We start from the raw sequence: 72,089 nt of genomic DNA, 5'->3' as shown, positions 1-72,089 counted from the left end.
ACAGAAATTATTTAAATGTGATATATGTGACAAAGTCTTCAGCCAAAGTAAACAGCTTGCTGGTCATCAGAGCTTTCATTCTGGAGAGAAACCTTACAAATGTAATGAGTATGGCAAGCACTTTAGTCAACCTTCACAGTTCATAAGTCATGAGAGATTACATACTGGAGAGAAACCTTACAAATGTGATGAGTGTGGCATGGCCTTTCGTGTAAAGTCAATCCTTTTAAGGCATCAGACAGTTCATACTGGAGAGAAACCTTACAAATGTGATGAGTGTGGCAAGGCCTTTCGTGCAAAGTCAACCCTTTTCACTCATCAGACAGTTCATACTGGTGAGAAACCTTACAAATGTGATGAGTGTGGAAAAGTCTTCGGTCAAAAACCACATCTTCGACTTCACTTGAGAATTCATACTGGAGAGAGACCCTTCAGATGTGATGAGTGTGGCAAGTTCTTCAGTCGAAATTCACACCTTACAAGTCATCGCAGAATACATATAGAGAAACCTTTCAAATGTTTTGAGTGTGGAAAATCCTTTACTCAGGTCTCAGCACTCACTAAACATCAGAAAATCCATACATGAGAGAAACATATGTGAATGTGGTATATGGTAGAAGTCTTCAAAATTCAAAGTTCAAACTTCACACCCTACTGTTGGTCAGAGAATTCATACTACTGAGAAACCATACAAATATCATGAGTGTGGCAACATCTTAGGCTTCATGAGAAAATTCATACTGGATAGAAGCCAGATATATATGTATTTATTAGGTCTTTAGAACATGAATTCATTCTAGAAAGATTCCTCACCAATTTCACAAGTGTAAAAAATAAAAACCAAAAACAAACCCTATCCTCACAGCTCAACGTCTCTCCAGTAGTATCAGAGTATTTATCCTGGAGAAAACACACAGCAATGTAATGTGTGTGGTAAGGATCTTACCCAAAAGTCACAAGATAGGAACATAGTGGAGCCATACTTCCCAGACTCAGTGGTTGTGGCAAATCCTTTACCTTTTTCACTATATGTATTCTCTGATGACTTTAGTTCAGGTACTCAGCAACTACAGTAAGTCCATATTTGAAAAGAAGCTATAGAGATCTTTTTGTGTAAAATAAACCTGAATTCTAACTCATCAGAGATGATTCTTTGGGACAGTAGTCCACCATCTTTTTGGTCTCCTGGCTTTCTGAGTAAAGTCATTATTCCTTGCCCAACAAGTAGTCTCTCAGTTGATTGACCTGTTGTGTAGTGCCTGGAGCCACCACAGAAGGTCCCACCCATGGCAAAGCTCTTGCAGAGAAGACCTGACAGGCAAATGAGGATCAGGACTCGAGGGACCCTCTAGACCTGCTTGAGCATCTACCCCAAAACCAGAATCTATCTGTCTTACTATTTTATGACTCTCACCAACTCCTCTGACATTAACTGGGTCTATCCCCGACCACCTTTCTCTGAAAGAAATCAACTTAGAGCTCTAGTTAATAAGTCTCCTGGGCACAATAGGAGTGTTTCTATCCAAACCCCTCGGATGGCTTTCTAACTTGCCTGACAGGTTTATTCGGACACTTACAACTACGTATGTGATTGTTTACAGCCTCCCAACCTTAAGAGGCATAGAAAGCTTAAGACATTGCTACAATATAGAGCTTTTTGGGGAGTTCAAAATTATTAGAATAGAACTGTTGAAGGATTTCATTGTTGAGCCAATGCTTGCTGCCAAGTTTCCATATCCCTTACCCACTGTGTCCTTGGGAATATATTAATTAATATAGTTGGTATATAGAAAAAATAAGTAGTTGCCTTGATGTTAACTACTTTATATCCTTGAGTTAATAAATTCTTTCCTTGTTATATGCCACTGCACCTTTGCCCTATAGAAATGCAACTTTAGTGCTTTTGGGGAGTGCCAATCTTTAGAAAAATCACCTTTAGAGAAAATAAGTTTTCTGGTTAACTGACCTTTATCAGAAGAAAAATGTTAAGAGGCCTCCTGGCCAGAAGATGATGTAAATCACCCAAAGCCTTTGTATACAATAAGTTTGCAGAAAGAAAGCCTAGTCTCGATAAGGGTCAAGGACTGCTGACCCTGCATGACTCTGTCTCTTCCATTATCCTCTATGTACAACTGAGGGTATAAAAGCTCCTTTTAAAAATAAAGTTTCAGGCCTTGCTCACTGAAGCTTGGTCTCCCCGTGTCATTCTTTTTTTCTTTTTCTCTCTCTTTTTCAGGATGACTCTTTGGACCACAGGGGCCCTCTGAGTACACTTATCTGCCCGGACTTCTAAGACTCAATCGGGAAGGCGCCTAGCGTCTTCGGGGGAGGGGACGCCCTGCGTCTTCACCCCACTGAGAGGGCGCCTGTGGCCTCCGTGAACAGAGCAAGTCTGGTGGCACAGACTTTATTAGCTTTCTGTGTAAACCAAGGAAGATCAAGCCTCTTTTTTTTCCCCTTTACCTTTCCTCTTTCACCAACGCCATTCCTCCTGAGGGTATCCCTGGATCCTGCTGGGGCTGGACCCTGGTAAGTGGTGCCTGGAACAGGCACCCGAAGGTAAGTCTCCCCCATTGTGCCGTTTTTCGGGACAGCTAGGACCCCACTCAGGGTGTCGCAGACCCCCCTGCATAAGATAGGTAGGGTGAGATGGAGTGGGAAGTGGAATCTTTCTCTTAGACAGAAGCGAAAAAGAGAAATTTCTGACATGGGTAACAATGAGTTAAAAGAATGACAGTTTTTTATAGTAATATTGCAACTGTTAAATAAAAGAGGAAATAAGGTTAAGAAAGCTAATATTCAATATTTTTTTACATTTGTACAAGAGCAATGTCCTTGGTTTCCAGAAGAGGGCTCTGTTAACCTAGACACCTGGGAAAAAGTAGGGAAACAGTTAAAAACTTATTACACTTTGCATGGCCTAGAAAAGGTCCCTACTGACACCTTATCCCTATGGAATATGATTAGAGATGCTTTAGATCCAGCTCATGAATCTGAAAAAGTACATGTTAAAGAGGAAAGTGAAGATGAAGAGGCTATACCTAGCTATCGACAATTAAGGGCCACGTTAGCTGCCATGGACACTGATCGTCATACTGAAAATAGGGATGAAAAGAAAGATCAGCTTTCCCTTCAAGATGAGGAAGATTTAGAGGAAACAGCAGCTCAATACCATTCTGATGAGGATTGGCCCCTTTTAGCTAAGGATGCTCCTAAGAGCTTAAGAGAAACATCCCCAATCAGACCATCTGTAAGGTTTAAACATCAGACAGTTAAAGGATCTCCGGAATAGGAGAGGAGAAACTTGGGACGGTCCCATCCCCCCATGCCTCCCCCCCGTTATGGGGGTAAGAGGCCTCCATTAGGAGTTCCCTAGAGGAGGGTTCTTTCTGGCCCCAATGATGAATTTGATCCCCACCTTGAGGCTTGTTTTCCCGTAATGTTTGAGGAATGGGATGGGGGAGAGGTCCCCTCCTGGGAACCCCTTCCAATGAAACTAATTAAAGAACTTAAACAGGCTTGTGCCTTATATGGGGCTACAGCCCCGTATACTTTAACATTGTTAGAAGCCTTGACGGCCAGATGGATGACACCTCATGACTGGAAAACAGTTGCTAAGGCTTGTCTATCTGGAGGGCAATATATACTCTGGAGAACAGAATGTGAAGATCTTGCCCCAAAGCAGGCTGATGCTAACCACAGATATGGCCCGAGACATATTGTAAAGGAAATGTTGGTAGGAACTGGTGAATTTGGAACACTTGGAGATCAGATGGGTTTAGACAAAAGGGCTTTAGAACAGGTAACCGCCTGCGCCATTGGGGCCTGGCGATTATTGCCTCAAGGAAAAGAATCAACCTCTTCTTTTCAAACATTAAACAAAAACCAGAAGAGCCATATGAGGACTTTATGTCACGACTTATGGAGGGAGTTCACAGAGTAATTTCTAGTAATGAGGCAGCTAATATATTGGTAAAACAACTGGCATTTCAAAATGCTAATTATACCTGCCAGGCCATCCTACGTCCTATAAAAAAAAATCTGGGGAAATAGGAGATTACATCAGGCAATGTGTAGATGTAGGACCAGCAATGATGCAGGGCGTTGGCATAGCTGCAGCCATAAAAGGAGATTCTTATCAACAGACAGTTCAATCCTTTTTTACAGCCCAGAATAACCCATCAAAGAATTATTCCAGTAATCAAGGCTGGAATGCTGGCTTGTCCAAAGCCTGCTTTTCTTGTGGCCGGGAGGGGCACTTTATGCACACTTGCCCCCAAAAAACAGCTGGTTCTTCTCTGTCAAATCCTGCCTCCATGGCTGTGACTCCTAATCTCCCTAAGGTTCCTTGCCCTCGTTGTCAGAAGGGATATCACTGGGCAAAGGACTGCAGATCAAAGTTCCATAAAAACAGAACCTTGCTAGTTCCTGACCAGCAGTCGGGAAGCGGGTTGAGGGGCCAGCCTCAGGCCCCGACAATGATTGGGGCAACAACAAAACCCATTCAAACCCTTTGTCCCATCACAGAGCTCATCAGAGCAACCCCAGGCAGCGCAGGACTGGACCTCAGTTCCACCACCTCAACAATATTAACAGCAGATAGTCCTACTCTAAAAATCCCTACAGGGGTTAAAGGCCCATTACTGACAGGCTTGGTAGGAATTATATTAGGCAGAAGCTCCTCAGCCAAGCAAGGACTTGTAATTATCCCTGGAGTGATTGATTCAGATTATACAGGAGAGATTCAGATAATGATTTCACCCCCAACGAAAACTACACAGATTCATCAAGGACAAAGAATAGCTCAACTTTTACTTTTGCCTTATCACACTGCCATAGGGCACACTGCTACTCAAAGTGAGAGGCAAGAGAAAGGATTTGGGTCCAGTGATATGGTTTTTTGGGTGAAAGAAATTACTCAGAAACGCCCTATGAAAACTATCTTGGTTAGTGGCACGTCTGTTGCGGGACTGTGAGACACAGGAGCAGATGTTTCTTGTATTGCAGGGAAGGACTGGCCCAGCTCCTGGCCAACACATACTACTGAAAATGAGTTGGTGGGATTAGGGAGAGCCCCTGCAGTAGTTAAGAGTGCAAAAATGTTAGATTGGCAGATTGAAGACACCCATGGAACTTTTCAACCTTATATAGTTCCCTCATTTCCTTTTACCCTGTGGGGAAGAGATGTTTTGTCTCAAATGGGAGTGCTACTTTACAGCCCTGATGATAAAGTGACCTCCCAAATGCTCCATATGGGCTATGATCCATCAAAAGGATTAGGCAAACAACAGATAGGAATAATTGAGCCAATTTGCCCAACTCCTCGACAGCAACGTACTGGATTGGGGTATCCAAATATATAATGGAGGCCATTGTTTTTGCTGCCGACCCCATTACATGGGAATCTCAAAATCCAGTGTGGGTAGAACAATGGCCTCTGCCTAAAGAAAAATTACTGGCAGCTAAGATGTTAATCTTTGAACAACTACAATTGGGACATATTGAACCCTCCAATAGCCCTGGAACACACCCATTTTTGTCATTAAAAAAAAATCTGGCAAGTGGCGACTTTTTCAAGATCTGAGAGCTATCAATGCCGCTATGGAAGACATGGGGGCCTTACAATCTGGGCTCCCTTCCCCAGTAGCCATTCCAGAGGGATATAATATGATTGTAATTGATTTACAAGACTGCTTTTTCACCATTCCCTTAAGTGCTGAAGATAAAAAGCGATTTGCCTTTAGTCTGCCATCAGAAAATTTTAAGCAACCTTATTTAAGGTTTCAATGGAAGGTGTTGCCCCAGGGGATGAAAAATAGCCCTACCTTATGTCAAAAATTTGTCAATGCCGCTCTAGAAGATAATAGGGCTAAATATGAGCAAGTATATATGATTCATTACATGGATGATATTTTAATATCTCATCCCAATAGAGCTCATTTGCAAACCGTCCTCCAAGATTTAACTCAGGCACTGTCAGCTAGAGGCCTAAAAATTGACCCAGAAAAAATTCAAACCAGTCCATCCATAACTTATTTAGGAAGGGTTATAAATTCTGAAACAGTGACTCATGCCCCGCTACAATTAAGAAAGGACCATCTTGTTACTTTGAATGATTATCAAAAACTTTTAGGTAATATTAATTGGATAAGGCCCTGTTTAAAATTAACCACTGCTGAGCCGAAGCCTCTTTTTAACATTCTGAGCGGGGATCTTGATCCAACTTCAAAAAGGCAATTAACTGTTGAGGCTCAGGAGGCCCTACACAAAGTAGAAGAGGCTTTATCTGATAGTTATGAGAAAAGAACTGAATTGGCAGCTGCCTGGCAATTCCTTTGCCTGGCTACCCCAACTGCACCTATGGGGGTTTTATGGCAAAACGGCCCCCTAGAGTGGGTCCATCTTCCCGCTCAAGCTAAAAAGGTAGTGGCTTCTTATCCAGGGTTGATAGCTACGTTGATATTAAAAGGTAGAAGGCGAAGCATTGAATTATTTGGTAAAGAGCCATCAGAAATTATAATTCCATACAACAAAGAACAGCTTGATGCTCTACTAATGTTTGATGAAAATTGGCAGATTGCTATAGGAAACTATTTTGGTCAGATTCTGCATCATTTACCCTCCCATGCTTTGTTAAATTTTATATCTAGATGACGCCCAGTCATCTTCCCTGTTAGGTGCAAACAGTTCCCCATCCCAGACGCTCAAATGGCCTTTACTGACGGGTCAGCTAATGGCAGAGCTTCTATAGTTACAAGAAATCAGCATAAGGTGTTACAAACACAGGAAAACTTCAGCTCAAAGAGCTGAACTCACAGCTGTTAGAGGCTTTCGTTATGCTTGCAGAGGAGGAATTTAACCTTTACTCTGACTCTCAGTATGTGGTCAGGCTGTTTCCGCGCATTGAGACTGCGGTTCTGCCCAAAAACAAAACTACAATATTTTACTTGTTAACGAAACTACAGCAGCAAATTTGGAAACGAAACCGAGCATTTTATTGGCCACATTCGGGCTCATTCTGGACTGCCCAGACCTTTAAATGCCTTAAATGATCTGGTAGATTCGCTAACCAAGGTCACAGTGGCCTCTGCTTTTGAAGAAGCCCGAGCCTCTCACTCACTCCATCATCAAAATGCTACTGCATTAAGATATCAGTTTCAGATTCCTCGAGAATCTGCTCAAAGATTGTTCATTCCTGCTTACATTGTCCCACTACTGCAAATAATTTACCTATGGCAGTTAACCCTCGCAGTCTCAGACCTAATATACTCTGGCAGATGGATGTTACTCATGTCTCCTCATTTAGAAAATTGTCTTTTGTTCATGTAACTGTAGATACTTTTTCTCATGTCATCATTGCAACTGCTCGCACTGGAGAGGCATATAAGGATGTAGTACAACATCTCTTCTTGCTTTTCATATTTAGGCCTACCAAAAGCTTTAAAAACTGATAATGCCCCTACTTACACTTCTAAGTCTTTCCAAGAGTTTTGTATAAGGTTTCAAATAAAACATAACACAGGCATCCCCTATAATCCACAGGGACAAGCTATAGGAGAAAGAGCACATCAAACATTAAAATACAAATTCAAAAATTACAGGAAGGGGAATTCAAATATAGTTCCCCCCATCAGATCCTGCAACATGCCCTCTTTGTAATAAATAACCTGAATGCTGACTCGTCCCGAGCCGCTGCAATGCTTCATCATTGGTGTCCGGAGCAACAAAACACAAAGCCGTTGGTAAAATGGAAGGACCTCCTCTCCGGACTATGGAGGGGTCCTGACCCATTATTAACTAGCGGCCGAGGATATGCTTGTATTTTTCCACAGGATGCAGATTCTCCGATTTGGATCCCGGACAGACTGATTCATCATGTCGCAGCCCCCCAGGCACCCGTTCCCCCCATTGCCTCGACCACAAAAAAGGAAGGGACCTCCTCTACCTCCACTCCCTCTGCCAATACAGGAAGCCCAGCTGACCTCGAGACAACTGACATCAGAGATCCCGGATGAACAGGAAGTGGACCCACCTACCAGACAGATATCAGAACTCCGTATATAAAAGTTATTGTTCCCCCTACCCCTAATACATATTGGGACTGAATTACAGGCATTAAAAGTGAAGTTGGTACTGTCCTGTCATGCCGACTACCGGTGGATATGTGTAATGCCCCTGAAAGTAAACAAGACAGATAATAACTGGGAAAAGATTAAAAATCATATTTCAGGTGTCTGGAATAGCTACAGCACTAGTTTAGATCTAGGGAAACTTCATAATCAGATAAAGACCATGGAACAGTCCCAATTAGATTTTACTGCCTCAGGAGTAACAAGTGGCTTTTTCCATACATTCTCTAACTTTATTTCAGGAAAGAACATTCTGTCTACTATTTTCAGCTATGCTGCTGTAGCCGCTCTAATTCTGCTTCTCGTAATTATTCTTCCTTGTATTGTTAGAACTCTCGGACAAAGCACTCAGAAGCTTGCAACTGAATTGCATCTGGCTGTCTTAAGAAATAAAAAAGGGGGAGATGCCAGGAGCCACCATGGGAGATCCCACCCATGATGAAGGTCATGCAGAGAAGCCCTGACAGGCAAAGGCGGATCAGGACTCGAGGGACCCCCTGGACCTGCTCAAGCATCTACCCCCAAACCAGAATCTGTCTGTCTTACTATTTTATGACTCTCACCAACTCCTCTGACATTAATGGGGGGCTATCCCCGACCACCTTTCTCTGAAAGAAATCAACTTAGAGCTCTAGTTAATAAGTCTCCTGAGCACAATAGGAGTGTTTATATCCAAACCCCTTGGATGGCTTTCTAACTTGCCTGACAGGTTTATTCGGACACTTACAACTACATATGTGATCGTTTACAGCCTCCCAACCACGATAGGCACGAAAGCTTAAGACATTGTAACAATATAGAGCTTTTCGGGGAGTTCAAAATTATTAGAACAGAACTGGTGAAGGATTTCATTGTTGAGCCACTGCTTGCTGCCAAGATTCCATATCCCTTACCCACTATGTCCCTGGGAGTATATTAATTAATATAGTTTTAATATAGAAAAAATAAATAGTAGCCTTGATGTTAACAACTGTAGACCCTTGAGTTAATAAATTCTTTCCTTGTTATAGGCCACTGCACCTTTGCCCTGTAGAAATGCAACTTTATCTAGTGCTTTCGGGGAGTGGTGCCAAACCTTAGAAAAATCACCCCTAGAGAAAATAAGTTTTCCGGTTGACTAACCTTTATCGAAAGAAAAATGTTAACAGGCCTCCTGGCGAGAAGATGATGTAAATCACCTAAAGCCTTTGTATACGATAAGTTTGCAGAAAGAAAGCCTGGTCTCGATAAGGGTCAAGGACTGCTGACCCTGCATGATTCTGTATCTTCCATTATCCTCTATGTACAACTGAGGGTATAAAAGCTCCTTTTAAAATAAAGCTATGGGCCTTGCTCACCGAAGCTTGGTCTCCCTGTGCCGGGGTCCAGCCCCGGCAGGATCCAGGAAGTCCCTCAGGATGATGGTGTAAGCGATAAGGAAAGTAAAAGGGGAAAGAAAGAGGCTTGATCTTCATTGGTTTACACAGAAAGCCAATAAAGCTCCTGACACGGAACTTGCTCTGTTCACAGAGTCTGCAGGAGCCTTCTCAATGGGGTGAGGACGCATCCCCGGTGAAGACGCAGGGTGCCTTTCCAAACGGGTCTTAGAAGCCCAGGCAAAAAAAAAGTGAACTCAGAGAGCCCCTGTACCCCAAGGAGTCCTCCTGAAAGAAGAAGAGAGAGAGAAAGAAAGGAAAGGAAAGAAAGAACGACACAGGGAGACCAAGCTTCTAGAGGCCCATAACTTAATTTTCAAAAGGAACTTTTATACCTTGACTTGTACCTAAAGGGAAATGAAAGATGCGAAGTCATGCAGAGTCAGCCCAAACATTACATCTGTTTTGTCTTTATCGAAACCAGGATTTTTTCTGCATACCTTTCCCATAGACCGTGTTGTGTACATTATCTTCTGGCCTTGGCGGCCTGTGGACATTTTATGACCCTTTTTTGATAAAGGCTGCTCAACCAGAAAACTTATTTTCCCTTGAAGTGTTTTTTCTTTATATTTCTAATCTATGTCAGCCTCAGAAAGTGCTAAACAGAGTTACATTCTCACAGAGCAAAGGTGCAGTGAGTTACAACGAAGAAAGAACCAATTAGCTCAAAGGTCTGATGTGGTTAATTCCTAGGCTACTACTTGTTTTTCTTACATTCCAACTATGTTAACTAATGCACTCCCAGATACACAATGGATAAGGGATATGGGCACTTGGCAGCAAGCATTGGCCCAACAATGAAGCCCTTTACCAGTACTGCCGGGAGCCAGCACAGGAGAACCCACCCATGACAAGGTCATGTGGGAGAGGCCTGATGGGCAAGGCGAATCAGGACTCGAAGGACTCCCTGGACCTGCTTGAGCATCTACCCCAAAACCAGAATCTGTCTGTTTTACTATTTTACGACTTTCACCAACTCCTCTGACATTAACGGGAGGCTATCCCTGACCACCTTTCTCTGAAGGAAATCAACTTAGAGCTCTAGTTAATAAGCCTCCTGGGCACAATAGGAGTGTTTCGATCCAAACCCCTCAGATGGCTTTCTAACTTGCCTGACAGGTTTATCCAGGCTCCTACAGCTACGCATATGATTGTTTACAGCCTCCCAACCATGAGAGGCATGGGAAACTTAATATATTCAAATAGTATAGAGCCTTTTGAGGAGTTAAGAATTATTAGAATAGAACTGGTGAAGGATATTCTTTGTTGAGCCAATGCTTCCTGCCAAGTTTCCATATCCCTTACCCACTATGTCCCTGGGAGTATCTTAATTAATATAGTTGGTATATAGAAAAAATAAGTAGTGGCTTTGGTGTTAACAGCTGTAGACCCTTGAGGTAACAAATTCTTTCCTTGCTACAGCCCACTGCACCTTTGCCCTATGGGAATGCAACTTTATCTAGTGCTTTCGGAGAGTGGCGCCAAATTTTAGACAAATTACTTTTAGAGAAAATAAGTTTTCTGGTTAAGTAACCTTTATCAGAACAAAGAGTCATAAAATGTTAACAGGCCTCCTGGCCAGAAGATGATGTAAATCACCTAAAGCCTTTGTATATGATAAGTTTGCAGAAAGAAAGCCTGGTCTCCATAAGGGTCAAGGACTGCTGACTTTGCATGACTCTGCACCCCCTATTATCCTCTATGTACAACTTAGGGTATTAAAGCTCCTTTTAAAATAAAGGTAGGGACCTGGCTTCATCAGAGCTTGGTCTCCCCGTGTCATTCATTTTTTCCTTTTCTCTCTGTTTTTCTTTCAGGATGAATCCTTAGGGCACAGGGGCTCTTTGAGTTCACTTTTTTGCCTGGGGTTGTAAGACCCGATATGGAAGGCACCCTGCATCTTCACCGGGGAGAGGGCATCCTGCATCCTCACCCCACCGAGAGGGTGCCTGTGCCCTCCGTGAACAGAGAAAGTTTGGTGTCAGGAACTTTATTGGCTTTCTGTGTAAACCAAGGTAGATCAAGCCTCTTTCTCTCCCCTTTTACTTTCCTTATCGCCCACGTTGTCCTCCTGAAGAAATCCCTGGATCCTACCGGGAATGGACCCTGGCACAGTGCTCTTCTAACAATTTTTCACCCCTTAAAAAGCTCTATGCCCATTAGGACTTTTAGAATGTTTTGGCTTCCCATGTCTCTCACGGTTGGGAAGCTGTGAACAATCACATGCATAGCTGCAAGAGTCTGGATAAACCTGTCAGGCAAGCTAGAAAGCCATCAGAGGGGTTTGAATTGAAACACTCCTGTCATGCCCAGCAGACTTATTAATTAAAGCTGTAAGTTGACTTTTTCCAGAGAAAGGTGGTTGGGGATAGCCCCCTGTTCATGTCAGAAGAGTTGGTGAAAGGCACAAAATAGTAAGACAGACAGATTCTGGTTTAGGGGTAGATGCTCGAGCAGGTCCAGGGGGTCCCTCGAGTCCTGATCCACCTTGCTTGTCAGGTCTCTTCCACATGACCTTGTCATGAGTGGGATCTCCCCTGCTGCCTCCTGGCATCCCCGTGTCATTCTTTTTCTTTTTCTCTCTCTCTTTTTCAGGATGACTCTGAAGCACAGGGGCCCTCTGAGTTCACTTATTTGCCCGGGTATCTAAGACTCAATCAGGAAGGTGCCTAGCGTCTTCAGGGGAGGGGACGCCCTGTGTCTTCACCCCACCGAGAGGGCGCCTGTGGCCTCTGTGAATAGAGCAAGTATGGTGTCACGGATTCATTGGCTTTCTGTGTAAAACAAAGAAGATCAAGCCTCTTTTTCTCCCCTTTACCTTTCCTGTTTCGCCAATGCCATTCCTCTCGAAGGTATCCCTGGATCCTGCTGGGGCTGGACCCCGGTAGTGTGGTGAGCTCTAAGAGCTTGGCTTTGGTAATACATTGATCAAACGCATTTGCTACATGCGTTTCATGATGGTCTCTGGGAAGGAATCAGTGAGATGAAGGGGCCAACTTTATTAGATATGATTCATTCACATCCGTGTTTCCTGGAAACACACACAGCCTGAATTATGAAATTCAACAGTGTGTGTGAATTAGCAACAGGCAGGGTGGTAAATAATGTAAAACTAGGACATGACTCATCATGGTCAGTAGGATCAGGGAAACCTTCAGTACATAGTCCAGCTTATCATAAAACGTAAAACATATAATGATAATATAAAACATACTATAATACAAAACACTTTAATAATAGTTATAAAACATAACTATTCCTTTTTTTATCATTCATATTTCATACAAGCTTGTGTTCCCCTTCCTTTTTTTATAGCTATAGGGAACTTGCAGTTTAATAAGACTTTAAATTGTATACTTGTCTTAATTCCTCTGTTTCTTTGAAAAGAGAATCCCTTTTGATTCTTAAATCTCGATGTTATCTATGGTTGCCAGTAGATCTTTAACGACCCTGCGAAGAGGGTCCCATAGCAGGACCTGCCTCCTGGCTACATACTCAATTACTTTGATGATCTAAATGATTCACTGGATGGTTAATTCTTGGCATTTTGGGATTAATAGCCATTTGCACTACTGCCGCTGTCGCAGGCATTGCTTTACAAACCTCAATTCAAACACACAACTTTATTCAAAATTGGACCAAAGATGCTCATACTATGTGGACCACTCAGCTCAGGTAAATGAGGAAGTTCAAGATGAAATCAGGAAATAAAACAGCCATCCAATGAGTCAGAGATCATTTAATAGATTTACAAAAACAAGTTATGCTAAAATGTGACTGGAATTCTACTCAATTTTGTATTACCCCTGTCCAGTTCAACTGTAGTGCCTGCTCTTGGGAACAAATAAAATTCACTTGTAAAACATATGTGATAATGCTTCCTTAAATGTACAATTATTACAAAAGGAAATCTTTGAAACCTTCTCTAAGAGTCTACCCTCTTCCAACAATTTGGAAACCTCACTGAACAGCTAGCTGATCAATTATCTGGGCTAGACCCTCGAGGATGGTTTCAAAGCATTACACATAGTAATGGATCTGGAGCTTTAACACTGATAATTAATCTGGTGATTATATTTGTAGTATACTGATGCCTTTCAACTAAAATTGTTCAAACTAAACAAACTCAATTGGTCTGGGCCTTTTTCACAAAAAGTATCTACTGGTGCTGCTGCTGCTAAGTCGCTTCAGTCGTATCTAACTCTGTCGACCCCATAGACAGCAGCCCACCAGGCTCCTCCGTCCCTGGGATTCTCCAGGCAAGAACACTGGAGTGGGTTGCCATTTCCTTCTCCAGTGCAAGAAAGTGAAAAGTGAAAGTGAAGTCGCTTAGTCGTGTCCAAACCTCAGCGACCGCATGAACTGCAGCCTTCCAGGCTCCTCCATCCATGGGATTTTCCAGGCAAGAGTACTGGAGTTGGGTGCCATTGCCTTCTCCGAAAGTGTCTACAGTCACCCCCAATTATGAAAAAATAAAAAAGGGGGAATTGTCAGGGGACGTTCAACTTTAAGGGATCCAATATGTTGCATTTTCTTCCTTTGTGTGCCATTTCTCAGAGACTCTGTTCCTTATCAGTTCCTGGAAAACAGGAACGAGCAGAGCTGCATGCAGTTCTCGGGACTTAGATCATTGGAAAGGGCACCTGCTTGGATTCCCTTCAGTGACTCCCTACAGTGACCTTTTACTTACAGGACTATCCATTTTGTTGCAGCTGATGGAATTTCATTTTTAATGGCTGAGTAATGAATTTATTAAAGGTATAAAAGCGTCTGTCTACAATGCGGGAGACCCGGGTTTGATCCCTGGGTCGGGAAGATCCCCTGGAGAAAGAAATGGCAATCCACTCCAATATTATTGCCTGGAAAATCCCATGGACAGAGGAGCCTGGAAGGCTACAGTCCATGAGGTGGCAAAAGGTTGAACATGCCTGAGCAACTTCACTTTCACTTTCAAGCATGCGTTTAGAAGTTCTTTAGTAAAAGGTGAATGAGGGCCATACACAATTACAGCCTTTTTCATCTCTTGCATGGGTGAAAAATCAATGCGTTCATATTGTGGTATTAGTTGCCCTTCAGTGTAAACAAGGCAAAAAGATCATCGGCCTCAGAGACTCGCGATTGCAAAGCCAGTAAATCAGAAAGGCTTCGTCGTGAAGGACAATGAGTGGATCGTCTGTTTTCATAAATATGAGTGTGTGTTAGGGGCTTATTGTCAGCAAAAAAAGTATTGTTGGCTTTAGTGTCAAAGAGAGCGTCAGAAGAATCATCATCAGATTAATTTTGTCCTCTAATTGAGGGGACCTTTGGTTTTGTGCCCATTACAAGAGGAGGGGGAGGAGCACTTGGGACAGACGGAGCAGGGATGGTGGGAAAGTTTTGAAACATTTTATGTTGCTGTAATTGGGCCCTCTGTAAATTCTTATCATCTAATTTATATTCGTATAATGAGCGTTCCGCTTGTTGACCAATATCAGGGGGCTAGAATGGCCTTGATATAGCAAGATCACGGCTTAAATGGAGGCCCACAAGGGCCAGAAATTTATTCGAATATTTTCTCCCCGTCTTGCAGCTTGTTCAACATTTTCTTTAACCCAGCTCCAAATTTCTAAATCGAAACTACTTTCATCAGGGAACCAGGGATTATATTTAACCACTGTTTGGAGACAAGCCTCTATCCACTGACACAAAACCAACAGTCCTTGAACCTTAAATAAATGATGAAGTAAAGTAGAAAAGTGGTGGGGCTTTCCAGCCGTTTGTCCTATAACCCCGAACTTACCGACCTCCGTAGGTCCTAACAGTCGACAGTCGACTCCGGCCGCTTGCCAAGGGCATTCACCAGGTCCTTGTTCCTGCGCCACTAGTCACAGTCTTTGTAGACCGGGACCCAGGGACTGGAGTGGACGAGAAGAAGGAAGCAGGCAGGGTACCCACATCTCGAAACAAGGGTGCTTTATTTGCAGAAACGCATGTTTATGTATCTTCATACAAGGCAGCTTTAGGCAGTAAAAAATTGAGCAAAAACAAAGCCAAGCAAATAACAATCTTCAAAGGGCCAGAAAGCATTCCATATACTGAGGAAGAGGGGCATAACTGAATAGATTACCTTTAAGTAAAAGGTCACTGAAGGGAGTCACTGAAAGCAATCCAAGCACGTGCCCTTTCTCATGTTCTCAGTCCTGAGACCTGCGTGCAGCTCTGCTCGTTCCTATTTTCCAGGAACTGGTAAGGAATACAGACTCCTTGAGAAACAGCACACTAAAGAAGAAAATGCAACATATTGGATCCCTTAAAGTTGAACGTCCCTTGACACAGAGCAATTATTTTGAGCATCAGTTTGATCTGAACCAGGATATTATGTGTGTGTGTATGAATCACATTTAACAGCTATCATTACCATTTGCTACTATTGTATTCAAAGAACTACATTCTGAATGTATCAAGGTTTCCTGTTTCCATGAATAAAATAGAAACCCTTGTGCCACAACCCTGGATGAATTGTGTTTATTCCATCAACACAGTTTTCTCTCACTTCAGTACTTACAACAGCAGCTAAGAAGGCACCATTTGGCTCTCAGGTTTAAATAGTCTAGAACAATTTCTTGTCACCATGGAATCAAACAACATAAAATTTGGGGGTTACATAGTCATAATTTGTAACTAAAGTTACTCTCTGTACACTCTATGCCAGGACATTCATGTGACTGTAATCCAAATAGCACAGCAGTGCATTTTAGACCGACTTCCATTACTGTACAAAAATTGCATCAAATAAACCTAAAGGTCTCATCCGCTTTATTTTTATTTTTGGCTGTGCTGGGTCTTTGTTGCTGCATGCAAGGTTTGTCTAGTTGCTGTGTGTGTTGGCTTTTCTTGTTGGGGAGCACAGCCTCTAGATGCGAGGGCTCAGTAGTTGCAGCTCACAGGCTCTAAAGCATGGACTCAGTAGCTGCATCACACACTGTTAATTGTCCTGTGGCATGTGGGATCTTCTCAGACCAAGGATGGAACCTGTATGCTCTGCATTGACAGGCGGATTCTTAACCACTGAACCATTGGAGAAGTCCCTCATTAGCTTTATTGAATGATTCATGCATTGGGCAGAATTCAACCTGGTAAGTGGGTGCTCCAAGGAGCCTGACACAGTGGACAGTCTCAGGATGTTGAGGGTATTTTCATGTGTATTGTGATTATGTATCTGTTACAGATTTTTGGCTTCTCCTTACTATGAAGTTTTTATTTAGATATGGGCTCTTGGTGTTTCTTAGACTTGGGTGACTGTTTCCTTTCCCAGATTAGTGTGGTTTCAGCTGTTTTCTCCTCCGAAGATCTTTCCTGTCTTCTTCTGGGACTCCTACAGGACAAATATTAGTGGTTTATTGTCCCAAAGGTCTCTTTAAAACTCCTCCTTTTGTTCTTTTTTATTCTGTTCAGTAGTGGGGATTTTCAGTACTCCTTCTTCTGGCTCACTGATGTGTTTTCTGCCTCGTTTAGCCTGTTTTGATTCATTTTAGTTTCTGTTTTGTTGTTGTTGTTGTTTAATTTCACTTACTATATTCCTCCGTTCTATTTGGTTGGTTGTTATATTTTCTAAGTCTTCGTTAAATACTTCTCAGTTCTCAGGTCGTGCATTCTTCTCCCGAGTTCATTGATCGTGTTTACTATCATTACTCTGAACTCTATCGGGTAGATTGTTTATCTCCACGTTACTTAGTTCTTCTGGGGTTTTGTCTTGTTCCTCCCTCTGAAACATATTCCTCTGTCACCTCGTTTTGTGTAAATTACTATTTGTATTTTTATCTATCTGGTAGCGTAGTTACGTTTCTTGACCTTGGAGAAGTGGCCCTCTGCAGGAGATATCCCAGGCACCCTTCTCCTGATCCAAGGGCCAGAGGACATCTGATCGCACAGTGGTGTCCCACGGGTATTTGTGGACTCGGTTTGCAAGCTGTGGGACTCTACTTTTCTTGCTTTTGGTGTCTGCCCCCTGATGTGAAGAGCCAACCCGTTGGAAAAGACCCTGATGCTGGGAAAGAGTGAGGACAGGAGGAAAAGGGGGCGACAGAGGACTAGAGGGTTGGATGACATCACCGATTCAATGGATATGAGTTTGAGCAAACTTCAGGAGATGGTGAAAGACAGGGAAGCCTGCCTTGCTGCAGTCCAAGGGGTCACAAAGAGTCGCACACGGCTGAGTGGCTGACCAACAACCCTGCTGGGTGAGGCTGGTCTGGAGGCTTGTGCCTGCACAGTGATGGTTAGAACTGGGTCTTGACCCTTTTTTTGGGTAGAGTTACATCGAAAGGCATGTGTACAGGAAGCCTTTGGACAGCCTGTCTGCTGATGGTTAGGGCTGCACCCGGCCCTTCCATCCTTTGGCCTTAGGGGCCTCATTGCTGTAGCCTAAGGTTCTGTGTGGATCCAGTGTTGGGCCAAGATGGAGACCTCACACAGATGAGTGCTCTCTCATAGTTCTGCCCTCAGGATCTGCGTCCCCACAGTGAGCAACAGCCCACCCCCCACCCTCCAGAGATCCTTCAAGACGAGCAGGCAGGTCACACCATCCAGGATCCTAGTAAAAGATTGTGTGTTGCCCTTCATCTCAGCTTCGTCTCAGGGTGCGTGAGGCTTCGTCTGCACCTGTTAAGAGTGAAGTCTCTGTTTTCCCCATTCCTGTGGAGCTCCTGCAGTCAGGGCCCGCTGGTCTTCAGAAGTAAATGTTAAAGATCTCGATGGCCTTATTCATTGATTCATGGTTTGGTCAGCATCCCACCTGGTAAATAACAGGTGCTCCCAGAAGCTGTCTGTCGTCTTTACACCAAGGTATATATGAATCAGTGGGTGGTTTTCAAACTTTTGTGACCTGAATATACTCATAAATGCCATGACGTGTACAAAGTAGGTGCAGCATAAACATGAAGAAGCTGAGTTTCTGTAGGGGTGGGGTTAACTTCAGTGAAAAAACTGAAATGGCAAAATGGTGAAATGAAATGTTTAATTTGGGAGTTGGCTGTGATCAGGTGCTTGAAAGTCAAGTGAGTAGAGTTGCACAAGCACACAGTGAAGGGAATGACTATGGATTCCAACTGTATTTTGTGACAGGAAACTAGTCTCCAGTGCCAAATGCCTGCAAGTCATCCTGCCATTTCTCAGTGTTGTGTTCACATTCAGAGCCCGAAGATCTTGCAGAGAAAGTGAGATGTGTTCTTTGTTCCGAACCGAAAATACTTTCTTTGATAACTGATGTTAAATTGGACTCAAATTCATTTTTATATCACAGTTTGTGAGTCCTTGTCTTAATGCTTTATGCATGCTATCTTTTTGAATTTGAACTCCAAAATAAGTACTGATGGTCTTTCTCGTTTCCCAGATGAACGAACTTGAATGGGACAAAAATCACCCCATCCCAGGAAGTGGCTGAATGGGAGCTTGAATTCACGTTGTCTCGCCTCAACGATCTCATTACCATACTGCTACACTGAGGCCCAGATGGTTGGCATGGCTACAATAATTCTTGTTGGCATGGCTATGATAATTCTTGTTGGCATGGCTAGAATAATTCCTGCCGAGGTGCAGGCAGGCACAAAGCGTGGGACAAGTCACCTTGTCCCAGTTGTATTTCTGGGTGAACAGCTGAGGGGAGGCTCCCTGCGGTGGCACCTCAGGCAGCAGACCAAGTGCAGGTGGACTCTCTGCATATAGTAATTCTGAGAGAGTAGGGCCATCCACCAGCTCTGTGCCCACAAAAATCAAATGCTGGTGGTCAGTTAGGATGACCTCAGTGTGTTTACAAAGATCTGTTGGAAGAACTTAACAGAAAAACCTGAACAAAAGGGTTTGGCCAATCCAGTAAATATCTGTCCACTGGGCCACCTCCCAGAAGAAAAAGACAGGAATAAACATTTCATTCATGTATTTAGACTGTTTTTTTAAGACATAATTCTGTTGCATAGTTTAGCCTGTAGAATAGTGAAAATGTAACTTTTATATGCACCATGTGTGTGTGCTAAGGCGCTATGGTTTTTCCAGTAGTCATGTATGGATATGAGAGTTGGATTATAAAGAAAGCTGAGTGCTGAAGAATTAATGCTTTTGAATTGTGTTGGAGAAGATGCTTGCGAGTCCCTTGGACTGCAAGGAGATCCAACCAGTCCATCCTAAAGGAGATCAGTCCTGGGTGTTCAATGGAAGGACTGATGCTGAAGCTGAAACTCCAATACTTTGGCCGCCTCATGCGAAGAGTTGACTCATTGGAAAAGACTCTGATGCTGGGTGAGACTGGGGGCAGGAGCAGAAGGGGACGACAGAGGATGAGATGGCTGAATGGCATCACTGACTCGATGGACGTGAATTTGAAAGTACTCCAGGAGTTGGTGATGGGCAGGGAGACCTGGCGTGCTGCAATTCAAGGGGTCGCAGAGAGTCGGACTCGACTGAGCTACTGAACTGAACTGACATAATTGGACAAGATTGTGGTTGCTGAGGTTTAGAAGATAAACATGAGTAAAGATGAAACACTTTAGAGTAACAATAATTTATTTTCTATTAGAAATCATGTCATTTTAATGGAGGACTAAAAGAGAAACACTTGGCAGAACTCTATTAGCCTTTGCCCTGCTTCATTCTGTACTCCAAGGCCAAATTTGCCTCTTACTCCAGGTGTTTCTTGACTTCCTACTTTTGCATTCCAGTCCCCTATAATGAAAAGGACATCTTTTTTGGGTGTTAGTTCTAGAAGGCCTTGTAGGCCTTCATAGACCTGTTCAACTTCAGCTTCTTCAGCATTACTCTTGGGGCATAGACTTGGATTACCATGATATTGAATGGTTTGCCTTGGAAACGAACAGAGATCATTCTGTCATTTTAGAGATAGCATCCAAGTACTGCATTTTGGACTCTTGTTGACTATGATGGCTACTCCATTTCTTCTAAGGGATTCCTGCCCACAGTAGCAGATATAATGGTCATCTGAGTTAAATTAACCCATTACAGTCCATCTTAGTTTGCTGATTCCTTGAATGTCGACGTTCACTCTTGCCATCTCCTGTTTGACCACTTCCAATTTGCCTTGATTCATGAACCTAACATTCCAGGTTCCTATGCAATATTGCTCTTTACAGCATTGAACCTTGCTTCTATCACCAGTCCCATCCACAACTGGGAGTTGTTTTTTCTTTGGCTCCACCCCTTAGTTCTTTCTGGAGTTATTTCTCCACTGATCTCCAGTAGCATATTGGGCACCTACCAACCTGGGGAGTTCATCTTTCAGTGTCCTATCTTTTTGCCTCTTCATATGGTTCATGGGGTTCTCAAGGCAAGAATACTGAAGTGGTTTGCCATACCCTTCTCTAGTGGAGCACATTCTGTCAGACCTCTCCACTATGACCCATCCATCTTGGGTGGCCCCACACAGCATGGCTTAGTTTCATTGAGTTAAACAAGGCTGTGGTCCATGTGATAACATTGGCTAGTTGTCTTTGATTGTGGTTTCAGTCTGTCTGCCCTCTGAACCCTCTCTCAGCGCCTACCATCTTACTTGGGTTTCTGTTACCTTGGACGTGGGGTATCTCTTCACAGTTGCTCCAGGAAGGTGTAGCCACTGCTCCTTCTCTTGGACGTGGGGTAGCTCGTATCAGCCACTGCCCCTGACCTTGGACATGGGGTAGTTCCTCTCAGCTGCCACCCCTGACCTTGGACGTGGGATAGCTCCTCTCAGCTGCTGCCCTTGACCTTGGACATGGGGTAGCCCCTCTCAGCTGGTGCCCCGACCTTGGACATAGAGTAGCTCCCCTCGGTCGGGCTTGTTAAAGGCCACAAAAATCAATCTGAATTCTCAGTTAGTGGTACACTGGTGTGTAGCATTTTCAGATCCAGTAAGTGATAAACCTGTTTAGCTTGTGAAGGCAGAAATAGAAAAACATCTATTTCTATTTCTGCTTATTGACTATGCCAAAGCCTTTGACTGTGTCCATCACAATAAACTGTGGAAAATTCTAAAATAGATGGGAATACCAGACCACCTGGCCTGCCTCTTGAGAAACATGTATGCAGGTCAAGAAGCAACAGTGAGATCTGGACATGGAACAACAGACTGGTCCCTAATAGAAAAAGAAGTACGTCAAAGCTGTATTTTGTCACCCTACTTATTTAACTTATATGCAGAGTACATCATGAGAAATGCTGGGCTGGAGGAAGCACAAGCTGTAATCAAGATTGCTGGGAGAAATATCAATAACCTAAGATATGCAGATGATAGCACCCTTATGGCAGAAAGTGAAGAAGAACTAAAGAGCCTCTTGATGAAAGTGAAAGAGGAGAGTGAAAAAGTTGGCTTAAAGCTCAACATTCAGAAAACGAAGGTCATGGCATCCAGTCCCATCACTTCATGGGGAAACTGGAAATAGGGCTGGCTTTATTTTTCTGGGCTCCAAAATCACTGCAGCTTGTGATTGCAGCCATGAAATTAAAAAATGCTTACTCCTTGGCAGGAAAGTTATGACCAACCTAGACAGCATATTAAAAAGCAGACATTATTTGGCAACAAAGGTCTGTCTAGTCAAGGCTATGGTTTTTCCAGTGGTCATGTATGCATGTGAGAGTAGGACTATAAAGAAAGCTGAAAAAAAAGAAAGCTGAGTGCTGAAGAATGGATGCTTTTGAACTGTGGTGTTGAAGAAGACTCTTGAGAGTCCCTAGGACAGCAAGGAGATCCAACCAGTCCATCCTAAAGGAGATTAGTCCTGGGTGTTCATTGGATGGCCTGATGCTGAATCTGAAACTGCAATACTTTGGCCACGTGATGTGAAGAACTGACTCATTGCAAAAGATCCTGATGCTGGGAGAGATTGAGGGCAGGAGGACAAGGGGACAACAGAGGATGAGATGGTTGGATGGCATCACCAACTCAATGGACATGGGTTTAGGTGAACTCCGGGAGTTGGTGATAGACACGGAGGCCTGTGCTGCGATTCATGGGGTCTCAAAGTGTCGGATGTGACTGAGCGACTGAATTGAACTGAAAAGAGAAACTGTTAGAAGGTTACCATAATCACAACTATATGAGAGGTTATGTCAATTAACAATGGAACGAGAGGACTTCCTTTGGTCCAGTGGTTAAGAATCCACCTTGCAATGCAGGGGACACAAGTTCTATCTCTGGTCAGGGAACTATGATCTCACATGCAGAATAACTAAGCCCAAGTGCTGCAACAAGAGAGTCTGTGCTGCAGCTAATATCCAACATAAATATTAAAAAAAAAAAGGAAAGAGGTACTCAAAAATTACAGATATATCGCTAATGTGTAAAATTGCAGTAGTGTTTTGTATGTTTTTCTTGTATCCTGACACCTAAAATGTTTACTAGAAATTCCTGTAAATCCTTTTGCCTTTCACATATTCCATTTCATTAAATTTCCTATTGATGTGACAAATCACCACCGAGTGGATTAAAACAACAAATTTGTTCTCTTGCAGTTCTGAACGCCAGGATTGTAAAATGAACCCACAGCCCTGTACTGCATCTGGATTCTCCAGGTCAGAATACTTTTCCTTGCCTTTCCTGTTCCTACATGTTATTTTCTTCCTTTGACTCATTGTTTCCTTACTCTACCTTTGAAGGCAGCAAGGTGGCATTAAAATTTTTTTTTTATATTTATTTTTTTGACCTGTTCTTGTTTTAAGCACGTGGGATCTTTAGTTGTAGCATTCAAGCCCTTAATTGTGTCATATGACATCTAGTTCCCTGACCAGGGATTGAACCAGTGTCCCCTATGTTGGGAGTGTGGAGTCTTAGCCACTGGACCACCAGGGGAGTCCCAAGGTATCTTAAAATCTCTTTACCTTCCATGACATCACCGGCTTCAAGATGATTCTATCTCCATCTGTATTTTTCTTAGAAGGACCTTTGGAATTATATTTCTTTTACCAGTTAATCCAATCTAATCTCCTGTGTCCAGATTTTAACTAGATCACATTTGCAGACTCCCCTTGGACATTTAAAGTAGTACTCAACATGTTCTAGATAAGAGGATGTGGGCAGTATTGGGGCAAGCGAGAGTGAATTATTCAGCCTACCACAGCCAGACTGTCTTCTCCTGATGGGTGTACAATTTTAACATCCTTTTCTCTCCATATAGCTTTTATCACTCTTTGTTAAAACATTGATTTGTATTTATTAATTTGGCTATGTCGGGCTTTGGTTGTGGCACCTGAGATCTTCAGTCTTCCTTGTAGCATCTTTTCCTTGCAGCATGTGAAGTCTTAGTTGTGGCATGTGGAATCTAGTTCCCCGACAAGTGATCAAAACCAGACCCTCTGCATTGGGAGCACAGAGTCTTATCCACTGGATGGACCACCAAGGAAGTCCTTATAGCTTTTATTTACTTTGCTCCCTGAATTTACTGGCTAGAATGTCTAAAACAATGTCAATAGCAGTGCTGAGAATGGACATATTGGTCTGCTTCCTAATCTCTGGGGAAAAGCATCCAGTCTTTGACCATTGAGTATGGTGTTTGCTGTAAGTTTTTGCAGGTGCTCTTTCTTGAGTTGAGGGAGGTTCCCACTCTTCTTTGTTTTCTGAAGTTTATATTATAAATGGTTGTTTACTTTTGTTAAATGCAGTTTCTGAATCAATTGATAAGACAGTTTGATTTTCCTTCTTTTGTGGGTCAACATTCTAGATGACATTGATTGAAATTCGAGATAGCCTTCTATCCCTCATTCTATAGCCCCATTGGATCACGGCATACAATTATTTTTGTCTCTTGCTGATTTCTATTGCTAATATTTTGTTAACAATATTTGCTTCTTCATGTGGGATTTAGTTGGTAGTTATCTTTATCTTTTCTTTTCTTCTGATACCTTTGTCTCCTATTGTCTCACGGTAATACTGGCCTCATACATTGAGCTGGGACGTGTTCCCTCCTTTTCTTTGGTCTAAAAGAAATCATGTCAAGTTGCTGCTAAATCTTCTTTGTATGTTTGTTCAGTTAGTCAGTTAGCCGCTCAGTCATGTCCGACTCTTTGCCACCCCATGGACTGCAGTACTCCAGGCTTCCCTGTCCATCACAAACTCCTGGAGCTTATTCAAACTCATGTCCATCGAGTTGGTGGTGCCATCCAACCATGTCATCCTCTGTTGTCCCCTTCTCCTCCCGCCTTCAGTCATTCCCAGCATCAGGGTCTTTTCCAATGAGGCAATGCTTTGCATCAGTTGGCCGAGGTATTGGAGTTTCAGCTTTAGCATCAGTCCTCCCAATGAATATTCAGGACTGATTTCCTTTAGGATGGACTGGTTGGATCTTCTTGCAGTCCAAAGGACTCTCAAGAGTCTCCTCCAATGCCACAGTTCAATTCTTTGTCTTTCAGGTTTCTTTATAGTTCAACTCTGACATCTATACATGACTACTGAAAAGCCAAAACTTTGACTAGACGGGCCTTTGTTGGCAAAGTAATGTGTCTGCTTTTTAGTATGCTGTCTAGGTTGGTCATAACTTTGCTTCCAAGGAGCAAGCGTCTTTTAATTTCATGGCTTCAGTCACCATCTGCAGTGATTTTGGGGCCCAAAAACGTAAAGTTTGTCACCATTCCCATTGTTTCCAGATCTATTTGCCATGAAGTGGTGGGATCCGATGCCATGATCTTAGTTTTCTGAATGTTGAGTTTTAAGCCAGCTTTGTCACTCTTTCACTTTCAGCAAGAAGCTCTTTAGTTCTTCTTTGTATGTTTATTAGATGTGTCTATTACCACTGTTGTGATTTTGTTACACTAACATTTGTTAAGTCAAGGTCTTCAGTGCTGGATGTTATGTAACAACTTAATAGAAGACTGCAAGGGAAAGCGAAATGGAAGTGTGTTTTACTCACACATCCTGGAGGAGCTGCAAGGCAAACATCAAGGGCTCAAGCAGGAAGTCAGGGCAAGGTGCAGAGAGCCGGGCAGGGAAGGCCTGGGGCTTGTACCTTCATTAGGCCCTGTAGGACTGTGAAGAAAGCTGAGTGCTGAAGAATTGATGCTTTTGAACTGTGCTGTTGGAGAAGACTCTTGAGAGTTCCTTGGACTGCAAGGTGATCCATCCAGTCCATTCTAAGGGATATCAGCCCTGGGATTTCTTTGGAAGAAATGATGCTAAAGCTGAAACTCCAGTACTTTGGCCACCTGATGCGAAGAGTTGACTCATTGGGAAAGACTCTGATGCTGGGAGGGATTGGGGGCAGGAGGAGAAGGGGATGACAGAGGATGAGTTGGCTGGATGGCATCACTGACTCAATGGATGTGAATCTCAGTGAACTCTGGGAGTTGGTGATGTGCAGGGAGGCCTGGCGTGCTGTGATTCATGGGGTCGCAAAGAGTCGGAGACAACTGAGCAACTGAACTAACTAACTAACTAACTAACTAGGCTCTGTAGATAGAGTTCTCTGGGGTCCAGGGTTAAGGCTGGATCGAATTTTGTTCTTTATCCTGAGAGTGTAATGTTTCATGAAACAGAGGGCCACTCTGCTACGTGTGTCCAGTGACAGGCAAAAATTATTAGAGCACTTAGTGTTTTCTAATTGACCAATTTGTTTCCATTCTGCTCTGTGTGAATCTAAACACACTAAAATATTTCTGTAATTTAATACAGATATTCTGATTCTAGTATCAAAGTGGATAATAAAGAACTCATCTTGAAATGTTCTCTATTCATTGCATCCTACTTAAAAGTGAGAGAGAGGCATGGTGACGGATGTCATTTCTGGCTTCAACAGTCTCCCCGTCCTCTACTCCACACCAGGAAACGGAAGGGGTGACCCATAGCTGTCTGAGTCAAGTCACTGTCTCCTGGGCTAAACAGGATGGCAAATGGAAGCTCTATTATAATACAAATATTACAAAATGCACACACACAGACAGGAAATTTTCAAATTGCACCCTTATCAGAATAATTTTAAAAGGTATTTTTGGGAGTCCAAAGCCACAAATCAAATACATCACAACTTAATCATGCATAAGCAAACAGCTTAGCACTCATCTGGGTCCAGATCTCCACCCCCTCACTTGGTGTTTCCCTTTCATTTTGTTTGTCTATTTGTCCCTCTCTGCTGTCCTGCCTCTCTGCACATTGTTCCCCCTCAACCTTTCTGACCTGTTTCCTTGTGTCCCTCCCTTTCAGTCCTCCAGGTTACCACCATTCAATCCGTGACATGCCCTTCATCCCCACTCTGCCCCGCCTCTGGTGGCCAAACTACATTTCCACCCTCTCTTCCTCTGCTTGCTTTGTTCCCGTTCCAGCCCTTCTCCTCTCGCAACATCAAGTCTCTCCCTAGGCCATGTCTTCCACCCTTTTATACCCTCACTATACTGATCAGCCTTGGAGCAGGAAATGGAAACTCACTCCAGTATTCTCGCCTGGAGAATTCCATGGACAGAAGAGCCTAGTGGACTATAGTCCATGGGAATCTCAAAAAGTCAGACACTACTGACTAACCTTCCCTTTTCATACTGATCAGGGGCTCCTCTCCTATTCTGTCTTTACTCCTTCATGTCCCAAGTGATCCCAACTTTCTTTCACTTTGTTTTTTACCATCTGCTACTTTCACTGTTTATTCTTTCATTCTTACCATCTCTTTGCAAAACACCCATCCTCAACACTGTCCTCTGATCTCACCCACTCTTCTGTTTTCCTCACGTTTCTATTCCTCTCAGTCACTCTGTCTCCTGATCCCTTTTGCCCACACATTCAGAGTAGGTGGGATGCAGTAAGATGTCTGCCTCGTGAGAGAGCACTGATGAAATCAAAAGTCAACATTTTAAGGCAAGACAGGAAAATTAAATGCAAACTTTCCCTCTGCCCATTTTGGCCCCCTCCCTCCTCTCCCGTGAGCCCTCTGTTAACCAGACCCCGATGGAAGAACCTGCTCAAACATAAAGATCAATTTTTCTTCCTCTGGCACCAAGCCACATCACTCCTTAGAAGACAACATTCTCAATATTCTAAAGGATCACAATGAGAAAAAAGGAAGAGGGCTGGGCACAACCATTCAAAGAAGTGGGGGCAGGGGATGACACAGTCATTGAGAAAAAAAGGATATGACAAAAAGTAGTTAGAACCCCAACGAGGCCCAAGATGGCAGAAGAGTCTACTTCCAGTTGACCTTAAGCCTCATTACACTCTCACTCTAACACATCACCTAAACGACACACCCACAGGCACAATGATAGTTCACAGGATAACCATAAAAGATCAAAAAGCAGGCAGAGGCTCTATTCCCAGAAACCCTGCCTCTTCCTTAAATAGAATCTTCTTCCCATCTACTTTTGGTTCATTGAATAGTCTTTGACTGTGTGGATCACAAGAAACTATGGAAAATTCTTCAAGAGATGGGAATACCAGACCACCTGCCATGCCTCCTGAGAAATCTATAGGTCAGGAAGCAACAGTTAGAAGTGGACGTGGAACAACAGACTGGTTCCAAATAGGGAAAGGAGTACATCAAGGCTGCATATTGTCACCCTGCTTATCTAACTTATATGCAGAGTACATCATTCAAAATGCTGTGCTGGATGAAACACAAACTGGAATCAAGATTGCTAGAAGAAATATCAGTAACTTCAGATATGCCTATGACACCACCCTTATGGCATAAAGTGAAGAACTAAAGAGCCTCTGGATGAAAGTGAAACAGGAGAGTGAAAAAGCTGGCTTAAAGCTCAACATTCAAAAAACTAAGATCACAGCATTCTGTCCCATCACTTCATGGCAAATAGTTGGGGAAACAATGGAAACAGACACTATTTTGGAGGCTCCAAAATCACTGCAGATGGTGACTGCAGCCATGAAATTAAAAGACACTTGCATCTTGGAAGAAAAGCTATGACCAACCTACACAACATATTAAAAAGCAGAGACATTACTTTGCCGACAAAGGTCCATCTAGTCAAAGATATAGTTGTTGCAGTAGTCACGTATGGATGTGAGACTTGGACTATAAAGAAAGCCGAGTGCCGAAGAACTAATGCTTTTGAACTGTGATGTCAGAAATTACTCTTGAGAGTACCTTGGGCTGCAAGGAGATCCAACCAGTCAATCTTAAAGGAAATCAGTGTTGAATATTCATCGGAAGGACTGATGCTGAAGCTGAAACTCCAATACTTTGGCCACCTGATGCAAAGAACTGACTCATTGGAAAAGACCCTGATGCTGGGAAAGATTGAAGGCGGCAGGAAAAGGGGACGACGGAGGATGAGATGGTTGGACGGCATCACTGACTCAATGGACATGAGTTTGAGTAAGCTCTGGGAGTTGGTAATGGACTGGGAAGCCTGGTATGCTGTAATCCATTGAGTTGCAGACAGTCGAACATGACTGAGTGACTGAACTGAATTGAGAGCGTTACAGTAGGTGTATATTAGCAGGTGTTTGAAAAGGAGTACCCGGGCAAAAGAGCTTAGATAAATTCAAGAGATACACCAAAAACCCAATGAGGATCCATCAGAGTTTCTAGAAAGAGTTTATCATACTTATAGGCACTACTCTGATGCAAACCCTGAGGCATCTGAAAATAATGAGAATGGTAAACATAACCTTTATTGGACAAAGCTCCCCAGACATAAGAAACTCACAAAAGTTAGGTGGTCCATTTGGAATGACCCCTTCTCAACTGGCAGATGTTGCTTTAAAAGTGGTCAGCAACAGGGAGCAGCAAACAAAGCAAGAAGATGCAAGACTGAAAGGCACATTACCTGGTGGCAGCAGTGGACTCCCAGAGCACGAGTAACCTGAGGAGAGGTGAGCCACCGCGGGGGAGGGAACAACACGTTTAGTGTAAGGAGGGCACTGGAAAACAGACTGTCCTTGGCTAAGGAGTAAGAAGGAAAACAGTAACAGACAGGAGCCTGTCGTTGCAGTAGAAAGAGATGAACACTCCGATGATGCCCCAGGAGCCCCAGGTAACTGTGGAAGTGGGGACAAGCTGACTGACCTTCTGATAGCTACAGTGCAGCATACTTGGTAGATACCAAGATGGCGCAGAGAACAACTCAGTCCATCCCGGTCACAAGAGTTTCTGGAGAAGTGCAAAGCTGTTCTTTCTTATAACCTCTGCAATGCCGATTAGGGGACCTCAATCTGAAACACAGTTTCTTTTATATGCCAACATGTCCAATCCTTGTTTTGTAAATTAAAGGCACAAATCATTTTTTCACCAGAACAGCTTGACATCTGCATCCTGTCGGGGCACCCGGGAAGCAGGCGGTGACACTTGTGGACACTCTGGAGAAGGCGACTGATTCCCCCTCCCCAAGTATACAAAAAGGTAAGGCAGGAAGTGTGGGCTGACAGCACCCCAGGGAAGGCCGACAAACACGTGGCCAATACAAATCCTGTTATTAGGGACACTGGAGGGATTCCCTGGTGGTTCAGTGGTTACAAGTTGGCACTTTCGCTACAGTGGTCCGGGTTCAATTCCTGGTGGGGGAACTTAGGATCCTGCAAACTATGCGGGGCAGCCAGAAAAAAATAAAGGACACTGGGACACCTGATTTAAAACAGTACCATCTGACACAAGAGACCCCAAAGATAATTCAAACAATTCTTGAAAAGTTGGCTTAACTGGGATGAATTAAACCTTGTAGATTCCTTTATAAAACCCCTATCCTCCCAAAGAGCTGAACTCCGCAGTGTACGAATCACTGTCCAAGATTAGAGGGGCATTAGTGAGACAGCCCAAGATTTGCAGCCTTAACAGTAATCCATATATGTTCTGCACATAACTACTGTGGGGCAATACTGCTGGTTCTCAGTTCTGGGCTTGAAGGACACTTTCCCCTGCATTCCTACTGCAGAAGAACCACTGCAGCTGTCTGCTCTCTGGTGGCAGGACCCAGAAACGCAGGGAGTCCAACAGTACTGCTGGACAGTGTTGCCTCAAGGACTGAGGATTTCCCCTACCTTGTTTGGGGAAATGTAGGCTCGGGCTCTTACTCCAATGTTTGTCGATGACTTGGTCACAACAAGCGAAATGTCTGCAAAATTCCATAGGAACCCTGAACTCGGCTGATTGTGGATGGAAAGGATCCTGAAAGAAGGCAAAATGCAACAAGTCATGTACCTGGGTTTCATCCTCTGCCTGACAGAAAATAGGCAACTGCCATCTTGGGAACACCCAAGACACACAGAGCTGAGGGGCTTCTGGGAAAGGCAGGATTCTGTTGAATTAGGATCTCGAACTCAGGCTTTAAAAGGACATATCTTGAGCTCTTTACTTTGACAAAAGAGCACCAAACAGCCTGTGAAATGAGAAAAACAAGGTTAGTCTCCGCTCTAGCTTTGGAACTAGCAGACTTAAACCTTTCACACTGTAGGTCCATGAGAGACAAGGCAGGAGTCTCAGATATTAATTCAATCTCTGGGGAACATCCCTTGGCCCACTACTTACTTCTCAACTAAAACAGACTGTTCAAGGTGGCGCCCTAGCATTCGAGCTGTAGCAGCTCCTGCCAGACCTCAGGAAACCGAGCAGTTCACCCTGGGGTGACCCACCACTGTGTACATCTCTCACCATGTCCTTTGTTCGGGCTTCCCTGGTAGCTCAGTTGGTAAAGAATTTGCCTGCAATGCAAGAGACCCCGGTTCAATTCTGGGTCGGGAAGATCCCCTGGAGAAGGGATAGTCTACCCACTGCAGTATTCTGGCCTGGAGAATTCCATGGACTGTATAGTCCATGCGGTTGCAAAGTGTCAGACATGACTGAGCGACTTTCACTTCATTTCATGTCCTTTCTTCACTGGAACAAAAAGGGGGCTATTGGCTGTCTTCTGGGAGAATGGGGAAGTACCAAGCCATTCTCTTAGGCAATTCCACTCTAAAACCTCAGGTTACTTTGGCCCTAAGTCCAGTGTCACTGCTCCCAACAGCTGCTGCGCAACCCCCTGAGGACGACTGCCTCAAACAGACCGGGCTCAAGACACAACCCTTGGCTGAGCCGGATGGGGACCTGTTCATGAATGAAAGCAGCTTTCTGGACCAAGGCAGGGGACATATTCAGTATGTAATGAAAACCCTTTGTGTTTTTGCCACACAGCCTACAAGATCTGAGTTCCCCAACCAGGGATCAAACCCAGACTCCCTGCAGTGGAAGTGCAGTCTTAACCACTGGACTGCCAGGGAAGTCCTGTGGCACTAACCCTTGAAAAGGTGGTAGAAGCAAAAGCCCTGCACCTAGGGATCTCAGCTCAGGAGGCAGAAGTCACTGCTCTGACAAGAGCCCTACGGCTCACTGAAGGCACGTGAGTGATACATACAGAGGCTCCTCCTCTGCGTTCTCTGTGGTGCCTGGTCACAGCACCATCTGGGGAGAAGAGGGCTCCTTGCTTCGGACAATAAAGACAGAAAACATGCTTTGAGATCCTGTCACTATGAGAAGCCATCCACAAGCCCTCACTGGTGGCCGGAGTGCACTGTCCAGGCCACTAGAAGGGTGAAATTCATATAATCCAAAGCAACCAGTTAGCTGACCAAGCTGCAAATGCAAGCAGCAAAGGCAGGTGATTCTCAAGCCATGAGAGGGTCTCTACACATCAACTTGTCAAAATACCAGGTGGTGTATCCAGAAAAGGAGTGGGGATTCAGTCTGGACCACACCACACCTGGGAGACATGTGTGCATGTGGAACTGTCCTGTCTCCTGAGGCTCTCTTTCACACCATTCCACAGCACACTGTAACAGGACCCACACCAGGAGAGAAGCCACAATGGATTCACAAGTTCATGATGGAGCCTAACCTGCAGAAGACCATCCAGCGAGCCCCTCAGACTTGCATGATTTGTGCTAAAAATAAAGACTGCTGTCAGACCTCCCCAGATGGGGACCCAACACAGGAACCTGGGTCACCCAGGACTGGCAAGCAGATTAAAGTAAATCAAGTTGATAAGGATAGAGAAAAGAGACAGGGTAGGTGACTAAATAGTTAATCCCAATACAGGATTGTAAGTAAAGAAAAAAGTATGGGAGACTCTGTACATTAAAGGATCAGTCAAGAAAGCAGTTTTCTCAGCCCCAAAACCACGTGGCAAAGGCACAGGACCTGCCCCCAAAGAATAAAACAACGGTGGCATGAGCCCCACATCCTGCCCGGTGGGTTCAGGAAGTTAATGACCCCCTAGGACATGCTTCTTTGTCTGCACTAAAAACAAAATTATAAGGAAAAGGTGACATTATGCTGAAACCTGAGATGATTTACCAAATTTTGTGCATTTCCATTGAGCCGTTTGAGTCCAAGCTTGACCCTGTAAGGACAAGAAAATTCCCCCGCCCAATGAGGAGGAGGAGCTGACAATGAAAGCTGACTTCTAATCAAGAAGTTTGAGCATAACTTTGCTAGAGGGTGAGATGAATGCAATTGTGCGATAGTTTGAACATTCTTTGGCATTGCCTTTGTTTGGGATTGGAATGAAAACTCACCTTTTCCAGTCTTGTGGCCTCTGCTAAGTTTTCCAGATTTGCTGGCATATTGAGTGCAGCACTTTCACAGCATCATCCTTTAGGATTTGAAATAGCTCAGCTGGAATTCTATCACCTCCACTAGCTTTGTTCATAGTAATGCTTCTTAAAGCCCACTTGACTTCACATTTCAGGATGTCTGGCTCTAGGTGCGTGATCACACCATCATGGTTACCTGGGTCATTGAGATCCTTTTTGTATAGTTCTTTTGTATATTCTTGCCATCTTTTCTTAATCTCTTCTGCCTCTGTTAGGTCCATACCATTTCTGTCCTTTATTGTGCCCATCTTTGCATGAAATGCTCCCTTGGTATCTCTAATTTTCTTGAAGAGGTCTCTAGTCTTTCCCATTCTATTGTTTTCCTCTATTTCTTTGCATTGTCCACTTAAGAAGGCTTTCTTATTTCTGCTGGCTATTCTGTGGAACATTTCATTCAAATGGGTTTATCTTTCCTTTTCTCTTTTGCCTTTCACTTCTCTTCTTTTCTCAGCTCTTTATAAGGCTTCCTCAGACAAGCATTTTTGCCTTTTTGCATTTCTTTTTCTTTGTGATGGTCTTGATCACTGCCTCTTGTACAATGTCATGAACCTCTGTCTATATTTCTCAGGCATTCTGTCTATCATATCTACTCCCTTGAATCTATTTGTCACTTCCACTGTGTAATCATAAGGGATTGGATTTAGGTCATACCTGAATGGTGTCTCGTGATTTTCCCTCCTTTCTTCAATTTAAGTCTGAATTTGGCAGTAAGGAGTTCAGGATCTGAGCCACAGTCAGCTCCTGGTCTTGTTTTTGCTGACTGTATAGAGGTTCCCCATCTTCAGCTGCAAAGAACATAATCAATCTGATTTCAGTATTGACCATCTGGTGATGTCCTTGTGTAGAGCCATCTCATGTTGTTGGAAGAGGGTGTGTCAACTAAAAGAGATGTACAACTTGAGAGTTGCAAGTTAAGTTTTATGTGGGGAAAATGAGGACAGCAGCCAGGAAGACAGCATCTCAGATAGCTCTGACAGGTGTCCAGAGATCTTTGACTACTAAGACCTAGTCCAGTAATAGCACATTGAGCGGCGTATCAGCAAAAACCTTCTTCAGAATGGGGAATGAGCCTTCCCAGCAACGTGGGAACAGATGGTCATGAAATGCCCTGCAAAGTATGGTCATATTTGCTAAATGGTCATATCAGTAGAATAGTCTGAGCAGTCTGAGAGACTGCTCCAAAACAGCAGTGGGGGAAGATCGATATATAAGGTTTTGGTGAAGGGGAAGTTCAATACCATGAAGCACTCATTTCAGAAAAGGTTTTTGGTTAGTCGTGAGGATCTGATGTTACCATGAAGGGATTTAGTGCTTCTCTGAATAAGAGGAGCTGCAAAGTTTGAGATCATAAAATCTGTTCCTAAAAACATCCAACTCTCTACAGACCAGTCCTACCAGAGTCCCTGTAGCAGAGTGACTTGCTCCACTCTGAAGTCCCTCTGGGGCAGTTGAAAGTCAATAGCTTTAGCAGAATGGGGTTCAATCTTCACGGAGGCAGAGGGTAAATGCCTTTGCCATTCACTCATTGGCAATGCCCTTGATAAGTGACAATTTGTAGTTGACATGGCCCTCTTGTGGTCATACATCCAATCATGTTTTGGAGGGCATTTCATAAACATTTTGTCTCACGTTGCTGGGAAGGCTTGTTTTCAGTTCTGAAGAAGGCTTTTGCTGATAGGTCACTCAATGTGCTATTAGTGGATTAGGTCTCCATAGTCAAAGGTCTCTGCAGACCTGTCTTCTAGTTATGGTCCAGGAAAGTATTCCTTCTTGTTGCATCTTCCCATATCTCAGTTCAATTCAGTCACTCAGTCGTGTCCGACTCTTTGGGACCCAATGGACTGCAGGGCACTAGGGCTCCCTGTCCATCACCAACTCCCAGAGCTTACTCAAACTCATGTCTATTGTGTCGGTGATGTGATCCAACCATCTCATCCTCTATCTTCCCCTTCTCCTCCTGCCTTCAGTCCTTGCATCATCAGGGTCTTTCCCAATGAGTTAGTTCTTCACATCAAGTGGCCAAAGTATTGGAGTTTCAGCTTTAGCATCAGTCCTTCCAAAGAATATTCAGGGCTGATTTCTTTTAGGATTGACTAATTTGATCTCCTTGCAGCCCAAGGGACTCTCAAGAGTCTTGTCCAACATGACAGTTCAAAAGCATCAATTCTTCGGCACTCAGGTTTCTTTATAGTCCAACTCTCACATCCATACGTGACTACTGGAAAAACCATAGCTTTGGCTACATGGACCTTTTTTGATAAAGTCTCTGCTTTCTAATATGCTGTATAGGTTAGTCACAGCATTTCTTCCAAGGAGCAAGTGTTTTTTAATTTCATGGCTGCAGTCACCACCTGCAGTGATTTTGGAGGCCCCCACCCTCAAAAAAAAGTCTCTCACTGTTTCCATTGTTTCCCCAACTATTTGCCATGAAGTGACGGGACCGGATGACATGATCTTCGTTTTCTGAACGTTGAGTTTTAAACCCGCCTTTTAACTCTCCTCTTTCACTTTCGTCAAGAGGCTCTTTAGTTCTTCTTCACTTTCTACCATAAGGCTGGTGTCATCTGCATATCTGAAGTTATTGATATTTCTCCCAGCAATCGTAATTCCAGCTGGTGCTTTATCCAACCTAGCATTTGGCATGATGTACTATGCATATAAGTTCAACAAGCAGGGTGACAACACTCAGCCTTGACGTACTCCTTTCCCTATTTGGAACCAGTTTGTTGTTCCATGTCTGGTTCTAACTTGCTTCTTTACCTGCATACAGATTTCTCAGGTGGCAGGTCAGGTAGTCTGGTATTCCCATCTCTTTAAGAATTTTCCAGTCTGTTGTGATCCACACAGTCAAAGGCTTTGGTTTAGTCAATAAAGCAGCAGTAGATGTTTTCTGAAATGCTTGCTTTTTTGATGATCCAGCAGATGTTGGCAATTTGATCTCTGGTTCCTCTGCCTTTTCTAAAGGCAGCTTGAACATCTGAAAGTGGAAGTTACTCCCTTATCTAGAGTAGCATTATTACAATCACTGATCACATATTGAGCTATACAGTTGATCAATTGCTTCAAATCCAGTCATCATTATTTTTGTCGGAGGCTCATACACTTGGTTTGGAGACGACAGTGGTAACCCACTCCACTATTCTTGCCTGGAAAATCCCAGGGACAGAGGAGCCTAGTGGGCTGCCGTCTATGGGGTCGCACAGAGTCGGACACGACTGAAGCGACTTAGTGGCAGCAGCAGCAGTGACTGAAGGAGCTGAGAAAAAGAGTGAGCTGAAAGGAAGCATAGCCACTTGGGAGTGCCAGAGAGTTGGGAGGGAGGGAGGGCAGAGATGGAAGAAGAAAGGCAGAAATACAGTGAGATTGAGGATCACCAGGGAGGTTGGAGAGAAAGCAACTTGAAGGCGAACAGATGGCAGAGAGAGGTGGGATGGGAGGCAGGGAAGTAGTAGAGAGGAGGACGGGCACAGCAGGAGAGCAGAGAAAGGGAGACATAGAAAGAAGTAGGGAAACAGATCAGCCACATGGAGTGGAAACAGCTGGTGTGCAGGTGATGGTGGGGGTTAGATCCAGAAGAGTGCTGAATCAGTTGGGTAAGAATTATTAAGTCGTTATACATTAATTTTTGGCTTTAAAATCTAATGCAAATCTTGCTTCTTTAAATTATACAGATTAGAATGAGAATTGCAAAACTTCTGTCTGTGAGGCATGTGTATTTTGTAAGTATTTGTATTAAAAGAGCATGCATGTGTAGAGCCTGTTGAGGTGTGGGCTGCAGCAGTAACTTGGTTCTCTCAGGTGTGGGTACCCCCTTCCCTATTCCTGGTGAGGAGTAGAGGTTATGTGAGAGAAGAAATGGGGCAAGAACTGACTGACTCTTACTACATGATGCCTTTTCAAGGAACTTTAAACATGTTCTTTGTGATGGTTTTACTTTTGGGTTTCTGCTTTCTTTACATTTAATTATTTTTGTAGCTTGGGATAAAGATTTGTTCATTCAATAGCGACTTTCTTGTAAACAATTCTGGAGATTTGTCTCACTTGGGACAACTTGGATAAATGTAGAGAATATTATGGTAAGTGAATTAAGACAGACAGCGAAAGACTGGTATTATATGTCCTTCCATTATATGGAATGTAAAAAAAAAATTAAACTCACTAGTACCAGAGGGTAGGACGGTGGTCATCTGGAGCTGGGAGGTGGGGAAGATGGGGAGATGGTGGACAAAAGGTAGAGACTTTGAGTTGTGAAATGAGTGCGTCCTGGGGAGGTGCGTGCAGCACGCTGACCGTGGTTAATCCCGTTCTGTTACTGCCTGCTGGGAATGTGTCAGGAGGGTAGTCATGAGTGTTGTCACCACACACAGAACATGGGGATTTGGAGGTGATGGATGTGTTGGTTCGTGGATTGTGATAAATGTTTCACAGTGTACACATGTGTCACATGCTCACACGGTGTATGGTGTGTATACACATATTCCTTTGGTTAGTCGCTTCTCCCCCATCAGACACGCTCCTGAGGATCTTGTGTGGGGCCTTGCCCCAGGAATGTGCACAGAGCCACAGATGATTCCGATCTGGATCCTGCATTGCGCACCAGGGCTCTTAGCCTCCACTTCTGAGACCGAGATCGGGCCCTGGGGGAGGGGAGGGCGCTCTGCTGTGAGTGAGGCTGGACCAGGGACTGCCGTGTGACCTGAAGGGGATCATGGGGTCAGCAGAGGTGCCCCCTGCTGCTGTGTGTATGAGGAGGGGAATGTGGCCAAGGAAAGTGTGGGAAAGATCCCTGTTGGTCTCTCTGCGGCACTTGACTGTCCTGAATCCCTCCTGAGACAGTGGCCACAGAGGACTGTCTGTTTCACAGGGTGAGGGCTTCCCTGTGTTTGTGGTTGGGGCTCAGGAAAGGGAGGTGTTGACTCTAAGCATTAAGCAGCATGTTTTCAACTTTCATGATAGAACTGTGAAGACTCATGGACGAAGAGGCCCAGAAGAGGAAAGAACAGGAGTCAGGCATGGTCTTTCTCAGGTAGGGTCATATTCTGAGTGGATTCTCACACTGCCTTCCTGAAATGCCCTTCTCAGGATCGGTAATCATGTCTGACTCTCGAGTGTCCTTTCTGACTCCGGTACACGCACACTCACCCCGGGCCTTCCTTCAGAGCCTGTCGTTTCCACTTAGATCCCGTCTCCCCATGACCCGTTGACGCGAGCTTGTGAGGAAGCTCCCCTGAGCACTACCCTGGACAGGGCTTCTCACACACGGGTTGGAGACTGGGTCTCGGTGCTGTTGGGCAGCAGGGACTGTTTAGGGCCCATCTGGATGTGCTGTCTGTGCTCTGTCAACCAGGGTAAAGAAGCTGTACGTGGACCTCAGGTATTAACATGTACAGTACACGATAAAATCTGCAAAAGAGGCCAATGAGTGGTAATCAGTTCTGACTTTTTATAGTACATTTAAAACTAAATGAGCACCTCCTTGAAAACGTAAGTGTTTGGGAATGGAATGGAACGTTGAGAAAGAGTTGTCAGGGCTAGGGAGTGTTTCGTTACACCATCTAATTTAAACTGTGAAATCAGGCCTACGAAGATTTTTTTCTTTCTTTTTTGACCACATGATGCATTCTCCAGGGTCTTAGTTTGCTGAGTAGAGATTGAACCCGAAACCCTGCAGTGGAAGTGAGGGATCTTAACCACTGCACCATGAGGGAATTCTCCAACTTTACTAATCTTGATTCAGTATTTTCCTAATGGAATAAAATGATAAATTTTGGAGTTTGTTAATATTAAAATTAAATATACCTAAAATTAATGATAAAAATCACATTATTATTTTTAGAATATATTTATTTTCTATACTGTATCTTTATTGCTTCAGTGTCTTTTCCCTAGTTCTGGCAAATGGTGGCCACTCTCTGGTAGCGGTGCACACACTTCTCATTGCGGTGGCTTCTCTTGTCTTGCAGCCCAGGCTCTAGAGCATGCTGGCTTCAGTAGTTTCACTTTCTGGGCTCTAGATCTCTGGCTCAGGAATTGAGACTCACGGGCTTAGTTGCCCCCCAGCATGTGGGTACTCAGACCAGGTAACAACCCACATCTCTTGCATTACCCAGTGGATTCTTTACCACTTACCCATAGGGAGGGCCACATATTTTTTTTTCACATATTTTTAAATACAGGTATTTTATAAAGATTGGAAGAAATCTTCTGTATGTTATTTTCTGCTTGTATTACTTTTTATTTTTTTTTTTGAACTAGAGTAAGATAATGTTGAGGCATTTCTGGTAGTACAGTGACTAAGAATGTGCCTGCCAATGTAGAGTGCACAGGTTCCATCCCAGGTCTGGGAAGATGCCTCAGAGCAACTAAGCCCATGGGCCACAACTACTGAGCCTGTGCTCTAGAGCCCGGGAGCCCCCACACTCTAGAGTGTGTGCTCCGAAACAAGAGAAGCCACTGCAATGAAAAGCCCCTGCACTGCAGCTCTAACTAGAGAAAGCCCACTCACAGCAACGAAGACCCAACATAAGCAAAATAAATAAGCTTTGAAAAGGAAATAGAATGTTGACATAGTTACTGAATGAAGAAGTAAAATGAAAGAAGAGAATGGGAACCCACTCCAATATTCTTGCCTGGAGAATTCCATGGATAGAGCAGCTGGCGGGGCTGCCATCAGGGGGGTTGCAAAGAGTCTGGCATGAGTAAGCAGGTAAACAACAACTTCTGCCCACAGCAGACTGAGCTCTGAAAAACAGATCTAAGCGTCAACTTTCCTCTTGCTGATTCTTCAGTGACCTCCTGTAGCTTTTGGAATCAAGTCCTAAATCCATAGATCTTGCATAAATTAGCCTCTGCCTGGCATCCCCCCATGTACATTCGCTGTGTGCCAGTCACACTGGCTGATTTTCTGTTCAGTAAATATCTTCCTGCATCAGAGCTGGCTCTCAGGCTGTTCTTTCTGCTTGCAACACTCTTCCATTTCCCGCCTTACCAATCCTAAGTGTTTCTTCCTCACAGAGACCTTGTCTGATTTCTCAGTGTATTGGAGCTTCAGCTTCAACATCAACCCTTCCAGTGAATATTCAGGATTGATCTCCTTTAGCATTGATTGATTTGATCTCCTCGCAGTCCAAGGGACTCTCAAGAGTCTTCTCCAACACCACGGTTCAAAAGCATCAATTCTTTACCACTTAGCCTTCTTTATGGTCCAGCTCTCATATCCATAGACACTGATGTATAGAACAGTCTTTTGGACTCTGTGGGAGAGGGAGAGGGAGAGGCCGGGATGATTTGGGAGAATGGCATTGAAATATGGATAATATCATATATGAAACGAGTCGCCAGTCCAGGTTTGATGCACGATACTGGATGCTTGGGGCTGGCGCACTGGGACGACCCAGAGGGATGGTGTGGGGAGGGAGGAGGAAGGAGGGTTCAGGATGGGCAAACGCATGTATACCTGTGGCGAATTCATTTCGATATTTGGCAAAACCAATACAATATTGTGAAGTTTAAAAATAAAATAAAATTTAAAAAAAAAAGAAGAAAAAGTAAAGAAAAGAAAGACCTAAAATATATTAGAACTTGCAAATAGCAAGTGAAAGATTCTAATTATGTTCACACTGAATATATAATCAACTTGAAATTACATTATGGGTATTATTTAGTGTAATTTCCTAAACAAGTTTTTGGGAAAGATACTTAACAGTTTAGGCTTCCCTGGTGGCTCAGACAGTAAAGAATTCGCCTGCAATGCACAAGACATGTCTTCGATCCCTGGGTTGGGAAGATCCCCTGGAGGAGGGCATGGCAACCCACTCAAGAATTCTTGCCTGGAGAGTCCCACGGACAGAGGAGCCTGGCAGGCTATCGTCCATGGGGTGGCGAAAAATCCGACACAGCTGTGCGACTAAGCACTTCCTCCAAAGTACAGAATACAGTTTTTTAATGCAGTTCTCATCAAAAGAAAAAAAACGGTTTTTTCTCCTATTTTGCTGTCTCTTTTTAGGTTATCAATATGAAATTATGGATGCTAGGTAAACATATTGTGATAATCGTTTCACAGTATATGTATCAGTTAAGTTTTCTCTGTAGCTTAAACTTACACAATGATATTTATCATTGTAAGAGCTGCTTATACAACCCTCTTTATGTCACTGTTTAAAGAGTTGGGTTTAGAAAGGGAAATAATTAAAACACGTTGGATAAAATAAACAATAACGCAGTTTATAATCATTTAAAGTGTCTTGCTCATATTAAGGCTGTGGTTAGTGACCCAAATGATCACATCCCCTAAGTCCTCCATCTCAGACACCCAAGTGCTGACCCTCAGTTGGTTAAACTCAGCACTATGCTGAGTTTGCTGTTTTCTGGGGCGTCAGTAGGGAATAGCCCATTTCTACCCAGGGAGAGTTTTGTGTTTGTAATATAGAGACTAGTCCCATTCTTGTTTATTATGCTATGCTATGCTAAGTCACTTCAGTCGTGTCCGACTCTGTGTGACCCCATAGACAGCAGCCCACCAGGCTCCCCCGTCCCTGGGATTCTCCAGGCAAGAACACTGGAGTGGGTTGCCATTTCCTTCTCCAATACATGAAAGTGAAAGTGAAAGTGAAGTCGCTCAGTCGTGTCCGACTCTCAGCGACCCCATGGACTGCAGCCTACCAGGCTCCTCCGTTCATGGGATTTTCCAGGCAAGAGTACTGGAGTGGGGTGCCATTGCCTTTTCTGTCTTGTTTATTCAAACTGCCAAAGTTCCGAGATCCCTGAATTGCTTCAGCCTCACTAGCAGGATCTGAGCACACCATGCTGTGAAAAACAGCTTTTTATTGAGAATAAACCCTTTTAGTCTTAAGAGGAAGTATCTTGGCTTCCGACATAACTTGAAGCTTTTACCTGAGCAGTGTTACAGAGGGTAACTTAGTGCTGTCAAGGTAACAGGCCCCGCCCCCTCCGCGGCCCGCCCCTCCCACGAACTCTGCGCACAGCGGGTGCTCGCCCCGCCCCTGGTCGGAAGCCGCGGCTCTAATACCAAAAGCCCTTTCACCCAGAGCCGGAAGTTGGAGAGCGCGGAACAGAGGTCCCCGAGCGGCGCCTAAGCTTGCTTCTAGAGTAAGTTTGCAGAGCTCGCCACCCCTCCAATCCCCACCTCCGCCCCCGCTCACTCGTCTTCATGGTGTGGGAATTGCCAGCGACCTGAAAACCCTGGCACCCGGTGCTCGGCCCCGAATAGACGCTGCCGCTGCCGTTGCGGCCCAGTTATGTTTTCGTTTGGGTTTGAAGTGTTGCTGAGGCGGTTTCGGCCCTCGGTTCGCGTAGACACCGCCTCTGGCGACATTTTCCTGCTTAAAACCCTTTTTTACCTCTGGCCTCGCCAAGTAAAGTCCTCTCTCGCGAGTTGGAGTCGCGCCCCGCCGCGTCGCCTTCTCGACCGCTGGAGGCAGAGCCCGTCGCCCCCGCTCCCGGAGAGGCCGCGCCCTCTCCCTGGTCCCGGGATTCCGGAGAGCCCGCCCCGCTCCTGAGCCCCCTCCTTCCCAGCCCCTCTGTCCTCGCGTCTCCTGAGGCCGGTCCTTCTACCCGCAGGCACCCCCTTTCCTGTCAGCCCGTCCCCTCACCCCGCGTAGGGTAGGTGACCTGGGCCAGCCATGTGACAGTCAGTGCTGTTCCATGCCCAGTTCAGCTCGGTCGGAAAAGGTGATCTTCCGGTCCGGGGGGGTCTCGTTCTGTCGCCCACTCAGTAAATTCAGGAGGCAGGAGGATCAGGAGAAGCAGAGTCAGAAGGACTGAGAGAAATAACTGAAACTGAGGAGAAAAGCATCAGGGAGAACCAATGGGAACCCTGAGAATGGCTGAGGGACTTGCAAAGGGATAGTCAAGTCAAAGAGATTAAGCCTTGAAAATAGCCAAGTGAGTAAAATAGAGAAGTATTAATAAATTATAAAACCGGATCTCCAGCATAGGGAGAACTGCCCTGTATCAGTGATGGGAGCGGGGAGGCGAAGGGCGATGAGGGACGTCAGAGGTGGAGAGTCCCTAACTGGGTTTTGGCCGGGTTTGAATCCAGCCTCTTGTGTTAGAGTCCGGAGTTGTATTTTCATCCGGTTGGGGTCCCGCCACAAGGGTTCAGGTCTCAGCCTGAGGTGGCCGGTTTTATCGTGGTGCTGGCAGAGCAAGAGGTAAGGAGCAGAGGAAGAAAGGGCTGGAAGGAAGCGTAGCCACATGGCCTGCTAGAGAGTGGGGAGGAAGGGAGAGTCACAGCGAGAGAAGGGGAGTAATCTGGAGCGCAGAGAGGGAGCCGAAATGGGGGAAGAAAGAGGCAGACATAGGTATGGATTTTTGAAAGACTCAGGAAGGTTGGAGAGAGAGCATTTCGAGGGGGAACGATTTGCAGCAGCCTGAGACAGGACACGTGTGAGGGAGGAAATAGGACAGGAACAGCAGGAGAGCAGAGGGGGAGAGAAAGAGACACGGAGACTCAGATGAAATAGGGAGATAGGTGAACAGAGGGGTAAGCTCGATCCAGGTGTGGCCAGTTGTTTGGATACAGATGATTTTTTTAGTTATACAGAGGAGGCTGAGAATTTCAAAACTCCTGTCTATATATAAGGCTTGTGTCTTATTTTATTACTTGGGGCAGAAGATGACTTTTCATTTGCAAACCCTGTTGAGCCTGGGGCAGTGGCTTGATTCATTGAGTTGTGAGTGAACCCCTTCCCTTGTCTATCATAAGATAGAGGTCAGGGAAGAAGACACCTGGAGCAAGAAATGATTGACTCTGTCACTCTGTGGTAGCTTTTTTTTTTTTTTTTTAATTTTTTTGGCTGTGTTGTCTTCGGTTCTGTGCCGTGGGCTCAGGAGTTGAGGCTCCCAGGTTTTAAAGCACAGGCTCAGTAGTTGTGCACAGGCTTAGTTGCTTGTACTTTTGGGACCTTCCTGAACCAGGGATAGAACCCATGTCCCCTGCATTGTCAGGCAGATTCTCATCCACTGTATCACTACTGGGTAGCATTTTTAAAGGAACACTTTTTTTTTTAATGGATTCACATTTTCTCCTTTCTATATATATGGTGCTTTTTGTGGCATAGGTCTTCATTCATTCAGTTTCTGTAATCATTTTTAACTTCAGAAATAAGCTTTTTTAGTTTCCAGTATTCTACTCTTATCATCCTTTTCTGATTATGATTATTCTCAGTGTTTTTTTAAACTTTAACACCAGATTTTTAGATTAAAACTAATTCACAATTTTTTCTTTTAAAATTTTTTTCCGATTCATTCCTTGCCTGGTGCTTCCTTCCCTTCATCTTGTACATTTGAAATTTTCTTTGGTAAGTAGTAAATCATCTTAGACTCTTTTGTGCCATACTTAGCAATAATGTCACCTCGTTTATCAGTTCTTATGAGGTAGATGAACCTAGAGCCTATTATACAGAGTGAAATAAGTCAGGAAGAGAAAGACAAATACTGTATATTACTGCATATATATGGAATTTAGAAAGAGGGTGCCAACGATCCTACATGCAGGACAACAAAGGGAGACACAAATGTAAAGAACAGACTTTTGGACTCAGTGGGAGAAGGCGAGGGTGGCATGATTTGAGAGAATAGCATAGAAACATGTATATTACCATATGTAAAATAGAATGATCAGTGCAAGTTCGATGCACGAAGCAGGGCACCCAAAGCCTGTGCTCTGGAACAACCCAGAGAGATCGGGTGAGGAGGGAGGTGCAAGGTGGTTCAGGATGGGGGGGACACATGTCCAATTCATGTTGATGTATGGCAAAAGCCATCACAATATTATAAAGTAATTATCCTCCAATTATAATACTTAAAAATGAGGAAAATGAAAAAATTAAAGTTAATAAGCAAAGATTACCTCGCCTCCCTTTCTCTGAATTCACAGAGAAATACATCTTGGAGGGTTTTATGTATGGGCCATCGTGTAATAAAACAGACATATTTTCAACTGTGGTTTTACCAAACACATGAATTGTGTGTATGTGTTTATGTGTGCACACACAAATGGATATTTCTGGTCTCAGCTCTTTACCAGAGACTAACGGAGGTATGACATTAGATCTTGTAAAATTAAAGGCATTTCTTTGAGAAATGGGAAAATAAAAGAACATTTAACATGATAAAACCAACAAAATAAAATGCTTCAGTCTTTCCTTTCAAAAAAAGAAAAAAAAAGCACCTAATTTAACTGGTTGGTGTAATGGTCTGTTTTCTCCATTTTGTATGATCAGTGAAACACGTGAGCTGTGAGGTGATATGAAGATGTTTCCCTCAGATCCCTTTTTGACTTTTCTGTGCGAATGAGGAAGGATGGGCTGGATTGACGTGGAACCTTCCAACAGAGCCTCTCTATTCATGATGAAAAAGATTGCTCAGATCCTATTTCTAGTGTTTTTTGTACCAGTGGATATATATTTGCAATTCTGTATTTTTAAAATATTTTACTGCAATCTTCTAATAAAGAATTACCTGCTCGGTATCAGTTTGACCCAATCTTGAAAGAAAAGTTTCTTTTGCTCAGATACATGACAGATGTTCCTGGTCTTAAATAGGTTGGGCATTAAGGACAAACTTGGCCCCCTTGCCCTTCAGCCTCCCATTTCATTAATCAGTTATACCTGGTTCTCTTCACTCAGCTTAGACCTTCTCATAAACGGCTTCAATCTGGCCCCGAGGGAGCCCACTTGTAACATGGAGATGAGAGACTAGACTGGAAACTCGGAGTGTGAGCAACACTGACCCCTGAAATGATTAGCCAAATTGGCTGTGTGTCTGTGTGTGGCAGTTCTGGTTTGGAGGGAGTGTCTGGCGGTAATTAGAATTTTAAATAGATCCCAGTCCTCCCTCAATGAAAAACGATAAGGAAAACTGTAGGATGGAGGCAGGATCACAGGCTCAGAATTCGATGACTTCTATGAATAAGGCTAAATCTGAAGGGAGATTTTTTTTATGTCCACTGGCTTTCATTTGTTCTTGGGACAAAAGCTTGCCTCCTCGCTGTGGCTCCACAGCCCTCTGTCAAGCTCAGGGCCCTGTAAGAGTCTCCAGCCTCATCCTGCAAGCTGACCGTTTGCCCGTGGTTCAGCCTGTCCTGGTCTCATTTACCTTTTCTCTGTTTCCAAATACCAAAACCATTTCTGTCTGACATCATAGTTCCTTTTCTCACCTTCAGGTCACCCTGTCTCAGGCCCTTTGTCACCCTTCAAGTCTAGGCTCAGAGAGGTCTCCTCATCGCCTCCTAACAGTCTCTCTCATGTTACCCAGGTTTTTTGCCTCTGTATCAGTTGCCATCAGCAGAAATTAATGCCCTTCTTCAAGGGTTATTTTGCGTCCTTCCTGGTTCCCCTCTTTTCAGGGCTCATAGTGTTCCTCTTCTTCCCATCGTGGCTGCAGTACCTGATACTGGAAATGTCTTTAGATGACAGGACTATGGGTTGGGTTGAATAATCCTCAGGGACGACCAAGAGCACAGGACAGGTGATGAAGATGTTTCCCATGTTCTGGACATTTCAGCTGTAATTGATCTTTACCCCATGTGACTACTTAATTACTCAAAAGAAGAGCCAAAAAATATAGAAAATCCCCCAAAGCCTTATAGAACTGGTGTCCTCAAGCAGTGGGCTAAGATGTCCCCATGTTTAGTCTGCTGTGTTTCGTCCTCTGCAGCCCCCAGATCTAAGCTCTGTCCATCCAGGGACCAGTCACCATCATGGACAGCAGCTTTGCCTTCTAGGAGTTCATGTGCTCAGTGTCAGCGATTGTGATTTCAGTGCGCTGAGGATGAGCAGAAATGCTAAACCTAACAGGGCAGGAAGGAGACGCCGCCCGCCCTCCACCGTCCCAAGGGCTAGAATATTTTCCAAGTAGGTGTGGGTAGGGAAAACAGGAGAGAGTGAGACCTGGAGACCCTTGCTTTGAGACTTCCTCATCTCAAATGCCTTTGTACGTGGACTCCATAGTGTCCCCAGGTGGTGGCAGACTTTCCCAGGAGGGCCAGTGTCTTGATTTTCATACTGCACGTGCAGTGTCCTTTGGGTGGTAGCTCGTGGGCACTCCTCTTGTGATCCCCTTTGCCAAGAAACCCCAGTGCGCTTTAGTCTTGCTTAGTCCAGTCATGCAGGGAGGAGAGGTAGACAAATGGGGAAAGCGGAGGGAGCCTGGTGGGGTCTGCAGGAGGCTTGTGGCAGTACTTGGGGGCATCAAGGTGAGCCCAGTGAATGGAGCATGCGCCCATCCCATGTGTAGTTTCAGGGACAAGGCAGGTGCGGATCTGTTGGAAAAGAATGTCTCAGTTCAGGCTGGAGAACCTGGGAGAGGGTTTGTTGGAGAGCCTGCATGGAATGGTTTGAGGTTCCAATGCCTTAGCTCGTGTTCCCGGGACAGCAGTGCTGAGGCTGACACTTGCCTGCAGAGGTTGGATTTGATAACTCGTGACCACACGTGAGCAGCAATGAAGGACGTGGAATTCAGCCAGGAGAAGTCTTTTCCAGTGTTAGAACTGTGGCCTGGGCTGAGCCCGCAGGCACCTGTGGGTGCAGGAGGATGGGAGCCTTGGGCTTGAGGGGCTGGTTCTAGCAGGTGCCCCCAGCATCCACTCCACGCCCTGGCTTTTGTTGGCTCTTTTAGCAGGCAGGCACCATAGAGTAACAGGGAAAATCTCAGGTCATTTTTTGCATCAACTTTGGTATCATTGTGTACTTGGGGTTGCCGGTGAAGAAAGGTTCATGTGCATTTGGGAAGATACCAAGAGAATCTGGAGTGTTTCCTTGGAAGATGCTGAGGTCTCAGTGGGCCATGTGCATCATTGGAATGATCCCTGTTTTTCATAGTCTTTGGAGATTTCAGTGTTTGACCCGGATCACTCACTGTAAATGAAAATATGGTGCCTTGTGTCTGTGGATCCTTGGCTGTCCTTTTTTGTATTTTGCCTCATGCGTGAGTTATCAGGGCTTGGAATGCTTTGTGTTTGTATAAGAGGGTTAGAGGCTCATCATGGGCTCTGTGGACACTCTATTGGACACCATGAAAGTTTTTAAGTTTGTTTGAGTCCCTCTGGGAAAATAGGAGTACTAAGGTTAAGATCACAGAATGCTTGTTATAAGGTGGTCCTGCTCAGTAGGGATCTCTGGGCCCAACCTGCGAAGAGTCATAAAGTCCTGTGACGTAGGGGAAGATGGCTCCGAGAATCAGAGGGCAGCGATACCACAGTGATCTGCATCCTGGAGGCTCGTCCTCTGGAAGATGCAGCTGCAACTCTCTTGCTTCCAGGCCAGTGCTGGGTTCTCTGTTATCCACTCCTGTCCCTCCCAAAATAAGCACATACAGAGACACAGTACAGAAAACACGGAATCTTAACTGCACTGTTGGTGGTAATGTAAATGGTACTGGTATGTTGGAAAATAAAATGGAAGTTCCTTAACTGATAGAACAGGCCTACAGTCTGTCAAACCCATTTCTGACAGATATCCAAAGGGAAAGCAATTGGTTTTTCAGGGATATGCCCGCAGTCCCATATGTGTGACTGGATTTGCAGTAGCCAAGGCATAGACACAGCCCAGATGTCTCTTGACAAAAGAATAGGTAACCAAATTGTTGTATGGAAATACTTATTATATACTGTATATTCATGAACTTTTTTCTCTGTATATAAAAATCAAGGATCTGAACTGAACTGAATGAACCTACAGAACATTATGCCAAGTTAAAGAAGCCTGACAAAGGAGGACAGACACTGTATGTGGAAACTAGACTTGTCAAACTGATAGAGCCATCGAGTAATAAGGCTGTTACCAGGAGCCGGGTGGAGGGGGAAATGGGGCACTGTTAGGCAAAGAGTAGAGATTTTCAGTTTTGGGAATCTGAGGTACTGCATGCTGCTGGTAGTGTTTCTGTATACTTGAAATTCACCCAGAGAGAAATAATACAGTGTACTCATAGATGGAAGTGTAACTTACTCCACTGTAATAATTATTCAGTGTATGAATCTATCACATGATCACTTGGTACACAGTACGTTTATACCATTTTTGTTAGTTACACCTTAGTAAGGCTGGGATGAAAAAGAGAGTTGGGAGGTGCTTTGCTCCTCTGAATGGTGCTCAGTCCAGGCTTCACGTTTCATTGATGAGGCATTTTACATACCCATGTTTTGTACCCTCTGACCAGAGATTCCCCTTCAGGTAGCTTGTGTTGGTCCACAGCTCGAGAATGTTTAAGGTGCCCCAGTTGATTCCAGTCTGGTTCCCTCACTGAGCATCAGGACTCTGAGTCCTCCCAGTCCTGAGGGCTGAGATCTGAGCTGAGGAGGGGGCACTCTGCTCCGAGTGGGTCTGGACCAGGGCCTGCTGTGTGACCTGAAGGGGGTCGTGGGGTCAGCAGAGGTGGCCCCTGCTTGCTGTGTACCTGAGGCCTCACCAGGAGGGGATTGCGATCCGAGGGAAAGTGTGGGAAAGTCCCATGTTGGTCTCTCTGCGGGAGTTGACCTTCCTGAGTCCCTCCTGAGACGGTGGCCACAGAGGACTGTCTGTTCCACACAGTGAGGGCTGCCCTGTGTGTGTCACTGGGGCTCAGAAAGGGGATGTGCTGACTCTAAGCATTAAGCGGCCTGTTTTCAACTTTCATGATAGAACTCTGAAGACTTGTGTTGCCTGAGGAATCCCTGAAGTTGAGGAAGAGGAAAGAAAAGGAGTCAGGCATGGCTCTTTCTCAGGTAAGGTCATATTCAGTCTGTCCTTCCTGAAATGCCCTGCTCTGGACTTGTTAATCGTGTCTGACTCTGGAGTATCCTGTCTGACTCCTGTATACAGACGCTCATCCGGGGCCTTCCCTCAGGGCCTGTCGTCTCCACTTAGATCCCGTCTCCCCATGACCCGGTGACCTGGCCCTTGTGAGGAGGCTCCCCTGGGCACCGTCCTGGGCAGGACTTCTCACCCACGGGTTGGAGATGGGGTCTTAGTGCTGTTGGGCAGCAGGGATTGCTTAGGGCCCACCTGGACACTCTGTCTGCTCTCTGTCAACCAGGGTAAGGAAACTGCACTTGGAAGTCAGGTATTAATATGCACAATAGCTGGTGAAATCTGGGAATCAGGTCAATTAGGGGCAGTTTGTTCTTTGTTAAGGCCGTTCAAGCTAAAGATGTGGGTCAGTCTCCTTAAATCCTTATTGTTAATAGAATGGACAGTTCAGAAATAGACATCAGTGATACAGGGTTTTTTAGTTGATCATCAGATTTAATCTATGAAATGAATCTAAGTCTCTGGCAAGTGGAAATTTTCATCACCTCCATTCTTCAGAGGTTGTCCTTTCACTCTGTGGATTGAATCCTTTGACACAGAAATGTTTTAACTTTTAACGCAAGCAAGATTCCAGCTTCATTCTTTTGCTGGTGGATATCTATTTTCTCAGTATCATGGTTATTGACATTGTCCTTGCCCTTTTGTGTATCTTGTGGATACATCCTTGTGGATATACCTTACATATATAGAAAGAATTATTTCTGAGTACTGTGTTCTGTTCAGTTGGTTTATTTGTCTGTTTTTATACCAGTACCACATCACCTTGATTACCTTGTAATAGGTTTTGGAATAGAAAGACCTCCATCTTCCTTCTTCAGGAGTTTTGCTGTTTGCTCTTTGAATAGTTCTATAACTTTCACCATGTTTTTTTCTGCTTCTACAAAGATTTCCATGGCAGTTTTGATAATGAGTTAATTGGTTGATTGATCCTTTGTTCGGTTATTAAAGAATCTTTTTTGATATAGCATGTTTCTTTTGTAATCTTTATGACTTTTACCTGTGAAACTTTGTCACGTGGGAAAGAAGATAAATTTACTTCTTTTTCAATTTGCTGACCTTTGATTTCTTTTTCTCATCTAATTGCTCTAAGGGTTTCAGTGCTTTGTTGAACTGTAATGCAGAGTGTGCATCCTTGCCTTCTTCTTGACCTCGGAGGAAAAGGTCTTTCATTCTTTCCCCATTGCTGTGCTCTTTTCATAATGGCATTTATTATGTTGATGTTGGTATAATTTATTGTTTGTAGCTTGTTGAGTGTTCCATCTTGAAAGGTTGTCAAATTTTTGTCGAATGGTTTTTTTCTGCCTCGAGATGATCCTGTATTTTTTTTCCCCTTAAATCTGTTAATGTAGTGTGTCATATTAATTGATTTTTGTATGTTGACTTCTCCTTGCCTTATATGAGTAAACTCCACTTGGTCATGGTGTCAGATCTTTTTATTTATCTATTTTAATTGAAGGATAATTGCTTTACAGAAGTCGTTGTTTTCTGCCAAATGCCAACATGAATCAGCCATAGGTATACCTATGTCCCCTCCCTCCCACCTTCCTCCCTCTCCCACCCCTGTAGGTTGTTAGAGAGCCCCTGTTTGAGTTCCCTGAGTCATTCTGCAAATTCGCATTGGCTCTCTACTTTACATATGGTAATGTAAGTTTCCGTGTTACTCTCTCCATACATCTCACCCTCTCCTTCCTCCCCTCCCGCCTCTGTCTGTTCTCTATGTCTGTTTCTCCAGATCTTTTTAATATGTGTTGAAGTGGGTTTGCAAGTATTTTAATTTTGCATCAGTATTCGTCAGGGGTATTGGTTTCTAGTTTTCCTTGCTTATGTCTTTGGGAAATCAGCAAACTATTCGAATCATGCTTGCTCCATAGAATTAGCAGGCTTAGTGGTAATTCTTTTGTAAATGTTTCATAGAATTTGGTCCTGTATTTTTCTTAGAGGTTTCTGACTATTTATTAAATCTCTCTAGGTATAATGGGCTTCCCTGGTGACTCAAATCATAAAGAATCTGCCTGCAGTGAGGGAGACCCAGGTTCTATCCTTGGGTCAGAAGATTCCCTGGAGAAAGGAATGGCTGTCTAGTCTAGTAGTCTTGTCTGGAGAAATTCCATGGACAGAGGAGCCTTGTGGGCTACAGTCCATGAGGTCACAAAGAGTCAGACACGACTGAGTGGCTAACACTTTCACTTTCAACATTTCTCAATGTTTTTATTTCTTAATAAGTAAAAGAGTTTGTGTGTTTCTGAGAATTTGCCAGTATCTCCTATATTCTGTCATTTATCGGCATTATTGGTCATAGTACTTCCTTATCTTTAGAAACTTTCTTGGACCTCAGCTGTAATCAGTCCTGTTTCATATCTGTTTTTAGTTATTTGAATCTTTTTTTCTCTTTTCCTTAGTCTAGGTGGGGGTTTTCCTATACAGTTTTTTTCAAAACATCAACTCTTGGTTTGTTGATTTTTATAGTTTTCTTCTTTCTGCTGTATCTCTGGTTTAATCTTTCTTATTTACGTGTTTCCTTCTGCTAAACTTGAGTTTAGTTTGTTTTCTGTTTTCTGCTTCCTAAAGGTCTAAAAATAGATTTCAGATTTAAGATCTTGTCTCTTCTTTACTGTAAGCATTTAACGGTTCAGACTTTGCTTTTAGTACAGTCTTCTCTGTGTGTTATAAATTTTCTAATGTTGTCTTTTCGTTTTCATCCCTGTATTTAAAAATTTTCATGTGATTTTTTTCTTAGACCCATTTGTGGTGTAAGAGTGAGTTGTTTAATGTCCACATTTGGGGAATTTTCTTTTTTTCTTGTGTTTATTTCATTGTTAGGGAAGATCCTGAAAGGTTGTTGTTGAATCACGCAAAGACGCCTGGATTCTTGGCCCTGGAGGAGAAGAATTCAGTCAGGGGCCAGAGACGAGGCTTGATGGCTCAGAGCTTTTGTGTAATAAAGGTTTATTAAAGTATAAAGGAGATAGAGAAAGCTTCTGACATAGGCATCAGAAGGGGGCAGAAAGAGTACCCCCCTGCTAGTCTTCAGCTGGATGTTCTTTAGTCACTAGCAGTCTGTTAATGAAAGAAAGGAATGTCTTAAAACTCAGAATGGCACCAGGCCCCTCACCCATAAGATGCATTTGGGGAGAATCTTGGCACCAAATGGTTCATCCTGGGCCGTAAAATGATTAACTTGAATCTTGAAGAAGGGCAGATCACCATACAAATAGTTTCGTTTACATAGATTAGGGGAGCAGTATCCGAATATAACATAGTGGTTTGTCAAGTAGGTTCTGAGCCAAGAGGCGGAACCGACTTGAAGACAGTTTGGGGTAAATGCATATAGTACATTAGCATAGCTTAAGATAAACGCTTCCATAAGAGAAAGGCATTGGTTCACTCAAGGTTTGAGAATAGTTAACTTCAGGTGAAGCCAAGTGTCATTATGGCAACACAGTATTTTAAGAGAAACCTCTTTTTAAATTTATATGGAGAAGGAAAAAATATCGCTAGTTTGTTTCCTCCTGCCGCTTAAGACAGAGAAAAAGGTCTGACACTTGGAGGCTCCTTCCTCCTTTTGGAGACCCCTGGCCTTCCTGCCTGTTACCCTCTCAATACTTTCATGGTAGCAGTCTCTTAAAATTGTTGATTTGGGCCTAACCTGTGGTGTCTCATAGAGAATGTTTTGTGTGTCCTTGAGATGCCCATGTTTTATGCTTTTGTTGGGCCGTGTGATCTGTACATGCCTGTTCAACCTGGACATTGAAATATCATACTATTCCTGTGCCACTATTTCTGTCTTCCTTTCCCTTAATGTTTGCTTCATTTTTCTAACATATCTAATATAAGATGTATATATATATATATTTTACTTGTTACAGCTTTTGGGTAAATTGACCATTTTATCATTATACAATATTTATCTCATTGTACTTTTTTTTTCTTCAGTTTATTTTGTCTGATATAACAGTCTCCCCTGCTCTCTTTAGGATGGACTTTTCCCATCCTTTGACTATTCACCTTTCCATGTCCTTAGGTTTGTGAGTACTACCTGTTTCAACTCTCTGACAAACTCTGTGTCTCTTGCCCTGTGTTTTTCCTCCTGTTACTTTTTCTAGTGGCCCCTGCTCATGCGCATCGTATGGTGGTGAAGGACAGACACCCTGGACAGCTCCTTTCATGCCACTGTAATTTCAGAAGAAATATTTTGAATGTTTCCTTCCCATCATGATGGTTCTTGAGATAGTCTTGCTTAATAACTATATTTTTTTTCATATTCTTTTTTTGCCATGATTTTTAATTCTCCAAGAAGTTTTTTTTACTTTACTAATGGTGTAATTTTTTTTTGTCATGATCTAATTATTCTTCTAATTTCAAATCACTCTTTTATTAATGGGGAAAAAAAGCAAAGAAAGTCTTTGGCTTCTGTTAATGTCTTGCTATGTAAATTTAAGTAGATAAAATTGTATTTGTTTTCATGTATATTGTAATTTTATTATGATTTTAGTTCAAGTTTTTTTTTTTTTTTAATTTTTACCAGTTTTCTTTTGGTAGCCTAGTATAGAATGCTGTTGACAAACTCAGCTGAGTACAAAGGATACATTTTTATTGTCTGAAAGATGCTGAAATACATGTGAATAAATGGATGATATAAAATTGTCCAAAAACTTCTGTCAAGAGACGCATCCTCTCATTTCAGTTAATTTTTTATAGATATGTATACATTCATGTGCAAGTCTGTAGTTTAGATAGAAGTCATCATTATTTAAAAGCTACATATCACCTTTTTTTTTTTGAGTTGAAATTATGTGATCAGTATAATCTGTGGCCTTGAAAATTTCTAAACAATCCTATTGGTGTTTTAAGTAGTAAATTACTATCAGTTGTGTTTCTGTATCCACATCTGTAATGACCTTTCATGCTATTCCCCATTGTTCGCCTTGAACATTGTGTTTTTTTCATATTAATACAATATTTATTTGTTTTCCTTCTGTCAAACCGTGAGCCCACCACTTTCCCCAGGCTGCCTGGGGAGTTAAGGGAAAGGGAATATACAGGGCAGACACAGGAGAAAGAACTATGGGAGGTGGAAACAGCTCCTTCACATCGTGAAGAAGATGAGCTAGACCACCATCAAGCAAAAGCGCCCCATGGCCTTTGAGAGGGCCAAGCCCATGGTGTAGAAGAGCTACTGTTTCAGAGAAGAGTTCCTGGCCTAACAGTGATGAAGGTCCCAAACAAGTCCCACTTCCAGCCCCGGAGCCAGCAACCCCTGCTGTGGCAGCTCCAGCTCCAGTGAACTTGGCTGCTGTGTCAGAGTCCCTTGAAATGGCACTGGTTTGGAAGCTGTGGCTAGGAATAAGTGAGATGTTCCGGGGACCTGGGGCTCCCAAGCTGCTGTGGCTCTCATCGGTCAGTGTCTCCCGTCCTTCACCACCACTCTGGACAGTGATCACTCAACAGCAGGGAGGTTCTCCTGATCAAGAAGTGGGTGGAGACGAATATGGCGCAGAGGTCCATTTTTGGGGGATGAAGGCCCAAGGCCCGAGAACTGCTCCCCGTGCAGACAAGAGGGGCAGGGAAGAGGCTCACCTTGGACTTCTTTCAAGTTTTCTTTAGGAGCCCTCTGTCAAAGGACTTTTAATGTTCTCCGTATTACTTAACTGTTAGATGCTTAAGCTTCAGTTGCTGAGCCCAAGCCTCTGAGTTCAGGTGCTTCGTATAACGTTTCTTACCTTCTTGATCTGAGTTGAGTTTCTCAGAGTGTCTGTCTGTGACACAGTTTTTCTTCTGTAAGGTGGGAAGAGGTCGTTCTTTAATGAGCTATTATATTGATGGCAGGTTCTTGCCTGTAAAGTACTTGTTTAATGTTTAGAGTAATATACAGTAATTTAGAGCAGCCAGAAGCCTTCAGACACTTCTGGTCCTTGCTGCTGTTATCAGTGTCATGGCTGAAACTTTTGACCTTTCCATTAAAAGTGCCGTGGACTTCATCATCTCTGAAGACACCACTCATGCTGTACCTCATCTAGAAAATGAATTGCGCTCACTGGGTAGAACATAATATCTGACACTTCTGCATAGCCAATACAGTGTTGAGTTTTATTTATATATATTTCATGGATTTTGAGCAGTGATGAAAACTCCATATTAATTGGAGGATCTCATAAGGTCTTATGAAAAAGCATAAGAAATTAAAATTAGAGATGAATAATTTCTCCAGATACCCCTGCATGGATCTGTTAGAGCACATACTTCAACCAAGTCAATCCTTACCCCTTACTACGCTTTCTCTTTTGCATGAAAATGAGAAGTTTTCATGGCCGTTTTGGTGACATGTGGTTTCATTTCAGAAACGACTGACCTCTGAGGATGTGGCCATCGAATTCACTCAGGAGGAGTGGGAATTCCTGGACCCTGCTCAGAGGGCCTTGTACAGGGATGTGATGCTGGAGACCTACAGGAACCTGCTGTCTGTGGGTGAGAATGACTTCCTTCCAGAGCTGCCCTTGGGTATCTGCATTTTCCCTGTGTGCCCCATGGGAGGCCCTGATGTCTTTCATCTGAGAGTTCTGGTGACTCGGGCATGACACAGCTTCACAAGGTTAAACTGACCCTCTTCAGATGCTGTGTCTGTTTTATGTCACTGGCTAAGGATCAAACCTGCACCCCCTTCATTGGAAATGCAGAGTCTTAACCACTGGATCACCAGGGAGTCCCAGAATTTCTCTTTCAGATCTGAATATTATCCCACATTGGAGCATGGGAAAAAGCTCTGGACAGTGGGGAGTGACGTAAAAATAGTCAATAATACAACATATAAAGAAAAACGAGTACCTCAAAAGGGCTTTTTCTTTCTGTTTAGGATTGGGCCAAGCTGGTGGATTGGATCCTCTGTGGTTGTCACTCAGAAAAATGTACGGAGAGTGGGTAGAGAGATGGTCTTTTTGATCCCAGATCCTATGAGGGGAGCATATGTGAATCCCATGGGCTCTTAGCTGAGCATCTGTAGGTCGAGCGCATGGTCCCATGTCAAGATGCTGTGATGTCTGACCTTCATGCTGTATTATTTTTACTCTTGTGCTGCTCTACCCAGTCTGGGAATGTCAACCGTTCCTGATGTTACATTCTCCTTACTTTGTATCATTTTACCTCTTAAATTTCTTTGAAATATATTCCTGAGGGTCTGAAATTTTATCTAGTTTCCTTGCAGTGTTAATCCACCTATGTTTAATTGGCAGCCTCTGCTGAGTCTCTGTGCGGTGGATTTACTAGGTAACAGAAAACTGTGATGGGGACACTATTCCTAATGTTATTTTCTTGCTCTGTACAAAGTCACCACTTGACGCTATCTAGTAGAGTGGTCAGCATGTTCTAGGATTATGAGAGAGAAAGTATCACGAGAACCTGATACATCTTTCCAGGTCATTTTCTGCCTTTGGAGACTCTGTCAAGGGCACCATGACAGTGTCGTTCATGTATATCAAGGACCATATATTTTAGTGTCTGTAAATGGTATGGGAATTTATCCCAGGACAAGTTTGTCCAAGTTCACATTCTCTATCTATGAGGCTATTGGCTGCACTGTTGTTCTCTGCATTGTAAGTATTTTCTTTTGCTGGTGGATATTCAGTTTTGTCAACATGTCTTGTTTCATAGACTGCTTCCCCCATTTAATAGTTTTTACACCCTTGGAACATCGTTTAAACATTTCCACAAGAGGTGTTTTTGTTTTTGTTTTAACCATTCTTTTTAGGTATGCTGCTGCTGCTGCTAAATCGTGTCAGTCATATGTGACTCTGTGCAACCCCTCAGACGGCAGCCCACCAGGCTCCTCTGCCCCTGTGATTCTCCAGGCAGGAACACTGGAGTGGGTTTCCATTTCCTTCTCCATTGCATGCATGCATGCCAAGTCGCTTCAGCCGTGTCCGACTCTGTGCAATCCCATAGATGGCAGCCCACCAGGCTCGTCTGTCCCTGGGTTTCTCCAGGCGAGAATACTGGAGTGGGTTGCCATTTCCTTCTCCACTTTTTAGGTATAGTTAATTTACAGTGTTGTGTTTCAGGTATACAGCAGTTTACAAGATACTTAATACAGTTCCCTGAGCTATATCGTAGGTTCTTGTTGTTTATCTATTTTATATATATATTAGTTTGTTTATATTCAGACTCCAATTTATCTCTCCCTTTCCTGCCCCCCCATCACCATCCTGCCCTATCCCCTTTGGTAACCATAATTTTGTTTTTTATGCTGGTGAGTTTATTCTGTGAATAAGTTCATTTGTATCATTTGTTTCAGTTCAACATATCATATCTTATGATATTTGTCTTTCTCTGTCTTATTTCACTTAGAATAATCCCTAAGTCTGTCTATATTGCTGCAAAAGGCATTACCTCATTATGTTTTATGCGGTGGAGGTGGCATCCCACTCCAGTGTTCTTTCTTGAAGAATTTCATGGACAGGGGAGTCTGGCAGGCTGCAGGCCATGGGGTCTTAAAGAGTTGGACACGGCTGAGCTACTTTCACTTTACAATATTCCTTTGTGTATATGTACCACACATTCTTTATCCCTTTATCTGTCAGTGAACATTTAGGTTGCTGCCATGTTTTGCCTGGTATAAATAGTGCTGCTAACAACATTGGGGTGCATGTGTCATTTTGAATTAGTTTTCATCCTTTCTGGATATATGCCCAGGATTGGAATTGCTGGTTCATGTGATAGCTCTATTTTTAGTTCTTGATGGAACCTCCATGCTATTCTCCAAAGTGGCAGTACCAATTTATGTTCCTTCCAACAGTGTAGGAGGGTTCTCTTTTCTCCATACCCTCTCAAGCCTTTATTGTTTGTAGACTGTTTGATGGCGGTCATTCTGACCAGTGTGAGGTGATACAGTTTTGTGGTTTTGATTTGCGTTTCCTCATAAGTAGAGACGTCAAACATCTTTTCAGGTGACTGTTGGCCATTTGTTTGTCTCCTTTGGAGAAATACCTGTTTTGATCTTCTGCCCAGTTTTTGATTGGGTTGTTTGTTTTGATATTAAGCTGTATGAAGTGTTTGTATATTTTGGAAATAAATCCCTTATAGGTAGCATCATTTGCATCTATAGTCTCCTAGTCCAAAAGTTGTGTTTTTGTTCTTTGCTTGGCTTCCTTTGCTTTGCAAAAAGGTTTTAAATTTAATTAGGTCTCATTTGTTTGATTTTGCTTTTATTACCATGACTCTAAGATCCAAAAAATTTTTGCTGACATTTATGTCAGTGTTTTGCATTTGTTTTCCACTATGAATTTTACAGTATCTGGTTTAGCATTTATATGTTTAATGCATTTTGAGTTTATTTTTGTATGTGGTGTTAGAGAATGTTGTAATTTCATTCTTTTTCATGTAATTATCCATTTATCCCAGCATCACTTATTAAAGAGACCTCTTCATTCTGTATTTTTTCCTCCTTTGTTATAGAATAATTGACTCTAAGTAAATTGGTTTATTTCTGGCTTTTCTATCCTGTTCTACCGATCTATGTTTCTGTTTTGTGCCATTATCATACCACTTCCCTGGTGGCTCAGACGATAAAGCGTCTGCCTACAATGCAGGAGACCCAGGTTCAATCCCTGGGTCAGGAAGATCTCCTGGAGAAGGAAATGGCAACCCACTTCAGTATTCTTGCCTGGAAAATCCCATGGACAGAAGAACCTGATAGGCTACAGTCCATGGGGTCACAAAGAGTCGGACACAACTGAGCGACTTCACTTTCACTTTGATGACTGTCAGTTGTAGTATAGTCTCAACTCAGGGAACATGATTCCTCCAGCTCTGTTCTTCCTTCTCAAGATCGTTTTAGATATCAGAGTCTTTTGTATTTTGGTACAAATTAAGGTTTTCCTTGTTTTATGAAATATGTCATTGTTAATTTGATAAGAGTTACGTTGAATATGTCGATTGCCTTGGATAGTATGGTCATTTTGACAGTGTTACTTCTTTCAATCTAAGAACATGGTATATGTTTCCATCTGTTTGTGTCATCTTTGGTATCAGTCATCAGCATGTTATACTTTATGAGTACAGTTCTTATGACTTTTTAGGTAGGTTTATCCCTTAGAGTTTTATTCTTTTCTCTGAGATGGTGAATGGGATTATTTCATTAATTTCACTTTTTGATATATTGTTGTTAGTGTATAGAAATGCAGCAGTTTTCTATATATTTTGTATCCAGCAAGTTTACTTTGTTCATTGATGAGGTCTAGTAGTCATCTGGTGTCATGTTGGGGATTTTCTGTGTGTAGCATCATAGTGACAGTTTTACTTCTTTCTTATTTTTTTTAACTTGAATTCCTTTTTATTTCTTTTTCTTTTCTGATTATTGTGGTTAGGACTTCCAGAAATATGTCCAGTAAAAGTGGCAATGGTGAACATTCTTGTCTTACTCATTTTGTTTAGGGGAACGCTTTCAGTTTTTCCTTGTTGAGTATGATGTTAGCTGTGTGTTTGACATAAAGAGTCTTAATTATGTTGAGGTAGGATCTATCTGTGCTGACTTTCTGAAGGGTTTTTATCATAAATGGCACTTGAATTTTGTCAGAACCTTTTGTGCATCTATTGATAATCGTATGGTTTTTAGTCTTCAACTGTTAATGTGGTGTATCACACTGATTAACTGATGGCTATTGAGAAATCTTGCATCCCTGCAATAAATCCCACTTGAACATGGTATGATCCTTTTATGTATTAGTAACTGTTTGAATCTGCTCTTTTGAACTCAGGGAAGGTCTAGGAGAATGAAGCCTTTTTCTACAAAAAGGAGTTGGATGCCTCGGGAAGGCTTTTGTAACTGGGAAGATCCTCCAGAGTCAGTTTCAATCCCTTCTTTTCTTTGATACTCCTCGATCTTGAGATGAACGTGTGTGGAAGAAGAAATGAAATAAATGTCCAAAAGAGAGGTTAATCATATTTGGCAGAGAAACCCAGCTTTAGATAGCCTTTTCCTGGATTTTCCTTCTGATTTCTGCTGATAAGATTCTTACACAATATCCTGGAATATTGTGTATGTTTTTCTTGAATATTAGCATTCCATTGTAACTTACAAAATTCATGGTTGGATACATTACATTGTAAATAGTATAACAGGCATTATCCTGCTTTCTCCATATATCACAGTCACTTTTTAAAATCTCTTTTGTTTCTGTCCCATACCCATAATATAATGCCCATAAACTTGCCAAATCAGTTGTTTTCTTTTAAGGTCAGTATATTAGTTTGCACTCTCAGTTACCTTCACAAAGACATGCGGTCACAAGCTGATATCTGACGTAAACCTATGTACCCTATGCTCCACACAGGCCCTTTCTTAGTCCTGACCATTCCTCACATAGTACCTTGATATGGATGGAAACACTGTTCTCACCTACTGCATCCCTCCACCTTTTACATACTCTCACTGTAAAGATTTCTGGTCATTTATTGAACAAGTTTCTCAGGATATAACCTAAATCACTCTGTGCATCCATGATGACTCACAACCCATTTCGAGATACGATGGTTGAATAATAGTTAAACAGACTAATTCTGTCTTGTATCTTCCTTGATATTTTCTTTCTAAGTTCCTTGTATTTTTTTTTTTTTTATATTTTCTAATCTATTCATTCGGTGGGTGGTCATGTTTACAAATAAGTTTTATCAGTCTGTAGGTTCAGATTCATATCCTGCTTCTCTTACCACTTTGTGCGCGATTTGGTGTGTCTCCTGCTCTGCTTAGAGAAAAACATGTTAATTTACCTCAAGCCTTTTAAAGCAAATTAGTGCTGTCAGTTGGCTTACAGTAGTGCATGTTTTATAGTAAATACTCAAAATTTACTTTTGTTTAAAAAAGGTAATATCTATATTCTGTCATGTTCTTTATGATATGACTTTATCTACATTATATCTTTTTAAAATTTTATTAATTTTTAAATTGAAGGATTATTGCTTTACAAAATTTTGTTTTCTATCAGACCTCAACTGCATTACATCTTGTATGCTTTTCACTTGCAACATTTTTCAGCAATATTGTGTCTGACCGTAGTCAATAAATACACAAAGCACTCACATTTTATTTATTATATTTTGGTGCCATTAAACCAGGTAATTAAGAATAGTGTACGGCTAGAGACAAGCCTTCCTTCGTGGCTCAGTGGTAAAGAATTCACCTGCTAATGCAGAAGATGCAGGTTTGATCCCTGAGTCAGGAAGATTCCATAGAGAAGGAAATGGCAACCCACTCCATTATTCCTGCCTGGGAAATCCCATGGACAGGGGAGTCCAGTGGGCTACAGTCCACGGGGTCGCAAAGAGTAAAATACAACTGAGTGACTGAACAACAGCATAGGTAGAGATTGCTTTGGTTATTGACTGTTAGAAAACTGGTGAATATTTTATGTCTTAATGTATATGTCATGTACAGATGATGGTCTTTTAGCCTGTATTCTGCAATACAACTGACACATACTACTTGTTAACATTGGAAAATGCCTTTTGTTTTTGGGTACGTAGTTCTATAGCAGATTTAGAAAACTGCTGTTTCCAAAGAATTGTTTTAGTCATATTCTTCATTTTCTCATTTGTTTTCAATTGTAAACAAACAATTATGAACAGTTAATTATTAATTGGGTAAGATTGGTTTTGGATTCTTTACTGTTACAATATATTATATATTGTTTAGAATTTATTAATGTACAGTAAATATGCAGAATACAATGATAGTGTAATATTTTTCTTTTCAATTTGAGGCAACTGTTGTTTGATACGTTCCTAGGGGTCCTGGTAGAAAAATACCGTGCTTTTGATAGTTGGACTAAAATTGTCCAACATGAGTGTGTTTCACATATGGTTTTTAAAACTAGGCTACCTTAACGGTGAATTTATGTTATCATGCTTTCTTAAGTTAAGAATTCTATTCCTTTAGTGTTTCTAAAAACTTAAGGTCATCATTGTGGTGTTTCACAACTTGGGGTAAGTATTACTTTTGGTGTAATATATATTCAACATGAAAGATTTGTTTTTGAATTATTGTGAGCAGGATACCTGTCGTTATTTTTATCTTGTAGATATCTCTCCTACACATGTGATCAAGCATTTACAACCCAAAGTGAACAGTGATAAACTAGAAATATTCCAAACATTGATCCTGGGAAGACCTGAAAGCTGTGAAATCAAACATTTTCATCTTTGGGAAAGTCAGGAAAATATGTGTGACTTTGAGTGTCAGGGGAGAGATGACAAAAGAAATTACAAAGGAACACCTGTAAGCCTTAATGGAAATGTGCCTGATGGAATAGATTCACATGATGGAAAGGATGCAGGAATCAAGCCGTTTGGAAGTAGGCTTGGATTTAACTTTCAGGATAAACTGCAGATATTTCAAACTGGCGGGATAATTTCTGAATATAATGAAGCTGAGAGGTCTGTCAACAACAGTTTCTCATTTTCACCACTTCAAAGAATTCCTCCTTGTGCCCAAACCAGTGTTTCTAATATATATGGGAATGACTTTATGAATCCTTCAGTAGTAACGCAAGACCTCAAAGCACACAGGGAAAAACCTTACAAATGTGATGAGTGTGGCAAGGCCTTTCGTGTAAAGGCAATCCTTTTCAGGCATCATACAGTTCATACTGGAGAGAAACCTTACAAATGTGATGAGTGTGGCAAGGCCTTTCGTGTAAAGTCAAGCCTTTTAAGTCATCAGACAGTTCATACTGGAGAGAAACCTTACAAATGTGATGACTGTGGCAAGGCCTTTCATGCAAAGTCAAGCCTTTTAAGGCATCAGACAATTCATACCGGACAGAAACCTTACAAATGTGATGAGTGTGGCAAGGTCTTTCGTGCAAAGTCAAAACTTTTAACTCATCAGACAATTCATACAGGACAGAAACCTTACAAATGTGATGACTGTGGCAAGACCTTTCATACAAAGTCAGCCCTTTTGACTCATCAGACCATTCATACCGGAGAGAAACCTTACAAATGTGATGAGTGTGGCAAGGCCTTTCGTGTAAAGTCAATGCTTTTAAGTCATCAGACAATTCATACTGGACAGAAACCTTACAAATGTGACAAGTGTGGCAAGGCCTTTCGTGTAAAGTCAAGCCTTTTAAGACATCAAACACTTCATACCGGAGAGAGACCTTACAAATGTGATGAGTGTGGCAAGTCCTTTCGTGCAAAGTCAAAACTTTTAACTCATCAAACAATTCATACTGGACAGAAACCTTACAAATGTGATGACTGTGGCAAGGCCTTTCATGCAAAGTCAGCCCTTTTAACTCATCAGACAATTCATACCGGAGAGAAACCTTACAAATGTGATGAGTGTGGCAAGGCCTTTCATGCAAAGTCAAAACTTTTAACTCATCAGACAATTCATACTGGAGAGAAACCCTACAAATGTGATGAGTGTGGCAAGGCCTTTCGTTTAAAGTCATTCCTTTTAAGTCATCAGACAGTTCATACTGGAGAGAAACGTTACAAATGTGATGAGTGTGGCAAGGCCTTTGCTGACAGCTCATATTTCAGGAAACATCAGAAAATTCATACAGGACAGAAATTATTTAAATGTGATATATGTGACAAAGTCTTCAGCCGAAAAGCATACCTTGCTGGTCATCAAAGCGTTCATTCTGGAGAGAAACCTTACAAATGTGATGAGTGTGGCAAGGCCTTTCTTGTAAAGTCAATTCTTTTAAGTCATCAGAGAGTTCATACTGGAGAGAAACCTTACAAATGTGGTGAGTGTGGCAAGGCCTTTACTGACAGGTCACAACTCAGGAGACATCAGAAAATTCATACAGGACAGAAATTATTTAAATGTGATGTATGTGACAAAGTCTTCATCCGAAGTGAACATCTTGCTTGTCATCAGAGGGTTCATTCTGGAGAGAAACCTTACAAATGTGATGAGTGTGGCAAGGCCTTTCGTGTAAAGTCAATCCTTTTAATTCATCAGACAGTTCATACTGGAGAGAAACCTTACAAATGTGATGAGTGTGGCAAGGCCTTTACTGACAGGTCACACCTCAGGAGACATCAGAAAATTCATACAGGACAGAAATTCTTTAAATGTGATATATGTGACAAAGTCTTCAGGCGAAGTAAACAGCTTGCTGGTCATCAGAGTGTTCATTCTGGAGAGAAACCTTACAAATGTGATGAGTGTGGCAAGGCTTTTCGTGTAAAGTCAACCCTTTTAAGGCATCAGACAGTTCATACTGGAGAGAAACCTTACAAATGTGATGAGTGTGGTAAGGCCTTTCGTGTAAAGTCAATGCTTTTAAGTCATCAGACAGTTCATACTGGAGAGAAACCTTACAAATGTGATGAGTGTGGCAAGGCCTTTCGTGTAAAGCCAATCCTTTTAAGGCATCAGACAGTTCATACTGGAGAGAAACCCTACAAATGTGATGAGTGTGGCAAGGCCTTTCGTGTAAAGTCATTCCTTTTAAGTCATCAGACAATTCATACTGGACAGAAACCTTACAAATGTGATGAGTGTGGCAAGGCCTTTCGTGTAAAGTCAAGCCTTTTAAGGCATCAGACAGTTCATACTGTAGAGAAGCCTTACAAATGTGATGAGTGTGATAAGATCTTTACTGACAGGTCACAACTCAGGAGACATCAGAAAATTCGTACAGGACAGAATTTATTTAAAGGTGATATATGTGACAAAGTCTTCAGGCGAAGTGAACAGCTTGCTGGTCATCAGAGCGTTCATTCTATAGAGAAACCTTACAAATGTAATGAGTATTGCAAGCATTTTAGTCAACCTTCACAGTTCTTAAGTCATAAGAGATTACATACTGGAGAGAAGCCTTACAAATGTGATGAGTGTGGCAAGGCCTTTCGTGTAAAGTCAATCCTTTCAAGGCATTTGACAGTACATACTGGAGAGAAACCTTACAAATGTGATGAGTGTGGCAAGGCCTTTCGTGTAAAGTCATTCCTTTTAAGTCATCAGACAGTTCATACTGGACAGAAACCTTACAAATGTGATGAGTGTGGCAAGGCCTTTCGTGTAAAGTCAAGCCTTTTAAGGCATCAGACAGTTCATACTGGAGAGAAACTTTACAAATGTGATGAGTGTAGTAAGGCCTTTACTGACAAGTCACAACTCAGGAGACATCAGAAAATTCATATAGGACAGAAATTAATTAAATGTGATATATGTGACAAAGTCTTCAGGCGAAATGAACAGCTTGCTGGTCATCAGAGCATTCATTCTGGAGAGAAACCTTACAAATATAATGTATTGCAAGCAATTTAGTGAACCTTCACAGTTCGTAAGTCATAAGAGATTACATACTGGAGAGAAACCTTACAATGTGATGAGTATGGCAAGGCCTTTCATGTAAAGTCAATTGTTTTAAGTCATCAGACAGTTCATACTGGAGAGAAACCTTACAAATGTGATGAGTGTGGCAAGGCCTTTACTGACAGCCCAAACCTCGGGAGACATCAGAAAATTCATACAGGACAGAAATTATTTAAATGTGATATATGTGACAAAGTCTTCAGCTGAAGTTAACACCTTGCTGGTCATCAGAGCATTCATTTGGAGAGAGACCTTACAAATGTAATGAATATGGCAAGCATTTTCGTCAACCTTCATAGTTCATAAGTCATAAGAGATTACATCTGGAGAGAAGCCTTCCAAATGTGACGAGTGTGGCAAGGCCTTTCGTATAAAGTCAATCCTTTTAAGTCATCAGACAATTCATACTGGAGAGAAACCTTACAAATGTGATGAGTGTGGCAAGGCCTTTCATGCAATGTCAACCCTTTTAACTCATCAGACAGTTCATACCGGTAAGAAACCTTACAAATGTGATGAGTGTGGAAAAGTCTTCGGTCAAAAACCACATCTTCAACTTCACTGGGGAATTCATACTGGAAAGAGACCTTTCAGACGTGATGAGTGTGGCAAGTTCTTCATTCAGAATTCACACCTTACAAGTCATCGCAGAATACATATAGAGAAACCTTTGAAATGTTTCAAGTGTGGAAAATCCTTTACTTAGGTCTCAGCACTCACTAAACATCAAAAAATCCATACATGAGAGAAACGTATGTGAATGTGGTATAAGGTAGAAGTCTTCAAAATTCATACCCTACTGTTGGTCAGAAAATTCATACTCCTGAGAAACCATACAAATATGAGTGTGGCAACATCTTAGGCTTCATGATAAAATTCATACTGGATAGAAGCCAAATATATATGTATTTATTAGGTCTTTAGAACATGAATTCATTCTAGAAAGATTCCTCACCAATTTCACAAGTGTAAAAAAAGAAAAAAAAAAAAAAAACTGTCCTCACAGCTCAACATCTCGCCAGTAGTATCAGAGTATGTATCCTGGAGAAAACACACAGCAATGTATTGTGTATGGCAAGGATCTTACCCAAAAGTCACAAGATAGGAACATAGTGGAGCCATACTTCCCAGACTCAGTGGTTGTGGCAAATCCTTTACCTTTTTCACTGTATGTATTCTCTGATGACTTTAGTTCAGGTACTCAGCAACTGCAGTGAGTCCATATTTGAAAAGAAGCTATAGCGATCTTTTCGTGTAAAATAAACCTGAATTCTAACTCATCAGAGATGATTCTTTGGGACAGTAGTCCACCATCTTTTTGGTCTCCTGGCTTTCTGAATAAAGTCACTATTCCTTACCCAACAAGTAGTCTCTCAGTTGATTGGCCTGTTGTGTAGTGCCGGGAGCCACCACGGGAGATCCCACCCATGACAAAGGTCATGCGGAGAAGACCTGACAGGAAAGGTGAATCAGGACTCGAGGGACCTCCTAGACCTGGTCGAGCATCTACCCCCAAACCAGAATCTGTTCTGTCTTACTATTTTATGACTCTTACCAACTCCTCTGACATTAACTGGGTCTATCCCCGACCACCTTTCTCTGAAAGAAATCAACTTAGAGCTCTAGTTAGTAAGTCTCCTGGACACAATAGGAGTATTTCTATCCAAACCCCTTGGATGGCTTTCTAACTTGCCTGAGAGGTTTATCCAGACTCTTACAACTACGTATGTGACTGTTTACAGCCTCCCAACCATGAGAGGCACGGAAAGCTTAAGACATTCTAACAGTATATAGCTCTTCGGGGAGTTAAAAATTATTAGAATAGAACTGATGAAGGATTTCATTGTTGAGCCAATGCTTGCTGCCAAGTTTCCATATCCCTTACCCACTGTGTCCCTGGGAATATATTAATTAGTATAGTTCGTATATAGAAAAAATAAGTAGTAGCCTTGATGTTAACTGTAGACCCTTGAGTTAATAAATTCTTTCCTTGTTATAGCCCACTGCACCTTTGCCCTAAAGAAATGCAACTTTATCTAGTGCTTTCAGGGAGTGGTGCCAAACTTCAGAAGAATAACCTTTAGAGAAAATAAGTTTTCTGGTTAACTGACGTTTATCAGAAGAAAAATGTTAACAGGCCTCCTGCTCAGAAGATGATGTAAATCCCCTAAAGCCTATGTATATGATAAGATTGCAGAAAGAAAGTCTGCTCTCAGTAAGGGTCAAGGACTGCTAATCCTGCATTACTCTGTATCTTCCATTATCCTCTATGTACAACTGAGGGTGTAAAAGCTCCTTTTAAAAATAAAGTTTCGGGCCTTGCTCACTGAAGCTTGGTCTCCCCGTGTCATTCTTTTTTTCTTTTTCTCTCTCTGTTTTTTAAGGATGACTCTTTGGAGCACAGGGACCCTCTGAGTTCACTTAACTGCCCGGGCTTCTAAGATTCAATTGAGAAGGCGCCTAGCGTCTTCGGGGGAGGGGACGCTCTGCGTCTTCACCCCACCGATAGGGTGCCTGTGGCCTCCGTGAACAGAGCAAGTCCGGTGTCATGGACTTTATTGGCTTTCTGTGTAAACCAAGGAGGATCAAGTCTCTTTTTCTCCCCTTTATCTTTCCTCATTCGCCGACGCCGTTTGTCCTGAAGGTATCCCTGGATCCTACTGGGGCTGGACCCTGGTAAGTGGCACCCGGAACAAGCACCCGAAGGTAAGTCTCCCTCATTGTGCCCTTTTTCGGATGGCTAGGACCCCTCACAGGGTGTCGCGGACCCCCCTGCATAAGATAGGTAGGGTGGATGGAGTGGGAAGTGGAATCTTTTCACGTAGACAGAAGCTAAAAAGAAATTTCTGACGTGGGTAACCATGAGTCAAATGAACGACAACTTTTTGTAGGAGTAATCTTGTAACTGTTAAATAAAAGAAGACTTAAAGTTAAGAAAGCTAATGTTCAATCTTTTTTTACATTTGCACAAGAGCAATGTCCTTGGTTTCCAGAAGAGGGCTCTGTTAACCTAGACACCTGGGAAAAAGTAGGGAAACAGTTAAAAACTTATTACACTTTGCATGGCTCGGAAAAGGTCCCTACTGACACCTTTTCCCTATGGAATATGATTAGAGATGCTTTAGATCCAGCTCACGAATCTGAAAAGGTACATGTTAAAGAGGAAAGTGAAGATGAAGAGGCTATACCTAGCTATCGACAATTAAGGGCCACGTTAGCTGCCATGGACACTGATCGTCATACTGAAAATAGGGATGAAAAGAAAGATCAGCTTTCCCTTCAAGATGAGGAAGATTTAGAGGAAACAGCAGCTCAATACCATTCTGATGAGGATTGGCCCCTTTTAGCTAAGGATGCTCCTAAGAGCTTAAGAGAAACATCCCCAATCAGACCATCTGTAAGGTTTAAACATCAGACAGTTAAAGGATCTCCGGAATAGGAGAGGAGAAACTTGGGACGGTCCCATCCCCCCATGCCTCCCCCCCGTTATGGGGGTAAGAGGCCTCCATTAGGAGTTCCCTGGAGGAGGGTTCTTTCTGGCCCCAATGATGAATTTGATCCCCACCTTGAGGCTTGTTTTCCCGTAATGTTTGAGGAATGGGATGGGGGAGAGGTCCCCTCCTGGGAACCCCTTCCAATGAAACTAATTAAAGAACTTAAACAGGCTTGTGCCTTATATGGGGCTACAGCCCCGTATACTTTAACATTGTTAGAAGCCTTGACGGCCAGATGGATGACACCTCATGACTGGAAAACAGTTGCTAAGGCTTGTCTATCTGGAGGGCAATATATACTCTGGAGAACTGAATGTGAAGATCTTGCCCCAAAGCAGGCTGATGCTAACCACAGATATGGCCCGAGACATATTGTAAAGGAAATGTTGGTAGGAACTGGTGAATTTGGAACACTTGGAGATCAGATGGGTTTAGACAAAAGGGCTTTAGAACAGGTAACCGCCTGCGCCATTGGGGCCTGGCGATTATTGCCTCAAGGAAAAGAATCAACCTCTTCTTTTCAAACATTAAACAAAAACCAGAAGAGCCATATGAGGACTTTATGTCACGACTTATGGAGGGAGTTCACAGTAATTTCTAGTAATGAGGCAGCTAATATATTGATAAAACAACTGGCATTTGAAAATGCTAATTCTACCTGCCAGGCCATCCTGCGTCCTATAAAAAATCTGGGGAAATAGGAGATTACATCAGGCAATGTGTAGATGTAGGACCAGCAATGATGCAGGGCGTTGCCATAGCTGCAGCCATAAAAGGAGATTCTTATCAACAGACAGTTCAATCCTTTTTTACAGCCCAGAATAACCCATCAAAGAATTATTCCAGTAATCAGGGCTGGAATGCTGGCTTGTCCAAAGCCTGCTTTTCTTGTGGCCGGGAGGGGCACTTTATGCGCACTTGCCCCCAAAAAACAGCTGGTTCTTCTCTGTCAAATCCTGCCTCCACAGCTGTGACTCCTAACTTCCTAAGGTTCCTTGCCCTCGTTGTCAGAAGGGATATCACTGGGCAAAGGACTGCAGATCAAAGTTCCATAAAAACAGAACCTTGCTAGTTCCTGACCAGCAGTCGGGAAACGGGTTGAGGGGCCCGCCTCAGGCCCCGACAACGATTAGGGCAACAACACAACCCATTCAAACCCTTTGTCCCATCAAAGTGCTCATCAGTGCAACCCCAGGCAGCGCAGGACTGGACCTCAGTTCCACCACCTCAACAATATTAACACCAGATAGTCCTACTCTAAAAATCCCTACAGGGGATAAAGGCCCATTACTGACAGGCTTGGTAGGAAATATATTAGGCAGAAGCTCCTCAGCCCTGCAAGGACTTACAATTATCCCTGGAGTGATCGATTCAGATTATACAGGAGAGAGTCAGATAACGATTTCACCCCCAACTAAAACTACACAGATTCATCAAGGACAAAGAGTAGCTCAACTTTTACTTTTGCCTTATCACACTGCCATAGGGCACACTGCTACTCAAAGTGAGAGGCAAGAGAAAGGATTTGGGTCCAGTGATATGGTTTTTTGGGTGACAGAAATTACTCAGAAACGCCCTATGAAAACTATCTTGGTTAGTGGCACGTCTGTTGCGGGACTGTGAGACACAGGAGCAGATGTTTCTTGTATTGCAGGAAAGGACTGGTCCAGCTCCTGGCCAACACATACTACTGAAAACGAGTTGGTGGGATTAGGGAGAGCCCCCGCACTAGTTAAGAGTGCAAAAATGTTAGATTGGCAGATTGAAGACACCCATGGAACTTTTCAACCTTATATAGTTCCCTCACTTCCTTTTACCCTGTGGGGAAGAGATGTTTTGTCTCAAATGGGAGTACTACTTTACAGCCCCGATGATAAAGTGACCTCCCAAATGCTCCATATGGGCTATGATCCATCAAAAGGTTTAGGCAAACAACAGACAGGAATAATTGAGCCAATTTGCCCAACTCCTCGACAGCAGCGTACTGGATTGGGGTATCCAAATATATAATGGAGGCCATTGTTTTTGCTGCCGACCCCATTACATGGGAATCTCAAAATCCAGTGTGGGTAGAACAATGGCCTCTGCCTAAAGAAAAATTACCGGCAGCTAAGATGTTAATCTTTGAACAACTATAATTGGGACATATTGAACCCTCCAATAGCCCTGGAACACACCCATTTTTGTCATTAAGAAAAAATCTGGCAAGTGGCGACTTTTTCAAGATCTGAGAGCTATCAATGCCGCTATGGAAGACATGGGGGCCTTACAACCTGGGCTCCCTTCCCCAGTAGCCGTTCCAGAGGAATATAATATAATTGTAATTGATTTACAAGACTGCTTTTTCACCATTCCCTTAAGTGCTGAAGATAAAAAGCGATTTGCCTTTAGTCTGCCATCA

At 43.0% G+C, this 72,089-nt stretch overlaps 2 protein-coding genes across 8 annotated transcripts in view; both read left to right on the top strand.

Annotated features, from left to right (window-relative positions):
* The window catches only part of LOC123327538 (zinc finger protein 160), a 65,358-nt gene extending 63,488 nt beyond the window's left edge, over positions 1-1,870 (top strand). For all 5 annotated transcript variants that reach the window (XM_045163344.1, XM_044931579.2, XM_044931580.2 and 2 more), the window contains one exon: positions 1-1,870. This exon is cut by the window's left edge and continues 907 nt beyond it. In XM_045163344.1, the coding sequence (XP_045019279.1) occupies positions 1-586 (586 nt within the window). In that variant the 3' untranslated portion in view covers positions 587-1,870.
* Positions 1,871-42,002: 40,132 nt separating this feature from the next.
* Positions 42,003-68,525, top strand: LOC102416083 (zinc finger protein 665). Of its 3 annotated transcripts, none has more exons than XM_025270145.3 (4): positions 42,054-42,167; positions 49,700-49,782; positions 56,206-56,332; positions 62,932-68,525. In XM_025270145.3, the coding sequence occupies exons 2-4, from the start codon at positions 49,768-49,770 to the stop codon at positions 66,144-66,146; spliced, it is 3,357 nt and encodes a 1,118-aa protein (XP_025125930.3). In that variant the 5' UTR covers positions 42,054-42,167; positions 49,700-49,767; the 3' UTR covers positions 66,147-68,525. The 3 variants fall into 3 exon arrangements, with proteins under 3 accessions (XP_044787408.2, XP_025125930.3, XP_045019220.1); XM_045163285.1 differs by lacking the exons at positions 42,054-42,167; positions 49,700-49,782 and adding exons at positions 53,103-55,339; positions 56,718-56,769 and having other exon boundaries at positions 62,932-63,108; XM_044931473.2 differs by lacking the exon at positions 49,700-49,782 and having other exon boundaries at positions 42,003-42,167.
* The last annotated feature ends 3,564 nt before the right edge of the window (positions 68,526-72,089 follow it).

The sequence above is a fragment of the Bubalus bubalis genome, chromosome 18 (genome assembly GCF_019923935.1).
Source record: "Bubalus bubalis isolate 160015118507 breed Murrah chromosome 18, NDDB_SH_1, whole genome shotgun sequence".
NCBI classification, from domain to species: domain Eukaryota; kingdom Metazoa; phylum Chordata; class Mammalia; order Artiodactyla; family Bovidae; genus Bubalus; species Bubalus bubalis.
Note: the sequence above shows the minus strand (reverse complement) of the source record. Positions and strands in the feature narration are given on the sequence as shown.

Bases quoted from the DNA above. Each gene is read 5' to 3' on its own strand.
- LOC102416083 (XM_025270145.3), top strand. The intron at 56,333-62,931 runs GTGAGAATGACT...TTTATCTTGTAG, and splicing joins CAGGAACCTGCTGTCTGTGG to ATATCTCTCCTACACATGTG.